This window comes from Phyllobates terribilis, unplaced genomic scaffold, assembly GCF_046119375.1.
Source record: "Phyllobates terribilis strain yellow unplaced genomic scaffold, ASM4611937v1 Scaffold_7__3_contigs__length_470593459, whole genome shotgun sequence".
NCBI classification, from domain to species: Eukaryota; Metazoa; Chordata; class Amphibia; order Anura; family Dendrobatidae; genus Phyllobates; species Phyllobates terribilis.
Window position 1 is genome coordinate 127510027 of NW_027362767.1, and position 72089 is coordinate 127582115.

The 72089-nt window shown below is 47.7% G+C and overlaps 1 protein-coding gene and 1 pseudogene across 2 annotated transcripts; one reads left to right on the forward strand and one right to left on the reverse strand.

The window, feature by feature from the left end:
• Window positions 1-14112: 14112 nt before the first annotated feature.
• On the forward strand, window positions 14113-48122 carry RMDN3 (regulator of microtubule dynamics 3). 2 transcript variants are annotated; one of them, XM_073639127.1, is made up of 13 exons: window positions 14113-14265; window positions 20072-20264; window positions 20344-20509; window positions 21488-21631; window positions 24082-24352; window positions 25143-25245; window positions 25661-25721; window positions 36463-36538; window positions 38032-38109; window positions 38406-38504; window positions 38586-38639; window positions 42574-42654; window positions 45931-48122. In XM_073639127.1, exons 2-13 carry the CDS (start codon window positions 20081-20083, stop codon window positions 45982-45984), a joined length of 1371 nt encoding a protein of 456 aa, XP_073495228.1. In that variant the 5' UTR covers window positions 14113-14265; window positions 20072-20080; the 3' UTR covers window positions 45985-48122. The 2 variants fall into 2 exon arrangements, with proteins under 2 accessions (XP_073495228.1, XP_073495227.1); XM_073639126.1 differs by having other exon boundaries at window positions 14113-14247.
• Window positions 48123-49961: 1839 nt separating this feature from the next.
• Window positions 49962-53381, reverse strand: LOC141152930 (cytochrome P450 1B1 pseudogene; annotated as a pseudogene).
• Window positions 53382-72089: the final 18708 nt, after the last annotated feature.

Sequence of the window (72089 nt, forward strand, 5' to 3'; positions counted from 1 at the left end):
TTAGGGACCTGCAGCTACTGTTGCTGCTGCTGAACCTCATAGCGGAGGTCAGTCACCTCCAGAGACAGCCTGAACAGCTGGTCTGCGAGCTCTGCAACAAAATCCATGAACCAAGGGAGAAAGAAAAAAGACCCACACCCGAATAAAAACAAAAACACACAAAGAAAACCACGTGTCAGTTTTTTTTTCTTCCTATTAATGCACAGCCGGTGATAATGTCACGCAACGTGCACGGCCAGTGATAATGTCACGCAAGGTGCGGGAAAGACTGAGTGCAACACGAAGGGAAGAGGGGGAAGAAGCCCAAACACTAGGGAAATGGGGAGTGGAGACCCCTATGCAGATCTAATATCACCCTGCCTACCCTACCGTCCCTATATAGGTTCTACACCTATCGCCGATCAGGACCTTAAACCCTGGATGATCCTAGAGCTTGGCCCTAGATAGGCAGGAGCACTGCTCAGGCCCCACTACAAACTAAAGACAACGAGGTAGACAAACAAAGGGGATTAACTTAGCTTGAGCAGACACCAGAGGAGTAACGCCAACTGTCCTCCAAGGACACCAGAGAAGACGCTAGCCGACTGCTAGTGCTCCAAGCCTGCATATAGAAGTATCACCGGCAATTGCCTGGAGCAAACTGAGAGTTTTTAACTTCCATGCAAGGGTGTGGCTAACAGCAGCAAAAGGGAGGTCACCACTGGGTCTTAAAGGAAGAAGGATTAAGAAGGTGTCTGCAATGTCAAGCGCAGTGATCTTCTACAGCCAGATCCAGAGCAACTGTCTATTAAACCTGACACGCCCGTGACACAACTGTAGCACCCCGAGGGTTCGGTTGCTACAGAGGTATTGCATCTCACCCAGATGTGCGATATCTCACTTCCAGGTAAGGATGGAGTGTGGCTCAGGACCCTAACACCCACATGCACTACACCACATTTCCGGGGGACAGCTCGACGGTGCTCCCATTAGTTATGCAGGCACGAGTGAGCATGTCCCTGGCTGGAGTGGGGGGAGGGAACACCTAGAGAAGGGAACCCGGTAGTGTGTGCGTGGAGGAAGTAGATCCTGGGTGCACTCTGTACAGGAGTATAAAGGGAGGCACCATCTTGGAAAGGGAGGGAGTTGAGAGAGGAGAAGACAGGGAGCAGAGCTGCTTTATGGGCTCTGCTCCACAGGCAGGCCCTGTCAGGAGGCCTGAGCCTGGAGGAGGGAAGAAGGAGGAAGAGGAGCAGACTGGGCTCCAGGAAGGACAGAGGGGACCCCAGGGGTGTGGACTGGCTGGTAGCCACCACACGCCCGCCGCTACCTGAGTAGGGGGGTCAGGTCAAGAAGATGGGAACCGGATCCCAAATTAGTGGAGGAGAGAAACTACCCTCAACTAAGAACCGGAGGCTGCGACATTACATGTGGAGCAGCCCCTCACTACACCCGCTAGGAAGGCACCACATAGGACCTGGGAAACGCAGGCCAACGTTTGCCCACCAAGAAGGTCCGAGGCAGCTGGACATAAGCGTGGTCACTAGTGGGGTTGAAGACCAGAGACAGGGGACATAAAGGGGGTCCTGCAAAGCACTCCAGAAAGACCTGGGAGTTAACCGAGCCCCTCACCTGGTGAGCACAGCGCGACACAGGCGGCCACCTCTGCAGCGGTGGCCTGGAGCAGTAACCGAGTAACCGTGAGTAAAGACCCTGAACTGCACCACCAAGACTCCGAGTTGTCTTTGTTGCGCTCGTGTACCACCATCACCCCCATCATCTATCCCTGCTGCCCTGAGGCCATACCCCTCCCGTTGGGGGTTATACCACCACGCTGCACATCCTCATACACCTGGCCTCAGTGGACTGTTCTGCAGCGGCGGCTTCAAAGCCGCACTCAACGGGTGGCGTAGTCGATCAAGTTAACATCTACTGCCAGAGACTGCCACTTAGTTTGACACCCTGGGCACGGACCGGGTCACCGCCACAAGGACTACTACCCCTATCCCGATCCGGCTCCGGGTATCCCCTGAATATGGCCCAGGGGGCGCGTCAACTTTTGGCGTAGTCGGCAGGATTTCGTGCCCGCAACCACCGGGTACTGCGTGCCTGAAAAAGAGACTTTTAAAACTTACCATCCGTGAAGTTTTCCCCGCCATCCGGCGCCATCTTCAGCCTTCTTCCCGCCATCCGTGAAGATTCCCGCCATCCGGCGCCATCTTCAGCCTTCTTCCCGCCATCTGTGGAGTTTTCCCGCCATTGGGCGCCATCTTGAGGACGCCGCGCGGGAAGAAGAGGGGCGTGGACTCCGAAAGCGCGCGAGAACTGAAGCCCCGCCTCACGTCCGGACGTTGCGTAAGGTCCTGGAAGGAGCCCAGCAGACGCCGACGTCACTGGAGTGCGACGGAAGGTCCTCGACCCTGATGATCAACTGCGGAGCCGCGGCCTACGGAAGAGGATCATCGCCAGGTAGGCCACGGTCCACCAGGGGGGAGGAGGACACCAGGAACGGACAGCAAGATGGCGGACCGGCAGCAGACTAAGCTGCCCAGCATCGGCAGCGCCCCAGCGGTCGCGGGCCCCGACCAGCACCAGGAGAAGACGCGTGACGCAGGAGCGGTCGCGGGAGCAGGTAAGAGGAGTCTCCCTGTCCCGGACGCTGCCAGCGTCAGCCTGCTCCAGGGCCACCCGGTGGAGCCGCCGATCCCGGGCGCTGCAGACGCAGACCTGCTCCAGACCCCGCAACAAGCCCTGCAGCCGAGCCCTCCAGACCTGGGCACTGCCACCACTAGCCCGCGCCCAGGCCCAAAGTCGCACCCCCTGACCCCGGGCGTCATTAACAGTACCACTCAGACCCCGAGTACCAAGAGGGCCCGGACGGGTCTGAACCTGAGAAAGAGAAAGGAGCGTGTGGAGCACACCGTTAATCGTAAACGGTAAAAGAGGAGATGTAAATAGTTACCCGACCGGGTATAAGGACTGTTGTGGGACTGTTTCCACTAAGAGTGTGGTCCCCGTTGGGACAGAAAGAGAACTGTTTCCCTTACCCCCTACCTGGCTGGGGACTGAGAACAGCCACCCCTTTTCCCTCTAACTGGCTGGGGACTGAGAACAGCCACCCCTACCTGGCCGAGGACTGAGAGCGGCCATATCCTGTAAATAATTATGTGTTTCTAGTAATGTATAGGAGTCCTTGGTGGATTTACCGGGAATCCTTTGTACAGTTAGTGGAGCGTAACCCAGGATGGACTAAAAGACTGTTAAGGACTCGGGGCAGGACAGACCCCTACCTGGTTACGTCTCCCTGTTTTAGGAAAATGGACACCTGGTTGCAGAATAAACTGTGACCTGTTATAAAGAGACTTCTTCGTGGATCTGCTGCTAGAAATGTTTTATATGAAAAATTTATATGCTAGAATGTGTTACTATGAAAAAGAGTTCCAGAACAGTACATATGCACTTATACCGTTTAAGAGAGAGCCGTTCCCATAAAGGGAAACTGAATGTTGATACCTGTTGTACTTGTTGTTTATGAAAAATTTGCATGTTCTAATGTATACCCTGTCTTTTGCTCAGTTCCAGCCCGCGGACGTGCTGGGTTTTGCCAGGGGGGAATGTAGCACCCCGAGGGTTCGGTTGCTACAGAGGTATTGCATCTCACCCAGATGTGCGATATCTCACTTCCAGGTAAGGATGGAGTGTGGCTCAGGACCCTAACACCCACATGCACTACACCACATTTCCGGGGGACAGCTCGACGGTGCTCCCATTAGTTATGCAGGCACGAGTGAGCATGTCCCTGGCTGGAGTGGGGGGAGGGAACACCTAGAGAAGGCAACCCGGTAGTGTGTGCGTGGGGGAAGTAGATCCTGGGTGCACTCTGTACAGGAGTATAAAGGGAGGCACCATCTTGGAAAGGGAGGGAGTTGAGAGAGGAGAAGACAGGGAGCAGAGCTGCTTTATGGGCTCTGCTCCACAGGCAGGCCCTGTCAGGAGGCCTGAGCCTGGAGGAGGGAAGAAGGAGGAAGAGGAGCAGACTGGGCTCCAGGAAGGACAGAGGGGACCCCAGGGGTGTGGACTGGCTGGTAGCCACCACACGCCCGCCGCTACCTGAGTAGGGGGGTCAGGTCAAGAAGATGGGAACCGGATCCCAAATTAGTGGAGGAGAGAAACTACCCTCAACTAAGAACCGGAGGCTGCGACATTACATGTGGAGCAGCCCCTCACTACACCCGCTAGGAAGGCACCACATAGGACCTGGGAAACGCAGGCCAACGTTTGCCCACCAAGAAGGTCCGAGGCAGCTGGACATAAGCGTGGTCACTAGTGGGGTTGAAGACCAGAGACAGGGGACATAAAGGGGGTCCTGCAAAGCACTCCAGAAAGACCTGGGAGTTAACAGAGCCCCTCACCTGGTGAGCACAGCGCGACACAGGCGGCCACCTCTGCAGCGGTGGCCTGGAGCAGTAACCGAGTAACCGTGAGTAAAGACCCTGAACTGCACCACCAAGACTCCGAGTTGTCTTTGTTGCGCTCGTGTACCACCATCACCCCCATCATCTATCCCTGCTGCCCTGAGGCCATACCCCTCCCGTTGGGGGTTATACCACCACGCTGCACATCCTCATACACCTGGCCTCAGTGGACTGTTCTGCAGCGGCGGCTTCAAAGCCGCACTCAACGGGTGGCGTAGTCGATCAAGTTAACATCTACTGCCATAGACCGCCACTTAGTCTGACTCCCTGGGCACGGACCGGATCACCGCCACGAGACTACAACCCTAAAGAGATCCGGCTCCGGGTAAGCTCCCGCGTGCGCAACGCAGCGCGACACAGGCCCAGGGGCGCGTCACAACCTTGCGGCATTTAGTTGAATCTGAACAGAAAGTATTACCCTGTACAATGCAGAATTCATCAGGCTGCTTCTGTCTTCAGTCGCATCAATAACCACTAGTGACACAGTGATTGGAAGCCATGCATGCCCATGCCATCACACGGCCTCCACCATGTGTTACAGAGGGTGTGGTGTGCTTAGGATCATGAGTCTTTCCAAGCCTTCTCCAAACTTTCTTGCTCCCATCATTCTGTTACAGGTTGATCTTAGTTTTGCTTATCCTGAACTGATCGGCTTCTTTAGATGTTTTTTGGAAAAGTCTAATCTGTCCTTTTATATTTTTAAGGCTGATTAATGTTTTGCACCTGATGGTGAACCCTTTTATATTTGCTCTCATGAAGTCTTCTCTTTATGGTAGACTTAGATACTGAAACACCTACTTGCTGGAGAATGTTCTTCACTTGCGTGGATGTTGTGAAGGGGTTTTCTCTCCACCATGGAAAGGATTTTGCAATCACCCACAACTTTTGTCTTCTGTGGACGTCCAGGCCTTTTTGAATCTCCAAGCTCGCCAGTGCGCTCTTTTTTTTGCAGAATGTACCAAACTGTTGATTTGGCCACTCCTAACAATTCTGCTATCTTTCTGATGGATTTCTTATTTCTTTTAGCCTAATGATGGTCATTTTCTTTTCCACTGAGAACTCCTTTGACCGCATGTTGTGCATTCACAGCCATAGATTCCAAATGCAAATGCCACAACTGGCATTTGCATTTGCTCCAGACCTTTTATCTGCTTAATTGATGATGGATTAATGAGTGAATAACCCATGCAGCCCATTAAAAAGCATTCAGGATAATTGTTCAATTACTTTTGTTCCCTTTAAAAAGAGGCAGCTACATATTAAAGAGCTGTAATTCCTAAGCCCTGATTCCAATTAGGATGTGAATACCCTCAAATTAAAGCTGAGAGTTTGCACTTTAAGCCCATATTGATTATATAACTGTATCTTAAATATGTTTTGGTAAAACGCTAAAATGCCAAAACTTGTGTCAATGTCCAAATATTTCTGGATCTAGCTGTACACAGTCACTTTCATCCCACGTAAGTTTTTTGGGCAATTGGACATTAACCGCAAAGTCACACAAATCCGGTTTGCATTGACCCAGGTAAATAGCTCTTTAAAGGGAACCTGTCACCAGGTTTTCCCAATATAAACTTAAGCCACCACATTTAACTGGTCTATAAATTCTAAAAAGTTCTTTTTTTTTTCTCTTTAAAGTACACGCTGCACCCCAAATGTAGAAATTTTTGCAAATTTATTAAAAAAGAAAAACTGAAATATCACATGGTCATAAGTATTCAGATCCTTTGCTCAGACACTCATATTTAAGTCACATGCTGTCCATTTCCTTGTGATCCTCCTTGAGATGGTTCTACTCCTTCATTGGAGTCCAGCTGTGTTTAATTAAACTGATAGGATTTGATTTGGAAAGGCACACACCTGTCTATATAAGACCTCACAGCTCACAGTGCATGTCAGACCAAATGAGAATCATGAGCTCAAAGGAACTGCCCAAGGAGCTCAGAGACAGGATTGTGGCAAGGCACAGATCTGGCCAAGGTTACAAAAGAATTTCTGCATTACTCAAGGTTCCTAAGAGCACAATGGCCTCCATAATCCTTAAATGGAAGAAGTTTGGGAACACCAGAAGTCTTCCTAGACCTGGTCATCCAGCCAAACTGAGCAATCGTGGGAGAAGAGCCTTTGTGAGAGAGGTAAAGAAGAACCCCAAGATCACTGTGGCTGAGCTCCAGAGATGCAGTAGGGAGATGGGAGAAAGTTCCACAAAGTCAACTATCACTGCAGCCCTCCACCAGTCAGGCCTTTATGGCAGAGTGGCCAGACGGAAGCCTCTCCTCAGTGCAAGACATATGAAAGCCCGCATAGAGTTTGCTCAAAAACACACAAAGGACTCCCAGACTATGAGAAATAATATTCTCTGGTCTGATGAGACGAAGATAGAACTTTTTGATGATAATTCTAAGCGGTATGTGTGGAGAAAACCAGGCACTGCTCATCACCTGCCCAATACAATCCCAACAGTGAAACATGGTGGTGGCAGCATCATGCTATGGGAGTGTTTTTCAGCTGCAGGGACAGGACGACTGGTTGCAATTGAAGGAAACATGGATACAGTCAAGTACAGAGATATCCTGGATGAAAACCTCTTCCAGAGTGCTCTGGACCTCAGACTTGGCCGAAGGTTCACCTTCCAACAAGACAATGACCCTAAGCACACAGCTAAAATAACAAAGGAGTGGCTTCAGAACAACTCTGTGACCATTCTTGACTGGCCCAGCCAGAGGCCTGACCTAAACCCAATTGAGCATCTCTGGAGAGACCTGAAAATGGCTGTCCACCAACGTTCACCATCCAACCTGACGGAACTGGAGAGGATCTGCAAGGAAGAATGGCAGAGGATCCCCAAATCCAGGTGTGAAAAACTTGTTGCATCATTCCCAAGAAGACTCATGGCTGTACTAGCTCAAAAGGGGGCTTCTACTCAATACTGAGCAAAGGGTCTGAATACTTATGACCATGTGATATCTCAGTTCTTCTTTTTTAATAAATTTGCAAAAATTTCTACATTTCTCTTTTTTTTCAGTCAAGATGGGGTGCAGAGTGTACTTCAATGAGAAAACAAATGAACTTTTTAGAATTTACTAAACGGCTGCAATGAAACAAAGAGTGAAAAATTTAAAGGGGTCTGAATACTTTCCGTACCCACTGTATAGTACAAGCGATTCTATGATCGCAGGTTCAAGTCTCCTGTGGGGACTAATAAATACAGTAAAACGTAAATGAAAAATGTTTTTAAAAATATATATAAAAAAAAAACAAAACAGAAGTTTAAAACACCCCTTTTTTCCCTGGTAAAAATAGATCAATAAAAAACCCACATATTTGGTATCGCTGCATTTGTAAACATCTGATCAAAATATAAAATAGATTAATATGATCGGTAAACAGCGTAATTAAAAAAAATCAAAACGCCAGAATTACAGTTTTTCAGTTGCTGCAAAACTGTAATAAAAAGCAATAAGACGTGATCAAAACATCATATCTACCCCAACATGATATCAATGATTATAACACTGTACTCATAAAGGAGTCAGCAATATTGTTTAAGACAAAACTCAGCAACAATATATTAACCGATATATAGGCCTGTGCAAAGAAACGCCCAAAAGACCAGAGTATCGCGTCAAACACAGCACTTTTATTGAACACACGTGACAAATTTTTAAAAACAACCCAAGTGCCACAAGAGAGGTAAAGGCCCTCCACAATTCAATTATAATGACCAATCAATTTCAAAGCATAATTATACAAATAGTCTCCATCATCAATTTATAGAGTATAATATACAGATAAAGTGACTAGTGCATTGTGCGAAAAATTAGTCACTTAAAACAATCTGAAGATTACACATAATTCCATATCAAGAGTAATATAAGTCTATATATCCTAGATGTCTGGGGTTAAAGTGCAAATGCATGCCAATAAGGTGCATAAAGGTGTATCCTTATTATATAATATTGCACATATAACAAAATCCCAGTTGGGTAATGAACCCTTCCAATATAGTTATATATAGCCCTGTTATAGTCTATGTACTCAGAGGGTATAACTAATATTAGACAATCTATAGGCTCCAATAGACAATGTACTTACAAATTGATAAGGGAGATGTGTAATGGCTGTCCCGCGCCCCGACGTGCGTTTCGCCCTTTCTTCCTCAGGGGGCATGTTCTATAGGTGATTTAGGAGTTCCTTAAATAGGGCCCAAGACCTCATTCTATTCAATAGTATTAGCAGTATACTGGTCTTAATGATCCGGCCAGTCTGTGCTGGCACATGCATCAGCACACGCCACTTCCTGCAGGGTAATTCCGCCCGCGGACCGCAAGTGTACCACCTGTATATTATACTCTATAAATTGATGATGGAGACTATTTGTATAATTATTCTTTGACATTCATTGGTCATTATAATTGAATTGTGGAGGGCCTTTACCTCTCTTGTGGTACTTGGGTTGTTTTTAAAAATTTGTCGCGTGTGTTCAATAAAAGTGCTGTGTTTGACGCAATACTCTGGTCTTTTGGGCGTTTCTTTGTACTGGCCCCTATACAGGTTAATATGATATCAATAATGTCAGCTCAGGACGCAAAAAAAATAAGCCCTCACTCAGCCCCATATCCCAAAAATTGAAAATGTTATGGGTCTCAGAAAATGGCGACACAAGTGATTTTTTAATTTTTTTTTTTTACGAATTTCCGTTTTGCTTTTTTTCACCGCTTAAATAAAAAAAACAAAAAAACTATACACGTTTGGTATCTGCGTATGCTTAATGACCTAGAGAATCATATTGCCAAGTACGTTTTAATGAAAAATAGCCTGGTCATGAATGGGTTAAAGAAGAACCACATATTGTAGAAGCAACGACTGGAAGTCGTTTGGGCAAGAATCCATGAAACCTATTGGACCAGACACATTTTAGACTGGTTTCAGGACTTTTTATCTTTTTTTCTGTCCTTCTCCCAAGGCTGGAGTTGGGTACTTACATTTGTTAAACATTTAAAAAGTTTACTTTTTGTCTGTTTAGCACCAGAAAGTTTAATGTAATATTGGCCAGCATCCATTTGGCAGATAGATGACCCTTTGGACCATAAGAGATCTGGTTGCAGAGGTTTGAGCTGACTGTTCTCGCCAGTGGTGGAGCGGATCGGGATCCCATAGGAAATATCATACTTTGGCAGGGCATAGGCTTCTACACGTGAATTGACTTAGACTCTTGGTTGGTGTAACGTTACAATGTCTTGGGGTCTTAAATTGCGGTCTCTAAATTGTCAAAGCCTTGAGTAATTTAGTGCGGCTTTATGCATGTCTTAAGACCGAATGCTTGTCGTACATTGTTATTAATAACATGCGTGTTACAGCCCACACAATAAATCCAGCCTGTGGTGCTGCGTCCATAAGCTGGACGGTTCTGTGCCAAGCCGTAATAAGACGCCTCTGGCATGAGAGCTTCTGGCAGCCAAGACATATTTTGTGTCTATAAATTAAATTTAAGGGAAGAAAGGCTGCATCTCAAACATTGTAAACCCAGAAATGTCTTGTTTTGACGACGCGAAACCCATTGTATGAACTAAAAGCTCCATATTTTTTTGCCATTTTTCTTTTTGCCCAAAAATGCTTTTTTGAAAAAAAAAAATTAGCGTTTGGCTGTATTTTTTTTTCATGCATTTTCAGATCACACGATTCCTAGATTTCGCTTAAAAGCACATTTTTATGTCATGTTAAAAATGTCAAAAAAAAAAGTAAAAAAACCCCAAAACATTAATACAAGAGGAAAAGAAATAAAATGGGAGGTCTACGGGAGAAAAATGCCACAATGCGGCATACAGCGCTGTGAAGGCGTAGCATCTGTATTGTTTCTAGATTGTATATCTTTGCATCTCAGACAATATCTTGTAAAAAATCCCCGCGTTCCCCTGATTCTGTCGCTCTTTTCCGTTTTGCACTGCGTCGCTCCATTGCAGAGAAATTTACATTTGTTTCTCCTGGAGGGCAGTATGTGAAATCTCTGATTTTGAGTCCAACTGCATGTTTCTTCAGTCTTCTCTGGGGGGTGTGCACTTTACACCCCCTTCCTCTATCAGACACTACTGAGCTGTGATTGGCAGTGTCTAGGAGGGAGGGTTTAAAGTGCACGCCGCCAAAGAAGACTCTGAAGAAACACTTAGTTGGTCTGCAAGCAGAGATTTCACATACTGTACTCCAAAAGAAACAAATGTGAATATCTCTGGTATTTAACTTACAGTGGGTACGGAAAGTATTCAGACCCCTTTAAATTTTTCACTCTTTGTTTCATTGCAGCCATTTGGTAAATTCTAAAAAGTTCATTTTTTTCTCATTAAAGTACACTCTGCACCCCATCTTGACTGAAAAAAAACAGAAATGTAGACATTTTTGCAAATTTATTAAAAAAGAAAAACTGAAATATCATATGGTCATAAGTATTCAGACCCTTTGCTCAGTATTGAGTAGAAGCCCCCTTTTGAGCTCGTACAGCCATGAGTCTTCTTGGGAATGATGCAACAAGTTTTTCACATCTGGATTTGGGGATCCTCTGCCATTCTTCATCGCAGATCCTCTCCAGTTCCGTCAGGTTGGATGGTGAATGTTGGTGGACAGCCATTTTCAGGTCTCTCCAGAGATGCTCAATTGAGTTCAGGTCAGGGCTCTGGCTGGGCCAGTCAAGAATGGTCACAGAGTTGTTCTGAAGCCACTCCTTTGTTATTTTAGCTGTGTGCTTAGGGTCATTGTCTTGTTGGAAGGTGAACCTTTGGCCAAGTCTGAAGTCCAGAGCACTCTGGAAGAGGTTTTCATCCAGGATATCTCTGTACTTGGCCACATTCATGTTTCCTTCAATTGCAACCAGTCGTCCTGTCCCTGCAGCTGAAAAACACCCCCATAGCATGATGCTGCCACCACGTTTCACTGTTGGGATTGTATTGGGCAGGTGATGAGCAGTGCCTGGTTTTCTCCACACATAGCGCTTAGAATTATCACCAAAAAGTTCTATATTCGTCTCATCAGACCAGAGAATCTTATTTCTCATAGTCTGGGAGTCCTTCATGTGTTTTTGAGCAAACTCTATGCGGGCTTTCATATGTCTTGCACTGAGGAGAGGCTTCCGTCTGGCCACTCTGCCATAAAGGCCTGACTGGTGGAGGGCTGCAGTGATAGTTGACTTTGTGGAACTTTCTCCCATCTCCCTACTGCATCTCTGGAGCTCAGCCACAGTGATCTTGGGGTTCTTCTTTACCTCTCTCACAAAGGCTCTTCTCCCACGATTGCTCAGTTTGGCTGGATGACCAGGTCTAGGAAGACTTCTGGTGGTCCCAAACTTCTTCCATTTAAGGATTATGGAGGCCATTGTGCTCTTAGGAACCTTGAGTAATGCAGACATTCTTTTGTAACCTTGGCCAGATCTTGTTTTTGCGCTACAGCTCTACGCAGACACTTACAATGACAGGGAATGTGCATATTGCTCCTTGGCTCATTTTGCCACTAAAAATATAGGTCCCGTTATTGTCGGACGCATGGAACTTCCAATATTTCGTATTTAGTTTTGGAGTCAAAGTGTCTGAAGATTTCTGTTTTGAAGCTCGGGAAGCAGCCTCAAAAGTTACACGCAAATTCTTGCAAGCCTGCGTTTTAATCACCCCCTGCGTCTTCCAGGGACAAGATGCTCACATCTTTACTAAGTTATAACACTTCTTGGCTGCTAGCAGTTGTTTAAGGCCTTACTCATGACTGTGTTAATTGGGGTTTTGTGCTGAGATTTTTATGGAGACAGCTTTGTACTGACAAAAAGGGGAATAAGGGAGAAATGGTCAAAATCTATGACAGACTTTCAATATTCCTTAATATTTCCCTGACATTGTTCATATCAGGTAAAGAGGGAAAGGTAAGGAGAACCGAAATAAAAGGAACAAGTAACTTCCCAGGAACCGAACAATAGTAAAAGAAAAAGGTGCTTGGAAGGAAAGCAAACACCCACTGCAGGAATACAACCTCTTAGCTGAAGGACTGGAACTCCTAAACCCAAGTCCACCTAGAGGTATAGCCAGCAAGGAAGTGCAGTGAAGGGTGAACATATAAAATCCCACCTGGAATATGATAGGGCAAATCAAAATGGGAAAATGAGAAACGCCAGGAAAGGAGCAAACCAAGAAGAGAAAACAAAGACAATAGAAACCATCAGCATTTGGACAGGGAAGGAAAGGCAAAAGCTCAGCAGATAGTGGAACTGACCATGCAGCAATAGGTCACCAGATCGAATCCCCAAACTGAGGCATGACACAGGGAGTGAGCAAGGACTGAAGAAGTGACTTGTGAAACATGATTTTTTACTTTCTCTAAATATACTATTGGATTGATGTCTATAAATGTTATCTCCTAGGGTTATATGATAGGACATACAGTATGTATTCATACTATACCTTGCTGAATAATAGAGACTACTATGGGATTTTCTTTATATGTGCACAAAGTATAAGGCATCAGACTTCCAGAGACTGAATATTTCACCCCAAACGCATGTTGTTAAATAGTGTACGATTACTAAATAAAAAGCAAGTTCTTTTCTTAGAGACGGAAAAATTGCTGCCAAATATAACTTTTTGTTAATAAAATAAGCCCGTGCTCGTGTACAGATACCATCTTTAATATCCGCTGATATAAATATTAGATCTACAAGCTGCCATTTCTGGATGTGCGCTGCTCCTCGGACAAAAACCTGGTTGCATTTCATATATTCAGGCTTTTATCGGACGGAGATCAGCGCGTTTTCAATAAGTAGAAATTTCAATAGCGAACAATCAGATAGGAAAGCAAATGACATTTCATCCCCTGCATTGTAAAACAAAATGTTCCTGTACAGGGGTGAAATGATCGTCGAAGGTGGGGTTTTTTTGGCGGTGGGGACTTTTAGTTCCCCGAATTTATGGGGACAACCAGCTCATCACAGCCACCAACTGGAGGTAGGTACCCTATAAGCCCCTCTAAACTCTTCCCAAAGAGGCCAATTTACATTTTTGTATTTTCTTTTTTCCCTTCTTTCCAGAGCCAGAACTTTTTTACTTATTTTTCACTGTTCTTAATAGTCCCCTTAGGGGACTTGTACCTGCGATCGTCTGATCGCTTATGCTATATGCAGCGATGCCACAGTACTGCTACATATAGTAAAAATCACCTGCTACCGACTTGCGCCGTACATGTGTGGTGGATGTCAGTAAGGGGTTAAAAGGGATGTCTAGTTTGGGGGAAATTCTATCTTTTTTTTTCTTTACTTAATTTCATGTATTTTAGGGTAAAAATATTTTTTTGCAATTGGGTTTCATCAAAAATTTTGCAGTTTTGTTTCTACAGGCTTTTTGTGTCCCGGAACATTCAACTTTGATGTGGTCAGCTGAGAGGAGCGGAGAAAAAAACAGGGTTACAAACGCTCCAGTCACAAGGAGCTCACTGATTGATCCTCAGTTAACTCTTTCTACAGCCAGCTCTGCACATGACACACACGGCTCTGCACGACACACACAGCTCTGCACATGACACACACGACTCTGCACGACACACACAGCTCTGCACATGACACACACGGCTCTGCTGCAGGCTGTCATACACGTCACGTGACTCCTCTCCAACCTCACAATCACAGGCTGACTCCGCCCACACATGATTGATCACATGGTCGTGACGTCAGCAGAGGTCTCCCGGCTCCAGCATCTTCTCCGACCTTTGCTGTGTGGCTGTCCCCGTTACCCTGGGACAGGCTCGCTGTACGGCAGTGACGTGACGCCGGGTAACTAATGCATAGCGGGTGTGAGGAGGGCGCTGCAGTGCCGGTTGTCCGCGATGATTGTGGGAGAGCGCCGGTCCCCGGGCTGCAGTCAGAGGTGGCGGGAGCCGGTGTGATATGTCGGTGTGTGGTGTCAGCCGGCTGCTGTGCTGTCCGGTCCTCCAGTCACTGCCGGCGGGCACTTTCACTTTGTGCACATGTGGTTTTCCCTGCCACAGGCCCCTCCCCCATAATGTCCTATGCCCCCTGTCACCCGTGTGCCCGCTATGTGCCGGCCGTGCCCCCCCCCCAGTCACCCGTGTGCCCGCTATGTGCCGGCCGTGCCCCCCCCAGTCACCCGTGTGCCCGCTATGTGCCGGCCGTGCCCCCCCCAGTCACCCGTGTGCCCGCTATGTGCCGGCCGTGCCCCCCCCAGTCACCCGTGTGCCCGCTATGTGCCCCCCCCCCAGTCACCCGTGTGCCGGCCGTGCCCCCCCCCAGTCACCCGTGTGCCGGCCGTGCCCCCCCCCAGTCACCCGTGTGCCGGCCGTGCCCCCCCCCAGTCACCCGTGTGCCGGCCGTGCCCCCCCCCCAGTCACCCGTGTGCCGGCCGTGCCCCCCCCCCAGTCACCCGTGTGCCGGCCGTGCCCCCCCCCCAGTCACCCGTGTGCCGGCCGTGCCCCCCCCCCAGTCACCCGTGTGCCGGCCGTGCCCCCCCCCCAGTCACCCGTGTGCCGGCCGTGCCCCCCCCCAGTCACCCGTGTGCCGGCCGTGCCCCCCCCCCAGTCACCCGTGTGCCGGCCGTGCCCCCCCCCCAGTCACCCGTGTGCCGGCCGTGCCCCCCCCCCAGTCACCCGTGTGCCGGCCGTGCCCCCCCCCCAGTCACCCGTGTGCCGGCCGTGCCCCCCCCCCAGTCACCCGTGTGCCGGCCGTGCCCCCCCCCCAGTCACCCGTGTGCCGGCCGTGCCCCCCCCCCAGTCACCCGTGTGCCGGCCGTGCCCCCCCCCCAGTCACCCGTGTGCCGGCCGTGCCCCCCCCCCAGTCACCCGTGTGCCGGCCGTGCCCCCCCCCCAGTCACCCGTGTGCCGGCCGTGCCCCCCCCCCAGTCACCCGTGTGCCGGCCGTGCCCCCCCCCCAGTCACCCGTGTGCCGGCCGTGCCCCCCCCCCAGTCACCCGTGTGCCGGCCGTGCCCCCCCCCCAGTCACCCGTGTGCCGGCCGTGCCCCCCCCCCAGTCACCCGTGTGCCGGCCGTGCCCCCCCCCCAGTCACCCGTGTGCCGGCCGTGCCCCCCCCCCCAGTCACCCGTGTGCCGGCCGTGCCCCCCCCCCAGTCACCCGTGTGCCGGCCGTGCCCCCCCCCCAGTCACCCGTGTGCCGGCCGTGCCCCCCCCCCAGTCACCCGTGTGCCGGCCGTGCCCCCCCCCCAGTCACCCGTGTGCCGGCCGTGCCCCCCCCCCAGTCACCCGTGTGCCGGCCGTGCCCCCCCCCCAGTCACCCGTGTGCCGGCCGTGCCCCCCCCCCAGTCACCCGTGTGCCGGCCGTGCCCCCCCCCCAGTCACCCGTGTGCCGGCCGTGCCCCCCCCCCAGTCACCCGTGTGCCGGCCGTGCCCCCCCCCCAGTCACCCGTGTGCCGGCCGTGCCCCCCCCCCAGTCACCCGTGTGCCGGCCGTGCCCCCCCCCCAGTCACCCGTGTGCCGGCCGTGCCCCCCCCCCAGTCACCCGTGTGCCGGCCGTGCCCCCCCCCCAGTCACCCGTGTGCCGGCCGTGCCCCCCCCCCCAGTCACCCGTGTGCCGGCCGTGCCCCCCCCCCCAGTCACCCGTGTGCCGGCCGTGCCCCCCCCCCCAGTCACCCGTGTGCCGGCCGTGCCCCCCCCCCAGTCACCCGTGTGCCGGCCGTGCCCCCCCCCCCAGTCACCCGTGTGCCGGCCGTGCCCCCCCCCCCAGTCACCCGTGTGCCGGCCGTGCCCCCCCCCCCAGTCACCCGTGTGCCGGCCGTGCCCCCCCCCCCAGTCACCCGTGTGCCGGCCGTGCCCCCCCCCCCAGTCACCCGTGTGCCGGCCGTGCCCCCCCCCCCAGTCACCCGTGTGCCGGCCGTGCCCCCCCCCCCAGTCACCCGTGTGCCGGCCGTGCCCCCCCCCCCAGTCACCCGTGTGCCGGCCGTGCCCCCCCCCCCAGTCACCCGTGTGCCGGCCGTGCCCCCCCCCCCAGTCACCCGTGTGCCGGCCGTGCCCCCCCCCCCAGTCACCCGTGTGCCGGCCGTGCCCCCCCCCCCAGTCACCCGTGTGCCGGCCGTGCCCCCCCCCCAGTCACCCGTGTGCCGGCCGTGCCCCCCCCCCCAGTCACCCGTGTGCCGGCCGTGCCCCCCCCCCCAGTCACCCGTGTGCCGGCCGTGCCCCCCCCCCCAGTCACCCGTGTGCCGGCCGTGCCCCCCCCCCCAGTCACCCGTGTGCCGGCCGTGCCCCCCCCCCCAGTCACCCGTGTGCCGGCCGTGCCCCCCCCCCCAGTCACCCGTGTGCCGGCCGTGCCCCCCCCCCCAGTCACCCGTGTGCCGGCCGTGCCCCCCCCCCCAGTCACCCGTGTGCCGGCCGTGCCCCCCCCCCCAGTCACCCGTGTGCCGGCCGTGCCCCCCCCCCCAGTCACCCGTGTGCCGGCCGTGCCCCCCCCCCCAGTCACCCGTGTGCCGGCCGTGCCCCCCCCCCAGTCACCCGTGTGCCGGCCGTGCCCCCCCCCCCAGTCACCCGTGTGCCGGCCGTGCCCCCCCCCCCAGTCACCCGTGTGCCGGCCGTGCCCCCCCCCCAGTCACCCGTGTGCCGGCCGTGCCCCCCCCCCCAGTCACCCGTGTGCCGGCCGTGCCCCCCCCCCCAGTCACCCGTGTGCCGGCCGTGCCCCCCCCCCCAGTCACCCGTGTGCCGGCCGTGCCCCCCCCCCCAGTCACCCGTGTGCCGGCCGTGCCCCCCCCCCCAGTCACCCGTGTGCCGGCCGTGCCCCCCCCCCCAGTCACCCGTGTGCCGGCCGTGCCCCCCCCCCCAGTCACCCGTGTGCCGGCCGTGCCCCCCCCCCCAGTCACCCGTGTGCCGGCCGTGCCCCCCCCCCCAGTCACCCGTGTGCCGGCCGTGCCCCCCCCCCCCAGTCACCCGTGTGCCGGCCGTGCCCCCCCCCCCAGTCACCCGTGTGCCGGCCGTGCCCCCCCCCCCAGTCACCCGTGTGCCGGCCGTGCCCCCCCCCCCAGTCACCCGTGTGCCGGCCGTGCCCCCCCCCCCAGTCACCCGTGTGCCGGCCGTGCCCCCCCCCCCAGTCACCCGTGTGCCGGCCGTGCCCCCCCCCCCAGTCACCCGTGTGCCGGCCGTGCCCCCCCCCCCAGTCACCCGTGTGCCGGCCGTGCCCCCCCCCCCAGTCACCCGTGTGCCGGCCGTGCCCCCCCCCCAGTCACCCGTGTGCCGGCCGTGCCCCCCCCCCCAGTCACCCGTGTGCCGGCCGTGCCCCCCCCCCCAGTCACCCGTGTGCCGGCCGTGCCCCCCCCCCCAGTCACCCGTGTGCCGGCCGTGCCCCCCCCCCCAGTCACCCGTGTGCCGGCCGTGCCCCCCCCCCCCAGTCACCCGTGTGCCGGCCGTGCCCCCCCCCCCCCAGTCACCCGTGCCCCCCCCCCCCCAGTCACCCGTGTGCCGGCCGTGCCCCCCCCCCCCCAGTCACCCGTGTGCCGGCCGTGCCCCCCCCCCCCAGTCACCCGTGTGCCGGCCGTGCCCCCCCCCCCCAGTCACCCGTGTGCCGGCCGTGCCCCCCCCCCCCCAGTCACCCGTGTGCCGGCCGTGCCCCCCCCCCCCAGTCACCCGTGTGCCGGCCGTGCCCCCCCCCCCAGTCACCCGTGTGCCGGCCGTGCCCCCCCCCCCCAGTCACCCGTGTGCCGGCCGTGCCCCCCCCCCCCAGTCACCCGTGTGCCGGCCGTGCCCCCCCCCCCCAGTCACCCGTGTGCCGGCCGTGCCCCCCCCCCCCCAGTCACCCGTGTGCCGGCCGTGCCCCCCCCCCCAGTCACCCGTGTGCCGGCCGTGCCCCCCCCCCAGTCACCCGTGTGCCCTTTATGTGCCGACCGTGCCCCCCCAAGTCACCCCTGTGCCCTTTATGTGCCGGCCGTGCCCCCCCCCCAGTCACCCGTGTGCCGGCCGTGCCCCCCCCCCCAGTCACCCGTGTGCCGGCCGTGCCCCCCCCCCCCCCAGTCACCTGTGTGCCGGCCGTGCCCCCCCCCCCCAGTCACCCGTGTGCCGGCCGTGCCCCCCCCCCCCAGTCACCCGTGTGCCGGCCGTGCCCCCCCCCCCCAGTCACCCGTGTGCCGGCCGTGCCCCCCCCCCCAGTTACCCGTGTGCCGGCCGTGCCCCCCCCCCAGTTACCCGTGTGCCGGCCGTGCCCCCCCCCCCAGTCACCCGTGTGCCCTTTATGTGCCGACCGTGCCCCCCCAAGTCACCCGTGTGCCCTTTATGTGCCGGCCGTGCCCCCCCCCCAGTCACCCGTGTGCCGGCCGTGCCCCCCCCCCCCCAGTTACCCGTGTGCCGGCCGTGCCCCCCCCCCAGTTACCCGTGTGCCGGCCGTGCCCCCCCCCCAGTCACCCGTGTGCCCTTTATGTGCCGACCGTGCCCCCCCAAGTTACCCCTGTGCCCTTTATGTGCCGACCGTGCCCCCCCAAGTTACCCCTGTGCCCGCTATGTGCCGGCCGCGCCCCCCTACCCCCCCCTCCCTAGTCACCCGTGTGTCGGCTGTGCCCTCTAGTCACAGAATTGATATAGGTTTTGGCAAAACTTAGGTAGGCTCAGATGTATTCTTTCTAAGAAAAGTCTTCCATCTTGCTTCCCTACCCCCCCACAGGCCAGACGTGTGGAGAACATGAGAGATTATCACGTGCAATACACAACCGCTGCTCACCATTACTGCTGCTCTTATGAAGAAGCTTTCTCCTCCTCCTCCCATCAAAGTTTTATCATCTTAATATATTGCACTCATCATAGTATACAGCACTGTGTAATTACAATTGCCATTTTCCCTTTCTACCCAGCAAATTCTTATTTTTTTCTCCACTATGTAGAAACAGGAAGTCTCTTGTCCCTGCAGAAATCATTCCCATCTTCACCTCCTAACCCATCTGCTCCTCCTCACCCTGCCAGGGACTTTTGCAGTCACTCATGACTCCTTTTGAGAACTTTGACCTCCTGTTTCTACATAGAGCTGAGAAGGATTCAATTAGTCAGTTTTTAATCACATGATGTCATAGACCTAATGGAAAAGAGAAGAATTATCTTCGTAGAAAGGGAAAATGAGCAACTGTAAGTACACAGCTATATAATGTAACTGTGATATATTAAGAGGATAAAGACTTTGATGGGAAGAAGAGGAGGGCTTCTTTAATGTTGCTGCAGGCCTATTGGCAGCCTCAGGGACCAATTTTCTTCTTGTCTTTTCATCAATTTTTGAGACAGGTTCAGTTCTAGGTAAAGTCACTGTTTTGCTGAATTTAAGCCACTTCTTGATGGCGTTCTCAGTGTCCATGCTATATCTGAGTATTGCCTTGTAAATGTTTTTGTATCCTTCTCCTGATTGATAACTTTCCACAATGAGATCCCTCTGCTGTGTTGTCAGCTGTTTGCTGACCACGGCTTACTGGAAAATCCTCCTAGAACAGCTAAACTTGATATGAGGTTACTCAGAATCACTGTAAATACAAAGTGGCGCTTGCCACTGTCCAGAAGTCCGGGGCGTGTGGCCCTCTGCTCCATCATGCTATATCTCTTCAGTAAATGTTATTTTGTTTTTCTCTCACATCACAGTTCTAATTTCAATGTGTTTTTTTTCCCCCTTCTTGCAGGAAGACGTCATGTCAAAATTTAGCCTTTCACATCAGGTTGGCTTTGGCCTGGTGGCTGGAGTGGCGGCTGGGGTGGTGGTATATCTGCTTCACAGACACCATCATAGGGATCCTAATAAAAAAACCACAAAGCAAAATGGCTATCATGTGAGGGCAGAGCGGGATCACACGCTCACAGCGAATTATTCCCAAGGTTTGTCACGTGTCGCATGTCTGGACGTGTATGATTGCGTGCTGCTAAGTAATACGCCCGTACATCTGCTTTCTCCCAGCGTTGTCAGCGAGCTCTGACGTTGTCGCCGCATCCCGTCGTGAGCAGATGGAGTTATTGACGCGTCTGGACGACGTCCTGGGCAGCATCACTGAGCTGCGGCAGGAGATCGACTCTCTGCGGAGCGTCCTGCACGGCCTCGCTGAAGATATTGTAGGAGAAGTCCGGTGGGTTCATGTCAGCGTGGTGGTGCCATTCCTTATACCATTCTTATGTGAAATAACTTCGAAATTATGCAAATAAATGAAATATTCAAGGGCTATTGCATCCGATCACAATTATCTGATCACATCCAACTAAAATGGTTGCAGCTCGAGGGCATCTTCCGGTAGAATAGATGTTAGAAGAATTGATGACCTAGAATATAAGTGAATGAGAGACATCTGTAGAATCAGTGGCGGCCTCTACCCTGTCAGTGGCGCCCGCTACACTATATTAAGAGCTGTGTCGCTCATGGTCATGGGGCACCTCAGAGCTTTCAGTCATCTGATTGTTGGGGGCTGGAACTTGGACCCTCACTGATCTAAACAATTCATGACCTCCCTTGAGGTCATCAATAGTAAAGTGTACCTGTCATGTCAGATGACTTTAAAATAAGCAACTGTCATGTGTGCACTTGGGTAATAACACCATTCATAGTCAACATATGACTTGTACCCTGCATTTTTTAACCACTTTTCCCCTCTGTAAGTCCCATCTCTAATTTTCAGTTGTCTCTCAGATGGTGGGTGGCCACTAGCTGCCATGATGTCGCCTATGCACAACATCGAAACATGAGCAATTCCTCCTCTACTGTTTATATATAGCCCATGTTAAGAATCAGTAACAGCCATGAGAAAATTACTCCGCAGCACTGAGCAGTGCAGCTGTGAATCCAGCAATGGTGTTAGAATAACACTTAATAGAAAGCTGCAATCTGTGTGTCCGTGCCTTTGAGTTGGTGGTGGTGTCTCATAAGTGAAGAAAGAAGTACCGCTATATTCTAACGTTTATTTTCTTGTATTTTTGACTTGTGCCAAGTTTGCGGAACTTGTGAAAGTTTATTATATGTAAAGAAACAATTTTGTTTTTTTTTAGACTGGTGTAAATATAGGGAACTTGAATCCATAGCACATTGCAATAAAAAATGGTATGATTTTTACCAGGTCACATCTGGAGGAGAACCAACGGGCTATTCGGCGGTGCCGATACCTGCCGCACAGAGAGAGGACGGACTCCACCGGCTCCAGCTCCATCTACTTTACAGCAGGGTCTGGCGCAGCTCAGACCGATGTGGAAAGTGAAGGAGGGTGAGTGCTACATGAGACGGCCATGCTGCTGCTTGTCTGCTGGTTACCGATCACCTAAGGATTAATACCTGTTTCTTTGTACGACCCCCGTATGAGATGTCCTAAAATGTTTTTGCCCATTTGTTAGAAACCGATCAGCCCTAATAAGAACCTGGTGCAGAGCCCACCATTAATGCCACAGACCACTCTTCCTGCTATGGCGGATCAGTGTGATGTAGACCAGGAGCAGGTTTGGTCCCGGAGGCTTTACACCAGGTCTGACCTCGCTGCTGTCTCCGCCTGTCACTGACGCCCTGGATCCGCTTCTGCAGCTGCAGGAATTTTTTTCTTTTCTTATGCAGCTGTTAAATCCGCGGTCAGTAGTAAGACACAATGTAGGGTTTAAAGAGTTAAAATAGCGTTTCTGGGAATATTGCCCACCCTATAGAGCTGAGAGTATTTTGTCAGGGGGGCTGCTCTGTTGTGCGGTCATCCAAGGCCCTTCTCAGAAAGAACAAGGTAGAACCATCGCGAAGATGGAGCGCAGAACAAATGTCTTGGCTCCTCCACGCACCAGCGCCAGTGTTTGCTTTGGCTGACGCCACGGCACCGAGGTGAATTTTTCTCTTTCCCTGTTTTTCATGAGAATCCTCAAGGTCCATTTTGACGGTTTCATTTTTCATCTTTTTAGCAAAACCCAAAACCCCAGAGTGCACATTGTTCTCAGCCTTCCAAATCCTAACTGGAGCGTAATAGGGAAAAAGCTGCCCGTCAGCAATATACGCGCCAAACCGAGGAGTCCGCTGTGTTACTGGACCCTTCCTGATCTAGGTGTCGGGAGCACAGCAAAAACAGGCTTTATTAATTCCCGATTTAACCCTTTCTCGCTGCGGACAATATTTTAGTTTTTTATTTTTCCCTGTCTTCCATCATTTTTGTATATCCATGCTGGACATGTTATCATTTTGAGGGTTGCTGTTTAATTTACCTTACAAGGTTCTGAAAAACTTCTTTGTGGAGTGGAGAATTAAAAAAAAAACGCCGTGCCTCCATTATTGCACCCGTCCACTGTATGGTAAGGGTAGGAGCACACACAGGGTTTTGCTAAAGACAAGTTTTCCAATGAAAACTATACCAGGAAACCTTTTTTTGGGGAAATTTTTTTGAGGAGTATTTTGTTTCCTTTAGTGGTTTTGAAAAGGTTTTTTCATGCGTTTTTGATGGGAAAGTTTCTAGTTTGGAGCATTTTCCATCAGGAGCCGCTTTGAGGAAGTGACAGGCAGCTTTATTTTCCCCACTGCGCATTATTTAAAATCTAGAGTGGAAGAAAAACTCTCGAAAGACTGAAGGTGTGAACAGCAAAGTAGTTATGCAATTTTTTCAGACTTTTTTCAGAGCGAACCTATTCAAAAAGACTTCTCAAAAAACTGTGCACATACCTTAAATATAACACATCCACTCCTGTGCCTGCCCCATACATTGCCCCCCAACCATCTGCTGGACATGTATACCATAGATATCCAAAAAGGAGGAGAAGTGGGGGAATCCCAAAATCTCTGATGGTCAAATACATGGCGTTGTCATTCCTGAATGTCTTCTGCTAATACTCCTCTCATGCCACACATTTGGGGTACGTCCACGTTTTCTGCAACGAAATCTGCCAGGTCACAAATCATGGGATTTCTGTTGCAAATTTTGTCTTGGAAAAGCTGCCAAAAATCCTCAGTGTAAATTATGCTACGGATTGAAAATCTGCACCACAGGTCAATTTTCTCCAAGGCAAATGGAAGAGATTTATTAAATTCACATTTACAGTGCCGCCACTAAAAAGGGCTACTGGGAGGTGTCACCTGCCAAAATTACCGTCGTAGTGGACACAGCTGATTGGGTGCAGAAAAGATCAATCTGATTTGTTCCAAAAGCAGAATGTGGTGGAGCAGAACACGGTATTACTACATAATGATAGAGGACCTGTCACTAGGACAGAAGTGCTCATGTTTTTGCTCTCTTTATTCCTGCTGCTCACCTGAGTATTTTGTTTTTTGTTTTTATTTAATCCACCATGCATATCCAGAATTATGGGCCTTTTTATGTAGAGAGAACTTTTATGGTCCTCGGGGGCGTGTCTGTAAAAATCTTACTCCTGTGAGCCACGCCCCTTTAGTAAAGACCCTCAAAATTAACACTGGATAAAAAGGCCCATATCTCTGGAACCATTTGGTGGATTTAAAAAAAAAGAAAAAATGGGAAAACTCGGGAAGAGTGGTAATGAAATAAGAGCAAAACTGGGCACTTTTAGATCTGAGCTACTACTATTGGTGGTGAATAGAAAAAGACAACTATGTGTGTCCACTTATCAATTCCCATCAGCGGGAGAGCGGGCCCTGATCTTGGGATAGGCGCAGGTTCTGCCCCTGAAATCCGATTGTTATCTGTCTCGCCTTGATTCCGTCATGTATTCTCTTTTATAGTTACACTACAGCAAACGCCGAGTCCGACTATGATCGGGAAAGCAGCAAGGGGAGCGAGGAAGAGGAGGAGGATGAAGTAAGCTGTGAGACCGTGAGGACAATGCGGAGGGACTCTGCGGATTTAGTCACCGATGACGAAGCGACCATGTTGTCTGCCGACCCCATAGACGAGGAGTTATTGCTTTTGCTCCAGAGGTCTGATCAGTTGCACAATGGCGACGCCGAGCAGAAGAGGGAGGGGTTCCAGATGCTGGGCGCTAATAAATTGCTGGTAAGGAACCATTTTCTTACTTTCTTTTACCCTCCGGGATCCCTAGCATGGATTTTGTTTAGCCGGACTGGCAGCAGAATTTTACCCTATTTTTACAGCATTTTTGGTGTGTTTTTTTTTTTTTTTGCTGCTCCATTTTGATCTCATTGCGCAAAAACTGCAATAAAAACACTGAGATTATTTTGAAAGAAAAGCACCATAAATTAAAAACAACAAGTGGCATCTGCCTCTATCAGCCGGCTCCAGTCTCTGCTGTTTCACTCATTGCACCGCATTATAGTGATTAAACAACCATTCCGGCGCCCATCGCCGTCCCTTGGTTTCCCCTGTAGTGTTGCAGTAGATAGTAAAAGTGCTCAAATAATACTAAGGCAATTAAAAAAACAAAAAGTGAAAATGAATGGAAAAAAAAAAAATTATATAATATTAATTTTCTCTTTTTTCACACATGTGGTGTCGTCACTTGTGTAATGGTTCAATCTAGGAAATTATGAAATTAAACTCTGAAAATGTAAAAAAAAAAAATAACCTAACCCCATAAAGAGCAATCAAAACATGTACCCCAAAATGATACAAAAAGCCCCCAACATCCACCCGCTCCATATAATGGCAAGCAGTTAGATCCGCAAATGGGGTCCAAATTACCATCCATGGTTTTGATGAGCGAGCTCCTCTAGGTGTGATGGTCCGGTGGCCATGTAGGTGGCAATGTGGTTAGTTCCTAAAGCTCACCTGTCTACTGCCATTAGAAACCACTGAAACACCGAAATATTTCTTTTCCTTTTCTCAGTACGGCAACCGCCAAGACTTTGTATGGAGACTAGCGCGGTCCTACAGCGACATGTGTGAGATTACCGAAGACCTCGCAGAGAAGAAGTCCTACTCCTCGGAAGGTGCGCTGCAGGATTCTCAGCAGACTCCAATTGTTAAAGATGTTTTTAAAGTAGTAGGTGAAATGGGTGAAAAGTTGTGCAACTTTCTAATACTCTTTATAGTGCAGTTAGTGGTCTTCTGGGAGTGGACGAGAGCACGCTTGTGTATGTTCATAGGCTGAAAATAAGGGGGCTGCTTAACCCTTTAATGACCAAACATCTTTATTTTGTTTCTTCGTTGTCCCATAAAAGCAGCCCTAATATACAGGTGCTTCTCAGTAAATTAGAATATCATCAAAAAGTTAATTTATTTTAGTTCTTCAATACAAAAACTGAACCTCCTATATTATATAGAGTCATTACACACAGAGTGATCTATTTCACGTGTTGATTATGGCTTATAATATAATATATAACCTTTTTTTATTTTTTTTAGGGAAGGAAGAAATTGAAGTTGCACTCCAGACAGAAGGCCAAAGTGCGGAGTGCCACAAATGGTATGTACTCCACTGTGGGGGAGGGGGAGGGCCGTGTCCAGCCTCCATCTTCCCATAGACATAACACAGAGTACACAGCTCTGCTCACAGGGTCACTCTTCCCCCTTTTCACAGGAGATCTTCTTGACTCTTTAGCAGACACTTCATCCAGATAAGTGTTTTCTTTTTGGTACATCAAAGAGGCAAACTTTTATATACCCTCGAATTCCAGGCTTTACGCCAAAGATAAAACCCCCCCCCCCCCAAAACATTACTGCTTCCTTTAGATCTGTGTATACAACATTCTACTGCCAAGTAGTGCTTCTGGTACAACCGCGTTATTGTCTACGCTCAGAGGAATGGCTATAAAGGGGGATGTATCTGTATGTGGACTGAGACACCGCAGCCGAGAGTTACAGTTCATGTAGAAGTATTTTATATATCGTCTTACAAAATAAGTGAAGGTGCAAAGTGCTTGTAAAAAAAATAAATAAATAAATGCTGCTATTCACCTCTTATTAAAACTTCTTTTAAAAAAGAGCAAACTAATGGATTTTTAATTTTATAGCCTACTGCTGATTGCTCAGGTTACTGGCCACCTCTGCCGACTATCAGCAGTGGCCAGTCTCCTAGGCATGCATGATGCTTTAGAGCCTGGAGGCGCTGCTCTGAAGCTATCCACCAGCTTCAGTTCCCTTAGTACTTATTTATTTTAGTCACTTATATAGCGCCATTAATTCCACAGCGTTGTACAGACATCATCATCACTGTCCCCATTGGGGCTCACAATCTAGATTCCTTATCAGAGAACCCGAAGGAAACCCATGCAAACACGAGGAGAACATACAAACTCCTTGCAGATGTTGTCCTTGGTGGGATTTGAACACTGGACCCCAGCGCTGCAAGGCTACAGTGCTAACCACTGAGCCACCGTGCTGTCTGTATCTATCTGACCAGCATTTGGTTTACATTTAATCCCTTTCTGACCTGGGGCGTACTAGTACACCTCAGGTCATCACCCCCGGTTCAGTGAGGGCTCCGGCGCTGAGCCCACACTAAACCAGGCACATGTCAGCTGATTTATACAGCTGACATGTGCCCACAACAGCCACTAGTGGAATCACTATCCATTCGTGGCTGTTAACCAGTTAAATGCTGCTGTCAATCTCTGACAGCGGCATTTAACATCGCCACACCGGAAGCGCGGCATTAGTCCCGTCCATCGCTGACCCCGTCACGTGATCGCGGGTCACCGATGGGTGGGCAAGACAACCCAGGGTCTGCAGCAGACCCCTGTGGTTGTCATGTCCTGATTGCTATGAGCGCTGCCCAGTGGTCAGCGCTCATAAAAACTGAGTATTTCTGCTGCATACAGACGATCTGCTCGTTGACTATTTAAGCAAGCAAAAAATAAAAAATAAAAAAAAGATTTTAAAAATATTAAAATAAAAAAAGTTTAAATCACATCATTCAAAATAAAATAATAAAAAAAAAACACATTTGGTATCGCCGCATTCAGAATCGCTCGATCTATCAATATAAACAAATAATTATTACGATCAGTAAACGGTGTAACTAGAAAAAAAATTCTAAACGCCAGAATTATGTTTTTTTGGTCGCCGCAACATTGCAATAAAATGCATTAACGGGCGATCAAAACATCGGATCTACCCCAAAATGGAATCAATAAAAACGTCAGCTCGATGCGCAAAAAATAAGCCCTCACCCGGTCCCGGATCCCAAAAAGTGGAGGCGCTACGGGTCTTGGAAAACGGCACTTCCTTTTTTTTTTTTTTTTTTTTATAGGAAACTTTGGATTTTTTTTTTTCCACCACTTAAATAAAAAAGAACCTATACATGTTTGGTGTCTACGAACTCGTAATGACCTGGAGAATAAGAATGGAAGGTCAGTTTTAGCATTCAGTGAACAAGGTAAAAAAACAACTATGGAATGGCATTTTTTTTTTGTGCAATTTCACCGCACTTGGAATTTTTTTTCCTGTTTTCCAGCACATGATATGGTAAAACCAGTGATGTCAAAAGTACAACTCGTCCCGCAAAAAATAAGCCCTCACATGGCAATATTGTCTGAAAAATAAAAAAGTTCTGGCTCTGGGAAGAAGGGGAGCAAAAAATGAAAACGCAAAAAAACGGAAAATCACAAGGTCATTAAGGGGTTAACCAGTTCATGATTGTGCAGTTTTCCCTCATTCCAGATCAGGCACATTTTCTGGGTTTTTTATTTGTGCAATTATTTTATTTTTTTCCCCCTTTCAGATATTCAAGTATTTTTTGCGTGATACCTGGGGCTTCATTTTTATGTCAGTCATATTCTGTTTTTTTTTTTTTGTGTGTTTTTTTTTTTTTAAACGTGTTATATTTTTAAACTTCTTATTTATTTTTCATTTATTTGCACATTGTTATCCCCCATAAGTTCATAAAAGACCTTTTGGGAGGGCATTTAAATGTTAAAATATTTTTAATTTTCTTCTTATTTCCCCTGTAACTGAGACTGGTATATTCTCCCCAGTTACAGGGGAAATGCAGCCTCCTGATGGCATAGCAGAGCTGTCTGAGTCTCCTATGACCCAGCAGGTCGTGTTCCCTCACTGTACAGTGATCTCATGACCGCTGTGTATGGAGGAAGGACTGTCAGCGCCTCCTATTACTGTGTTAACAGCACTTCTTTAGCACTGTGTTTACAGCAGTGGAGAATACAGAGATGGTAATGAGCCCCCTCTGCCTTCTCTCTGGGGAGCTGGGCTGTGTCTGACAGCCGGACCCTCGCTCCTGTAGCTACACGATGGCGTGGCGCTGCGGTAATATGCAGTGTATTGTGGGGCCTCCCTGTAGTGTAGCAGAGCTCTTCCTCTCCCCTGTCGTTGCTTGTTGTCCATGTAGCACCGGTGACGTCCCCGCGCCCTGTACCATAATGCGGCCGGGGCTTTTCCATTTCACCCTATTGTTCTGGGCTCAGATGTACACTCTTCTCTGCAGCGCATTATGCACATTTGGCATTGATCGGAAGAAAGTGCAGCATGTCTGCACAAGTCGGGAGCTCACATCTGTCTCGCGTTAGGTTTTTCTTGTTTTGCGGACTCCGATACAAGAGTGAAGCCATGCCGTCCTGAGTTATTGCTCTTTCTAAGAACTGCTAACTCTGCCTGTAAAACTTTTGACTTCAACACCAAAAATAACTCTAGGCATTCATTATAAAGCTGCAGTGCATAGTGTGCATTGTCCAGATTGAAGTCACAGTTAAAGGAGTTGGGTTTTGATAACCTAGCATTAAAGGGGAACATGATGTAGGGGCAGAGACCCCGATTTGTGATGTGTCACTTACTGGTCTGTTTGCTGTCATTTTGATACCATCCCTGTTTTTCTCTGCTGTAGATCTAGCAGTGCTCTAAATACTGAGCTCTGTGTAACCCCGCCCACGTCACTGATTGGCAGCTTTCTGACAATGTACATAGAAAGCTGCCAATCAGTGGTGGGGGCGGGGTTACACAGCAGTTGACAAGGAGACACAGGACTCTTAGTCCTCTAGTGATGATCTCCTGCTGATAAAACACTGATATTATTGAAAGAACAACACGCAACCCAGTAAGTGACACATAGCTGGAATCAGGGTCTCTGCTGTTAGATTACATAGCAAAAACCTGCTTACAGATTCCCTTTAAGTCCCCCATACACATTAGACTAATGTTGGATAAACCTACTAACATCAACAGGTTCACCACTCAGTCTGATGTGTATGGGGGTCCCTGACAGATGATTGAGGAGATTTAGGATCCGTCATGTCCAATTTGGACGGCCAACCTTTTTGTTCTCCTTTTAAAGAAGTTGTCCAGTACTTTATATTACTCCCCGCCCCCAATGTATCCCCCTCGGTGGCCGCTCACAGGCATCACGTGACCCCGCGCTGACGTCACAAGTGAGGCGTGACTCAGCGCTGGGGTCCCTGTAGTGGCTGCTCAATTGTGGGTGGGGTTACCCCCTGCGTCACACCGAGCATCCACCGCGTGCTTTCCCAATGAATGGGGAGAGGCAGAGTGCGCGGTGGATGCCGGGTGTGACGCACGGGGGGGTAACCCCACCCACAATCCAGCATCCACCTGGAACGCGGAAGACAAAGACCCCCGGCTGCTGCCTGGACATGTCGTGACATCAGCGGATGTCAGAGCCGGCTGCAGCTGGGGGTCACGTGATGCCTGTGAGCGGCCAGTGATAGCGCCGCTCACAGGCAGTATCTGCAACGTAAGGTAATTACAGAAATCCTTAGGGGCCCCAGAGGGATACATTGGTGTGGGGGGGGGGGGTGTAATATAAAGTAGTGGATAACCCCTTTAAGCCTCCGCCGCTCGGCTGGACTTTCCTATGCACGGGAGTGTTGGGCGAGATAGCTGGCAGCTGAATGATCGCACAAACCATCTAATGCCATCTAATGTGTATGGGGGGTGTTAGAACAGGTCGTCAATACCAAATCGACACCTGTTTTCAGGCCCCGCGGTAAATGAAGGTGCAGCATGTACAGAGCCTGAACGTACTATGTCCGCTCATCGCGCCTGCCGTATTCCTGTTCCTCTGGGGTCTCGGTGGTGTACCTAAACCTCCTTTTAAGATAAATTGTAGTGAATCCAGCACAAACTGAATCATGAAACCTCTTGCCTTTATTTCCTTAGTGCAGCAGATTTAAAACCGTACCGACACAGAGATGCGTTTTGAACAAGTAGTTCTTTATCAAGCTCCATACACTGTACAGTGGTAGAGTTGGCGCAAATCATTTTTCAGGGGTCAGGCCAGCAATCTCTGATACCCGTTGATCTTTTTTTTTGATTAGCTGGCCTGATGCGACATCACATGTGTATCACACTGCTGCCGTGCCAGGCTGACTAATCAAAAGTAGATCCACAGACTCCCAAAAAGTAAGAAGCAGTCTCTGGGCTCCTGACGGGTCCTGCAAATCGATGTGCACCGACTCTATGTAGGGGGCTTCCACCTCTGGTCACTTTGACGTTAAAGGGATTGTATGTTTGTAGACCCAGTGCTGTGTCATTGTGGCCCTTGGTCATTAGCGGTGACCTCTTTTTCGTGTTGCGCGATGTGAACCTCCTACGGAGAAGGTGGCAATCAGTAAGTATATTAACACATGTGGTGTGTACACGATCGGCATTGCATATGGGCTAAAAAGTAAAAATAAAAATGTTGGGAGTTCTTCTTTAAGGTTCAGAAATTCAGTGAGCTCAGGCCACGATGATAGAGGAACAAAGAGTGAGCTCTAGTAGAGATATGGGGCAGATAGAAAACATTATGGAGTAGTACTGAGCTCCTCTGATCTGCAGAGCTACCATTAGTGAATGGAGCTGCAGTGCGCATGATCCACCTTCACGCCATTCAGCCCGGACTATACAGAGCCTTGGTTCTTGGGATCACTGGGGGCCAGGGTGGTCGGACCCCTAGCAATCAGTTAAGTAAAACTTTGCAACTTGAAACCACTCTTTTAAGCTGAGCTTTTGTGCCGGCCCGATCACCGGGACTTACCAGCGCTGCCACTCGCAGTAAGACCTTCCCATATATGTGTTCTGTATATTGCATAGAGCTCTACATTCTCCATAGATGCAGTCACATGCTGCAAAACTGATTGCTATGGCCACAGTACAGGTGTAATGGAATAAAGCACACTACCGAAGCTAGCCAAATGCTTCTTCTCGTCACCTATTCTCAGCTGGATTGTGCTTTTCACTTAAGGCTGAAAGACCCACAATTAATCAGCCACCTAAGACACTACCGAGTAAAGCATTTTAAAGAGTTATTCCCATCTTCATAGATGGATGTTGTTGGATAGAGTTCGTAAAAACAAGCACTTTTGCAATTTACTGCTGCTTAAAATTTTCATCCGTTCTTGAGATATTAACACTTTTGATTTTAAAGTTCGTTGCTCAGGAGACCGACCACTGCTGCTTGGCTTGTATGCACTTTTCTGAAGCTGGCCGGAATTAGGAGTAAACGGCGCGCTCCAGCGATCCTGGACAGCTTCAAAACAGCACTTACAAGCTCAATAAGTAAAGTGTTTGTAAACAGTGCGCATGTTCTACGCATGTTCTACCAGCAGTGGTCGGTCTCTAAGGCAACGAGCTGTAAACGATAAGTGTTAATATCTCCAGAACTGCTGAAAATTTTAAGAAGCAGTAAATTGCAAAAGTGCTCGTATTTACAAGCTCTGTCCGACAATACCCATTTTATAAGGATGGAAATTACCCTTTTAAAATATCGGTATCTGGTGATGTCCAGACTTTAGTCTATCACGGACCTTAAAAAAATGCACGTTTTTCTTTAGTTCAGCTTTTCCTGTAGGATTTCCTCTATAGGTTCGTCTTACGTGGACCTGCATAGACAGAAATTGCGCTATGGTATTATTCCTGAGCAGGTTACACCACAGTCATTTTAAGAGGTGTAAGTAACGAGGAGTAGTTGAATAAACCATTGCAGAGAGTTCCCTAGCGTGAGTGCTGGGGGGATGGTGGATGATGGCGTGTCGGATGGAGACCGCGTCCTCCCCCAGGAGTTCCGTGCAGAGGATGAATGTTGTGTCAGGTTGCTGGATAAATAACTTCCTATCGGTGTATGGCTTTCCTGGGGTTTGGGGAATTAGGGCTCATTTACATAAGCAGAGCCCAACAGTTTGGATCTGTTCCCAATTTTGTACATCTGTGTGTAAACAAGTCCTTATTGTGAAAGTGAAGACGGAATTACTGCAGATTAATAATGCTAAAGACCTAGTGACATGAGAACCCATAGAAACACACGGAACGTCTGCTGTTTCCAGAGGTGAGTACAGTATAGGTATATGGAAGGGTATAGAAGTACTGTATAAGTGTTGTATATGGAAGCACAATATGTGGGCAGCACGGCGGCTCAGTGGTTAGAACTGCAGCCTTACAGTACTGGGGTCCTGGGTTCAAATCCCACCAAGGACAACATCTGCAAGGAGTTTGTAAGTTCTCCCTGTGTTTGTGTGGGTTTCCTCCGGGTTCTCCGGTTTCCTCCCATACTCCAAAGACATACTGATAGTGAATGTAGATTGTGAGCCCCAATGGGGACAGTGACAATAATGTATGTGGAATATGTTGGCGCTATATAAAAATAAAGATGATTATTATTATTTATTATGTGTCAGTGTAATGTACAGTATGAGTTGTAGTCTATGTATGTGAACTTGTGTGGTAGGCCATAACTCATAGGATGGTCCTATAACTAAAATACTTGGCTTTAAAGAAAATCTGTCAGCGGGTTCTTGCTATGTAATTTGAGGACAGCATGAGGTAGGGTATAAAACACAAAATTCCACTAGGTGTACCATGTGAGGCTGTGTGCTGTTTACTTACACTAAAGGTTTTATCACTAGGACATTATCATTGCTGTGACTAGCTGGGGTGTGAGAACTAGTCCTCCTGTGATAAGCAGCTCACTGTCTATAGACAATGTACATACAGAGCCTGGTGGGAGTGGGGTTAGCTTTCTCAGCTCTACTTCATTGCTACATCTAAAAGCCCTGATGGTGTCAGAAAGGCTGCACCCAGTAATCTAAGTGACACATCACTGGATTCACGGTCTCTTTCTCTACATCATGCTGCTCGCAGATGAGGTAGCCAAAACCTGCTGACTGATTCCCATTAAGAATTTATCCGTTTTCGGAAAGCCCATTTTATTTATTTTTTAAAAAGCAAAATGCAACCTGGAAGACATGAGTTTTCCTAAACATGTTACCCTTCTCCCACACAAACCTTTTCTGGCCACTTTTCCTCCACAGTACTCTCACACTCATAATTTTGACTGTTCAATAGTCTGGACCTCTCGCTGTAGTTCCTCTGCTAGCAGCGAGGCTCTCGCTCTCTTCTTCCTCAGCAAGTCAAGACACACACACTTAATAGGCCTTGCTATTTCTCTGGCAAACTCATAACTGTTCCCATACAAAAGGGCCTCTGGAATGATATGGCACAGCCGCCCATCGCATGGAATTAAACAGTCTGTAAGCTCCCCATCCTTACTCTGTTGGTGATCTTTTCCGCCTCTCCTTGCAAGCAGGCATGCTGAGGACAGCCGCAGAGGCTATCTCCTCTCTGTAGATTTTGGCGATACACCACTTCAGATGTGCCCATTTTCCCATTTACAAGTCATGGGCTCTAATAGGCAGCATAGCTTCTACCCACATGCCCTCTGTAACTGACCCAGAATGAAGGGAAACCAGTCATTAAATAACCCGACACCAGCGTAGCTTCTCCCACATGCCCTCTGCAACTGACCCAGAATGAAGGGAAACCCGTCATTAAATAACCCCTGTCACTCTTACTTTCACTCGCTTAAAGGAGTTCTTTTGCGCATTTGATTGTAAGGGCCTATCCTTAGTATGTGTCATCACTATCGGATTAGTGGTGGTCTGACACTAATCAGCCATTATTAGCTCCGGTGGAAGGATGCGATCAGTTCTGGAGCCTGTTATCTGCCCTTTCTGCTTGCATCGCCATACATATACAGTACAGACCAAAAGTTTGGACACACCTTCTCATTTAAAGATTTTTCTGTATTTTCATGACTATGAAAATTGTACATTCACACTGAAGGCATCAAAACTATGAATTAACACATGTGGAATTATATACTTAACAAAAAAGTGTGAAACAACTGAAAATATGTCTTATATTCTAGGTTCTTCAAAGTAGCCACCTTTTGCTTTGATGACTGCTTTGCACACTCTTGGCATTCTCTTGATGAGCTTCAAGAGGTAGTCACCGGAAATGGTTTTCACTTCACAGGTGTGCCCTGTCAGGTTTAATAAGTGGGATTTCTTGCCTTATAAATGGGGTTGGGACCATCAGTTGTGTTGTGCAGTAGTCAGGTGGATACACAGCTGATAGTCCTACTGAATAGACTGTTAGCTGCTTTTTTCTTGCCATAATACAAATTCTAAGTAAAGAAAAACGAGTGGCCATCATTACTTTAAGAAATGAAGGTCCGTCAGTCCGAAAAATTGGGCAAACTTTGAAAGTGTCCCCAAGTGCAGTTGCAAAAACCATCAAGCGCTACAAAGAAACTGGCTCACATGAGGACTGCCCCAGGAAAGGAAGACCAAGAGTCACCTCTGCTTCTGAGGATAAGTTTATCCGAGTCACCAGCCTCAGAAATCGCAGGTTAACAGCAGCTCAGATTAGAGACCAGGTCAATGCCACACAGAGTTCTAGCAGCAGACACATCTCTTCAACAACTGTTAAGAGGAGAGTTTGTGCAGCAGGCCTTCATGGTAAAATAGCTGCTAGGAAACCACTGCTAAGGACAGGCAACAAGCAGAAGAGACTTGTTTGGGCTAAAGAACACAAGGAATGGACATTAGACCAGTGGAAATCTGTGCTTTGGTCTGATGAGTCCAAATTTGAGATCTTTGGTTCCAACCACCGTGTCTTTGTGCGACGCAGAAAGGTGAACGGATGGACTCTACATGCCTGGTTCCCACCGTGAAGCATGGAGGAGGAGGTGTGATGGTGTGGGGGTGCTTTGCTGGTGACACTGTTGGATTTATTCAAAATTGAAGGCATACTGAACCAGCATGGCTACCACAGCATCTTGCTGCGGCATGCTATTCCATCCGGTTTGCGTTTAGTTGGACCATCATTTATTTTTCAACAGGACAATGACCCCAAACACCTCCAGACTGTGTAAGGGCTATTTGACCAAGGAGGCGAGTGATGGGGTGCTACGCCAGATGACCTGGCCTCCACAGTCACCAGACCTGAACCCAATCGAGATGGTTTGGGGTGAGCTGGACCGCAGAGTGAAGGCAAAAGGGGCAACAAGTGCTAAGCATCTCTGGGAACTCCTTCAAGATTGTTGGAAGACCATTTCCGGTGACTACCTCTTGAAGCTCATCAAGAGCGTGCAAAGCAGTCATCAAAGCAAAAGGTGGCTACTTTGAAGAACCTAGAATATAAGACATATTTTCAGTTGTTTCACACTTTTTTGTTAAGTATATAATTCCACATGTGTTAATTCATAGTTTTGATGCCTTCAGTGTGAATGTACAATTTTCATAGTCATCAAAATACTGAAAAATATTTAAATGAGAAGGTGTGTCCAAACTTTTGGTCTGTACTGTATGTGCCCAGATGATCTGGATATGGTTCTGCTATCTGCCTTCTAATCTTCATCTTCCATCCTTGCCAGAGATATATATATATATATATATTATTATTTTTGCATTTCTGAGAATTAAATGTCAGAATTATTCCTGCTAGTCCATCCCTTCTTTTCTAGTTCATGTTTAGATCCCGCTGAGATAGGAAACGGATATGTTATTTTCTGTTTCTGAAGTTCTCCTGTCTCCACACAGTAAAACTAGATCTATTTGTTCAGCTGCCTGAGCGCCGTGGGAAATGTCCTTCTTATTTTTCAGGATCTGTATAAGGGCCACATACTAACACAAGACCGTAGGGTCAGATATTGCAGGTTTTACTGAGTTGACAAAAAGCAAGAAAATGTTTGTGAGGCCAAATTTATTCTGTTGTATATTTTCCCCTTTCCTTCTGTCTTGTATCAGTTAGGTTTAGAACTTTTAGTCAACTGCATCCAATAAATGTATTTGATTTAACATCTGAAAATATGATGACTATTCCATCATTATCTGCAAAACTCCCAAATGCATTTATGCTCTGAGAAATACCGGGTACATTTATTATGGTCATTTTCTATACTATTGGCTTTCTTTCTTCAGGTTTGCTATCCTTTGCGGGCATCTGTCAGAACATGAAGGCATTCAGAAGCGCATTCAGACCGGATATATTTTTAAGGTAAACAATGTTCTGGTTCTTTCAGGCCTCAATCCACTATCCACTACACTGGTGATAATTGAGAAATCGTTATGGCTTCCATGGCTGGCCTCCCACCAGTCGCCTGACGCGAGTAGCTTTGTCCCCCACCAGTCGCCTGACGCGAGTAGCTTTGTCCCCCACCAGTCGCCTGACGCGAGTAGCTTTGTCCCCCACCAGTCGCCTGACGCGAGTAGCTTTGTCCCCCACCAGTCGCCTGACGCGAGTAGCTTTGTCCCCCACCAGTCGCCTGGCGCGAGTAGCTTTGTCCCCAACCAGTCGCCTGGCGCGAGTAGCTTTGTCCCCCACCAGTCGCCTGACGCGAGTAGCTTTGTCCCCCACCAGTCGCCTGGCGCGAGTAGCTTTGTCCCCCACCAGTCGCCTGGCGCGAGTAGCTTTGTCCCCCACCAGTCGCCTGGCGCGAGTAGCTTTGTCCCCCACCAGTCGCCTGGCGCGAGTAGCTTTGTCCCCCACCAGTCGCCTGGCGCGAGTAGCTTTGTCCCCCACCAGTCGCCTGGCGCGAGTAGCTTTGTCCCCCACCAGTCGCCTGACGCGAGTAGCTTTGTCCCCCACCAGTCGCCTGACGCGAGTAGCTTTGTCCCCCACCAGTCACCTGGCGCGAGTAGCTTTGTCCCCCACCAGTCGCCTGGCGCGAGTAGCTTTGTCCCCCACCAGTCGCCTGGCGCGAGTAGCTTTGTCCCCCACCAGTCGCCTGGCGCGAGTAGCTTTGTCCCCCACCAGTCGCCTGGCGCGAGTAGCTTTGTCCCCCACCAGTCGCCTGGCGCGAGTAGCTTTGTCCCCCACCAGTCGCCTGGCGCGAGTAGCTTTGTCCCCCACCAGTCGCCTGGCGCGAGTAGCTTTGTCCCCCACCAGTCGCCTGGCGCGAGTAGCTTTGTCCCCCACCAGTCGCCTGGCGCGAGTAGCTTTGTCCCCCACCAGTCGCCTGGCGCGAGTAGCTTTGTCCCCCACCAGTCGCCTGGCGCGAGTAGCTTTGTCCCCCACCAGTCGCCTGGCGCGAGTAGCTTTGTCCCCCACCAGTCGCCTGGCGCGAGTAGCTTTGTCCCCCACCAGTCGCCTGGCGCGAGTAGCTTTGTCCCCCACTTTACCCTATTTCAACTCTAGCCACAAGATGCTGGCCAGGACAAGTTGAATTATGCAGCTGGTTGCACAGGCAACCTGCCACTCCATGCTTAGTATATGTCACTGAAGATGTAGACACCTGAGCTTAGGATATGACAGAGCACTAGGGCAGCAGCCACTCCATTCTTTTCTTTCTGGTCACAGATGTTTGGCAAGGGGAGAACAGTGCACATAAATGTCATGTTCTGGCAGTCTATGGCAATATTATTGGCGGGGCCCACAGCGATCTAACATTTATCAACTATCCAGTGGTGATCACACTTGTAGGCCGGAATACCCCCTTAATATTTTTTTAATGTGGTATTTATTTATTTATTTTTTTTTTTCATTTTTAGGAGCACATCGAAAAAGCAATTCTGTTACAACCAAATGATCCAGTGTGTTACTACTTACTTGGCCGTTGGTGTTATGAGGTATGTGTGATGCTTTACACTGCAGCACATTTTCAAGTAGCAATTAGAGAACAGCCCATTAGGTGTGGCACGCCCCAATGGTCTTTGCCGGTTAAGGGTTTTACTTCCATGACCACTGCAACCAATCAGTGATTGACTTTAGTACTTGCATGCATAGGATAACACATCCTGAGTGCAGCACAAACACAGCCCGGCGGAGACCACCGGAGCGGCGGCTCTGGCCCAGGGGGAGATTTATAAGGTGGGTTATGATTCATTTTCTTGCACACAGATGGTATTAATATTCCATTGTACAGGTCTCTAATCTTGGCTGGCTGGAAAGGAAAACGGCTTCTGCCCTTTACGACACCCCACCAAGTGCTACTGTGGACGAGGCCTTACAACACCTGCTGAAGGCAAGTGGAGCGAGGGCAACGCTGCTCCTTTAAGACCTGTCGCACTTTTACATCTTTCTGACCTATTTGCTTTTCATTAAGGCTGAAGAACTGTCGGCAGGATTTTCCAAGGCTGCAAGAGTTAATATTGCAAAAGTAGGTGCTGGCTTCTTATAGGGCATTTTTATTACATTGTTTAGTAATGTTTTTTTTATATATATATATATATATATATATATATATATATATATATATATATATATATATATATATATATATATATATATATATATATATATATATATATATATATATATATATATATATATATATATATATATACATATATATATATAATATTTAGACGGTATGATGACCAGTGGATGAAGATTAGGGGAGTTTTGTGGATTTGTGCCTAGAGATGGGAATTCTGCAAGAAGCCATACTTTCTGGGATAAAGTTGAGGAATTAGAAGTGTATTATTTGTTAATGTAAAGGGGTTTTCTGCTTTCAGAAAACTGCTATTCCCCGATGGCAGTATGTTTTAAAAGGAAAAAAAAAAAGTGCTTTACTTACTCTTTCCGGTCCAGCGCCTCTGGTTTGTGCCTCTGCTCCCAGTGTGTGTCATTGTCTGCAGTGCTGATGTCACATTGACAGCGTGGCAGCCAATCAGTGAGCTCAGATGTTCTACCCGAGTGGACTGCACGAACTGATCAGCGTCGCTGAGCTCACTGATTAACATGATGTCAGCGCTGCAAACAATAACAGACACCAGGAGTAGAGACAAGACTGAAAACCTCTTTAAAAGGAATCTGTCAGCAGGTTTTTGTTGTTTAACCTGCGGGCAGCATAATCTAGAGAAAGAGACCCTGATTCCAGCCATCTCCATCTGTCATACTCTCAATTGACAGTAGCATCTGAGGGGTTCAAGTGCTGGGATCAGAGCTACAGTAGATCCGGTCCTAGCAATACACAGCAGGGGCTCAGCGTATGTAACAACCGGGTCCTGCTGCGGATGGCACAGATTTTGGTAACCTACTTGCAATCTTGACATAGTTATTTCAATTTGGGGGAAGGGGTCAAAAATAAAGGTTACGTTGACATTAAGATTTTTTTTTTATGTGGATTTTTCTGTCTGAAAAATTCATAGCCAAAAACAACGCATGGAGTAAAATTCCTCCCCTCAAATTTTGAGTGTTTTTTTTTTTTTGTCTTACAAATGGATTCATTACTTCTTTTCCCACTCTGGGGTAAAAAAAAAGAAACAGAAGACCTATCCTCATGTGAACAATAGGTGGGCACCCTATTGAAAAAATAGGACGCTTATTCAAAAATTTATTTGAAGGGGGTTTTGGAGCAGAATCCACATGAAAAACTCTGTGTGAACATACTCGATATTTCCATTGTGGATGTCGAGGGCATTCTGAGATTTTTTTTGTCCTACCTGAATTTACTTTACTCACATTTTGGCTCTTCAGGGAAACATAGCGGTGTCTCGCTGCCCTGACTGACAAAGGACAAAAGTTGGATAATCACCTGAACACCAATTGCAAAATCGCTTCATTTTTTCATGCCCTCTGTGATAATAAAATTCTCGTAGAGGTACACATAGATTTTAATGAACCAATAAAATGTATTTTATGTTGTCAGACCTGTCTGTAAAAGTGCCCCGTTTTTTGCTTTTATTTTTCCCACTAATCCCCTGAGTTTTCTGCTTTTTTTTTTTCTGCCTTTGCGTACTAGACATATGGGCCTTATTATCGTTAGTAAAGGAGGTGTCTCAGCGGTTCCTCAGGGGCGTGTCTTTAGGCCACTATACATTACCCTGTGAGCCACGCCCCCTTATAAACACCATAAAAATCAGCACTACTTTTAATCGCCCCTATTTCTAAAACCATAAGGCGGATTTTAAAAAAAGAGAAAAGCAAAATCCTCAAAGGACAATCAGCAATAGAATAAACACACACTTCCCGCTCTTGGCCTGGTGTCAGCTCCTCTTTAAAGACCTTTTTAAATAATTCTCTTCACATTTGAGTGCAGCGTAACAGGATGTAATGGAGAATTTGGATGGGCGCCAGTAGAGGTGCACTGGGGAGCAGTAATGTCTTTCTATAAGTGGTATATCAGCCTGACACAGTGCCGTTATTGTGCTTTTCCTGAGCTACATCGTATCCGTCCCTTCTTCATTTAATAGTGGGGGAGTTCTGACACTTGATACAGTCTACATCCTCGTGTTATAATAACTCATGTATTCTTTATATTATTTAATGGATATTCTCTGGGAACCTACTTACAAGACCTAGTACATAAATGTAAGGAAAGTAGGGTCTTAAAACCCAGTAATTTAGTATAAGACCTTAGTATGTCTTGTAGCACCACATATGATCCAGGTCATGATAGAACGTCCACAGAAACCCAGCTATAAACCAGTGCTTTATACTGGGAGGGTGGACTTTCCAGTGAGGCGCCCCATGTGTGTTGGTTAGGCGCAGTTTTTATGGAAAGGATCCTATTTTACACAGTCCTTTCTATCGTCCATAGACTTTGAAAGGCCGAGCGGTCCACATTTTACTTTGTAGTGATGTTCTAAAATGTCACTGCAGAGTAAGAAGCTGCGGGAAGAGCCAGACTAACCATAGAGAAGGCAGGGAGGGTTAATCACCATCTCTGCCTTCTTGATTGCTGTAGACGTAGTGCTGAACAACGGTATAGGAAGCGTGATCCTTCATGGGATCGCCGGGAGGGAACAGGAGCTGCTGGGTCCTAACTCCCACATCAGCTCTGCAGTGCAGCCAGGAGGCTGAATTTGCCTGGTATCAGCCATAGCTACATGGGAAATTGGCAGTACTAAAATGTATTTAAATGTTAAAATGCCCAATAAAGCCTTTCATCACCTTAGGGTGAGTGGGTGGGCATAATATGAGGAATTCACAAAATATTAAAAATCGCAAAAAAAAAATAAATAAATGAATTAAAAAAAGCAGCCAAATTGCTATTTCTAACCTTGTCCCCATCAAAAAAATTATATGTCCAATATATAAGAAATAATTACTTTTCACAATTTTATGTTGTGTTCTCTTAACACATTTCCTTATTTTATTCTTTACATATCCCACCCAAAAAAAAAGTGTAAAAATAAAGCTAAAATTATTTGAATATCTGCATGAGAAATATTTTTTTAGAGCTGTTTAAAACCACACAGATGAAAAACAATTAAAATATAAGCCTGGTCAGGAGTGGGGCAAAGTGGCCTGGCCACCAACTGGTTGATACTCTTGGTTCAGGAGGCAAATATAGAAAACTTGAGATGTTTTTACCTTGAGCCTTGACTTCCACTACAGAGGCGGATGCCCAGGTATGATCGGGACCTGTCCCAGGTATGATCGGGACCTGTCCCATGTGAGTCGGCCAAACCGGACAATTTCAGTAGGGCCGTCCCACTCGCCCCCAATAGATGATGTTGGGGTGAGTAGGATCGGGCACATGAATTTTCCATGCCTGATCCTTTTGGCAGCAGTTTCTCTTCTCTCCCCATTGGAAAAAAAACTGTACATTCACTAGTGCCGAGTGTCTGTGTGTATGGGGGAGTCTGAAGCAATGGCCACCTGCAGAACCAACGTTTGGCTGACCGCTTTCTCATGTATGGCCTATTATAAATGGAAACAAAATGAACATATACTCTGCTATACGTAAAAAGCAATAGTACATAGAAACAACATGGGGTACTTGGTAAACCCTGTTCTTGATTCACAAAAAAAAAAAGTGTAAAAGCCATCCCACCAACGTCAAGGTGTACCCAGTCGGGACGGTCCTAACCTCTAGCATTAAAACCTTACTATGTGTTAAAGTGACCTCAATGTGAATAAGGGCTGAGCCGGACCAGGGCCCAGCTATGAGGTCACTATGACTCATGGTAAGGTTTTAATTCTAAAGGTTAGGACTGTCCCAACTGGGTACACCTTGTCGTGGTGGGATGACTTTTATGCTTTTTTTGATCAAAAACTGCTCCCTTAAGTACCTTATGTAATTTATATGAGCTGTTGCTTTTACTAAGATTCTGATGGGTACTTATGTCTTTTCTTGTTATTAGTGTTACAGAGACCTGGGGAACACTAGTGATGCTGCGCACTGGATAAAATTGGCGTCGGAGCTTCCTGACCGCACAAAGGATGTAAGCACTGATTCCTATCTTTTTCACGTACATTACATTGAAGTTGCATATATTCAGACAGCTGTGAAGCAGCCCGCCTCATCTAACAGATATGGCGTCACCGGGCATGGTGCAGTACACCTATCAGTGTGACTGGCGCTCTATACAAGGCTTATCCGGGTGCATTTGTAATGCTGAGCTACCATCCCCCTATTGGTGTGGGAGCGGTTGCTCATCAGTACTTTGCACCTGCACAACCTCCACCTTATATCCTAGGCTCCTGTCTACATACTGCAGTATATTGATATTGTGACCTGGTATTGGTAAGTATGGCCGGATTGTATGTGACTGACAGGACATTGTAATTCACTATATATATGTTCCCTTTTTACTACAGCAAGGAGGGTCTCATACCAACCAAGACTAGTGAGCATAGTCCGAGACCAGTCCACAGTAGGGGGCGAGTATCAGACATAAAAAGCGCAGTAGTAGCCAACACCGCTGTGTGAGGACTTGTTTTTTGCAGGACCTGTTGTATTTTTGAATGTCACTATTCACTTTACCATATAATGTGCTGTGAAATTGTGAAAAAAAATGTACTTTATATTGTCTAAAACGCTCTGCTTTTCCCAGCTCCGCTGGAGGTGATTAACAGGTGTCTCCTACGTGAGGGAAAGTCCTGTCAATCACCTGCAGTGGCGCTGTGAAGTCGGCCAGGGGCGCAGCCAGACTAGTCTGGTCTCGGACTATTGTCCCCGACCAGATCTTTAAAGTGTAACTCCTTGGAGCGTTTCTCAGAGTTTCTGCAGCCAGGCTTCGATTTGTGCTACCTGTGGTTTCAACAGCATAAATCACCTGACAGGTTCGCCTTAAAGAGAATCTACCATCTACCCTAGTTTTCTTAAACTGCCACCATGTCTTTAACTGTTTGCTGCATTTTAACAAGCCCCTTTTTGCTGCTTAGCAGTTGCTGAAAAATGTAAAATTAACTATAAACCCCGCCCTCATTCTATGCAAATCAGTGAGTGACGTTAATTTCCCCACACTAATCCTCCCTCTCATCATGTTATCATGCTCCTGTGAATGCAAGTGACATGATTTGTAAGAGTGACGTCATCGCCGGCTCCTTTTCACTTCTCATGGGTGGTGGAGTCTTGAATCACTGCTGCCTCGCTGGGCATGTACAATGCACCGATGAAGCTGGGGAGCATGCACCCAATTTCATTGTACACCCCCAGCTAAACAGGCTGTTTCACACATGCGCACACTGGATTACGATACTTAAATGGGTACTCTGGGGAGATAAAGAATAAAAAAAAATTGTACTGTCCTACCATCATAAACTGTAAAGATGAGATGCCCAGTGCAGTTCTATTATCTATATAACACTTGTAATTCGGTGTGACAGGAGCTGCTCCTCACTGCTCCCCCCTCCTGTCTGGGACAATATGTCACACACCAGTGTGTAGCTTCCCCCTGTGAGTAACAGGCAGTCCAAGAAGAGGGTGTGTGGCCTGCTCCTGCCTTTCAGTAGCAGCAGCCTGCCCCCTGATAATATCTCCATGATTGCAGCAAAAGATGAGGGGGCGTGGCCTGCTCCTGGCTTTCAGTAGCAGCAGCCACCCCCCTAATAATGTCTCCTTTACTGCAGGGCTACTAGCAGCGAGCAGGCCACGCCACCTCACCTCGGATTGCAGACATGGAGACATCAGGGGGTTGGCGTGACAGGAGCTGCTCCTCACTGCTCACCCCTCCCTCCGGACATAACAGCAGGGAGCAACACACTGCTGTAATCAGCCAGTCTCCTGATACTAGCTTTTTCTGTGTAGAGAACAGGGGGAGTGTCCACGACCCCTTTTCTTGGACTGGCTGTTATTCACAGGAGGAAGCTGCACTCTGGTGGATGACGCAAGGTCCCAGATGGGAGAGGAGAGCAGTGAGGAGCAGCTCCTGTTACACAGAATTACAAGGGTTATAAAGATAATAGAACTACATGGGGCATCTCATCTTTATAGTTTGAGGGCAGGGACAATATAAAATGTTTTATCTCCCCAGAGTACCCCTTTAAATGCTGTTGTCACAGATTGTACAGGACACATGCACAATACCTCCTGACTGGGCATGCATCTTGGAAGGTGTGCAGGGACATTGATACCGCTTGCATATCGCACTGGATAAACCCCTAAAACAGCAGATTTCTGCTGTTAGAGGCTGGTGCCATCTGTATAACACAGCCGACACTCACCTTGTGAAGTTTGGGCTCCTTTCCATATACACGCACCTGCCATCCACTATATGTTTATGGAAGATGTCTGGAAGGGGCTAGAAAGGTTGACACCGGGTATCTCAACTATGCGTTGTACATTGGTTGGAATATTTGTAATTGCAGAACAGCGCGGACTTCTTAAATTTTATTTTTGGTGGGGACGGAGAAACATACAGGATAGCCAAGCATGAGTGTGACTGCAAGCCTACCCTGTAACAGCCGGATGAGGCCGGATAGTCTGCAATGCCAGCATCACGGTGCAAGTGTTAAGACACAACATGATGTATGTTGATTGACACGTGCCCCCAAAATGTAGGATCACCTGAAGGCACCCGCTCTTACATCCATATGAAAAGCGATTCACAGTGACGTTGCGCCCTGTCCTACGTGCGGTGACGTTGCGCGCTTTCCTACGTGCGGTGACGTTGCGCGCTTTCCTACGTGCGGTGACGTTGCGCGCTTTCCTACGTGCGGTGACGTTGCGCGCTTTCCTACGTGCGGTGACGTCGCGCGCTTTCCTGCCTGCGGTGACGTCGCGCGCTTTCCTGCCTGCGGTGACGTCGCGCGCTGTCCTGCGTGCGGTGACGTCGCGCGCTGTCCTGCGTGCGGTGACGTCGCGCGCTGTCCTGCGTGCGGTGACGTCGCGCGCTGTCCTGCGTGCGGTGACGTCGCGCGCTGTCCTGCGTGCGGTGACGTCGCGCGCTGTCCTGCGTGCGGTGACGTCGCGCGCTGTCCTGCGTGCGGTGACGTCGCGCGCTGTCCTGCGTGCGGTGACGTCGCGCGCTGTCGCCGTTTGCACCCACATACACCTGAATACTCCAGTCTTCTCCTATGGGACTCCTTCAGCCGCGTGCACTGATGATGTCTTAAGGAGTTGGGGTCACCAGTTGTGCACCTCTGAGCAGATTTTAACCTTCTAACTTAAGTTGCTTCAGTGTTAGATGTTTTTTTTATGTTCTAGGTTTGATTTTGTAAGAATGTTGGATTTTTTAGAATTTATGCCAAATCTGACACTTATTTTATTCCTACAGGATTTAAAGAGCACTTCTACCATAGAAGAGATGATGGCAGCTGACACTACTTAAGTGTATCTGCTCCAACACCAGATCATCGCTTTACCCCAACCCCAGGGAGATCTCGCCGTACGTCCGAGCTATAGCATTCCAATAATGACCACAGGTTATTTATTATAGACGGGGGACATTGACCTGTATCCGTGTTATTCAGGACGACTGATTTCTGGCAGGGCTGTGAGTCAGCGCCTCTTGTCCTTCCCTTTGAACAGTGACTGTGTTCCTTGTAAATCTAGTGGATAGTGATGTGAAGACAGACTGATGTGTTCTCGATTTTCTGCCGCTAAACGTAATATATGTTTAAAGACAGAAGAGTGAGGAACATCTGAAACTCGGGTGCCAGACAAAAAGTTTTTGTGAAAACTTTTTTGTTTTTGTGCCTTAGTCCGAACTGATATAGCCTTCCAAAATTTCACATTATCGTCCTATAGTTTTAACTTTTTTTTTTTAACCCAAGCCTATAAGATATTTTATATGTGAGCGTAATCTGCTGCCTTCTGTTTGGGAATGTTATGGACCAGAACGAACTTTCTCAAACTTTACCTAAATGTAAATTAATTTTATATTCTCATTTTACTACATGTGTAAATCTATAGTTTAACGTTCATATATGAGCAGATGCTGCTGCCACAAGTGAACCAGTGAGACCTGTGCTATCCAGCATGACCGATATTCATCTCTTGTGTGGATCCTGACGGAGCAGTGAGAAATCCCCAAATTCCACATGAACCTGACCTGCATCATCAAGTCTCTCTGGCGGCGAACCAGGATTTTTTTTTTTTCCCCCAAAAGTTCCTATTATCATGCTTTCTGTATAGATTTTCCAAATTATTTTTTTCTTAGGTGACTAATTTACTACTTTTATTATTTTTTTTTCCTATACCCCCCCCCCCCCCATCCTTAAGTCCATATGTACCCACGTTCTACTTAAGACTATGGGCCCGATTAATCTAAGCTATGAAAAGTCGCAATATTTTGAGCTAAACTTTTGCGACTTTCGGCGTTCTCACACCATTTTCGCAAAGCTTTGGGTGAGAGCATGGCATCCGCCACTTGGCAAATTTATCACAATACGCCACAAAGTTTACTCCAGCAGGGACTGGAGTAGGATTTGTGGTGGCACAAGCACAGGTGTATGGTACTTGTCCGATGCTTGGGGAGGTGGGTACCTGTTCATGAATCCAGAGCATCTGACTCCAGCACATCTCATCAAGACCGGCCTTGATGAATTGGGACCCACGTAGATTTTTGCAACTATTTTTGTATTGCTCCGGGGCATCTAAAATGGAAAAAAAATCAACTTTGCAAAGAATCAGTTTTGTGTCTACAGCTTCTATGTAGAATTCTGTGTCTCCATGGTTACATACTATATACAGCCCTCTGATGCTGCAGTCTATCGCCTCTCCATTCGGTATGTTAGTAAGCAGCAGGGAACAGATTTAGTATGACTCAAAGATCAGACTACAAAGGTTTCGTATGTAGTCTGTTCCCATGGAAACATTTAGGCCTGCTTATGAGCTGCAGACAGAATAATAAGTATGTTTATATTAAAGGGAATCTGTCAGCAGGTTTTTGCTATGTAATCTGACAGCAACAAGATGTAGGCGCAGAGACACTGATTCCAGCGATGTTTCACTTGCTCAGCTGCTTGCTGAAGTTTTAATACAATCAGTGTTTTATCAGCAGGAGATTATCACTGTAGGACTAGGTCCTGTAAAAGACAGTCAGGCTAATCTGTGCAGCCCCGCCCCTATCACTGATTGGCTGCTTCCTGTGTACACTGTCAGCAAGCTGCCAATCAGGAGTGTGCGTGGGGTTATACAACTCAGCATTCTGAGCTCTGCTACATCTACAGCAGAGAAAATAGGGATTGTATCAAGCAGCCCAGTAAGTGGCACATACCTGGAATCAGGGTCTCTGCCCCTACATCATGCTGCTGTTCTGAGATTACATAGCAAAAACCTCCTGACAGAAATCATATAATGGATGTAGTAAAGTCTGTGACGAGATATAATATTTCACCAGATATAAATCTTTCCTTTATAATGACAGATTGAATTTGGTAACTGCTATAATGTGTAAAATGTGCACTGAACAATGAGGTGGTTTGGATTTATTTAATGATGTTCCTAATAAAGTCATATACTACTGTGGTGTCTGTATTTTACACTCATTACTCGATTCTAAAGCACAAACGGTTCCTGACATTGCTATTGATGCAAGTATAATTTCCTAATTGCCTTAAATGGGTTAAAGTTCTTCTGTCATCAATTGGGTTAAAGACGACGCATTTCTCAGATCCGTTATGTATCATTTATTGGTAAATTATGTACACCCCTCAATACCCTTTATTGTAAGGTGGGCCTGCCTACTGCTAGACAACTCATTATTAATTGCATCAGTGTGCTGCATACATTTAACAAATATACTTACTCCTCTGCTTTCAGCCCAGTGTTCCCTGCCAGTCTCAAGACATGACCGCTGCAGCCAATCATCAATTGTTTGAGTGGCGAAAGAGGCTTTTTTCCATTCATATGTAATTGCAGTATGAGCCTTTCTTATCCGTTTCCCTTGTCTCTCCTTAATATCCTCCTTTACTGTGCTCGGCTATATGCAAATGAGGCTGAAGATCTATGGTAGGTCTGAAGCCTCTGTCACTCCAGCTCTATTCCTCACCCAGTGCCGCCGCCGCCGCCTACTCCTGCTTGACTGACAGCTTCTATACTGTGTGACTTCATGGAAAAGGAGCTGTCTGTTAAGAAGTAGGAGGCGGAACTGGGCAGAGAATAGAGCTGGCGTGACGGAGGCTTCAGATCTGCCATGTTTGAATATCGTTTCAAACGCTGATTTCTCGGTAATGGAGGAACGCACCGGCCATGTAAAGGTATTGCTGGACTTGCCTTTGCAAGAGATACATGCACATGTAAATAGTTTGTGGGGTGAAGTCCTTCTGATACATTAAGGTGGGATTTCTTTCTCCGCAGTTCTTTCTCATTCAGTCTTAGCTTGGGTCTCTTTTCCTATTGTCGCACATTACACAAATACTCAGCCGCCACTTTGTATCAGTAATGCCTTGCAGGTGAGGATGAGAACTTCATGTCTGGGACATGCACAGACAATATCGGGGGTCCTGGGTTTATACTTGCGGAGGTCATATCAATAAGAAAAGTTGTGTGTTGACTTTTCTACGAGCCATGCCGTATTTTCCAACCATCGTCACACGGCTTATAGATGGGTGTCTGGCAGCTGGGAGCCGTAAGGGAGAAAAACAATAAGATGTAGGGGTCATGGTGGGAACCTCATTGGAGAAAGTCCGAGCATATACAGCTCGAAGAAAAACAAGTTACTCCTCTACTTCAAAGACCCTGAAGAAGGTCCCGTGAGCTGATATGGCGCTGCTTCTGGCAATAAATCAGGACATGTTTTTTTTTTTTTTTCTAATCCTAGACAACCCTGTAACTCAGTAAAGATTCAGCCATCTTTAGTCTTCAGGACCACACAGATTTTGGGGATTTCCAACAATATTACTTTTTTTTTTTTTTTCCTTAAATCTTTGCATTAATGCAGCAATATGGATCAATATGCAGCAATATGCCCTTTTTATGGATGTATTTTTCTTACAATATGGAGATTATATATATTATTAGATATTGAGACTGATATGTGGGGTTACCTTATTGTATATGCCACAAATCGCCCACTCACTGCATGGGTGACTGAAGGGTTACTCCGATTCTCCCACTCATTCATCCACTCACCTATCAGAATAGGCTAAAAAAAAAAATGTCAACCGGACCCCCAAACCAGTTTACATATCCCACGAAACATGTTACCGTGCCCACTTGTGGTTTTGTTTGGCCATCGAGACGACTAGGCTGGGTAACGCGCCATTACACACATGCAAACCTGGCATTGACAGTGTAACACAGCCATGGCTATACTTTCCCTCTTTAAGGTTGTGGGTACGTTTAGAGAATTGGGGAACAAACTTATTAATTTTAACATTTAATATACTAAAGTACAGGGATTACAAAAAACAGTGAAATGGACATTCATAAGAAGCAAAACGGTTACAAAATTAAACGAGGGACCTCTTATTAGATGGAGAGATGCTGCCCTGAGATTCGGGCAAACCTACAATCTTGGTTGCATCTTCTACATGCCAAAAAAAAGGTGCTGATACATTGATAGATATTGATTTTATGTATCACTTATTCACATGTGGCTGCATAAAGAGTTGTCATTTTGGGACAATCCATATTCTGGCTGCCTGCAGTCACCACCAAGGGAAGTTTAGAGGCTTATTGTACTGGATTATCAGGGGGTTCACCGCAAAAATCTCTACAGAATAACCTCTGAAGATCCCTCTGCTACTGAAGGGAGGCAGCCAAAAATGTGTCATCAGTAATTGCCACTATAGATACTTTATAACAGTAATACTTAGCACAGAATAATCAGCTTGAACAAGAAAAATGGGACTAAAGGGTAGAAGCATCGAGCCGCACTTATAACAAGCTGTGAGAAAAAGTATCTTCCTTCTTCATAGCAACCAGTCTGCTTGTGTGTCTCTATATATGTACTCATCATAACCTAGATGGAAACTAAAGCTGCAACAATGGGTGAAAAGCCCCCAAGGTTATCACCCAAACGTACAAAAATTCTAAATAATGGGGGCAGCAGTCAAAGCTCAGATGATGAAAAAAAAATTAATTTTTTTTTCATCCTCTGACTTTGAGCTGATTTTTTTGGGGGTATACATAACATATTCAGCTGCTTAATGAGGGTCACTTTCTTTAGTGACGATACAAATCAAAACCATTTGTTATTTGTCTGATACAATTCAAAGGATTTTTTTTTTATTTTTTTTAATTTATAATAAACTTATTAGAAATACACAGAAGCTCCCATTTCTCACTATTTCTAGCAATATAATCCTCCTATTCCATAAAGCAGAGAATGTGATACCAAATAGATGTTATTTTGGTAGAATTATTCCCCTGTGAAGTGAGAGAATATTATTGCAAGATGCTGGAGCAAGAAAACTTGCAGGAAAAAAAAATTCAAACTTTGAAGTAATTTCCTCTGGAAAATGTTGAATATTGGCTTTTGAGATGTGGAGAATGTGTGTATAATATGATGTATACATTATGTGAATGTAGCAATGAGATACAACTAGATTAGATAGGTATAAAATAGACTGATAGATTCAGAAGAATGATCGATTATGTACAACACAAAAGTCTCCTTGGAACTTTCTTGAGTCCTTACAGTTATAGATGCTGAATTTTGTGACCTGGTCTTGTAAGGAAGCAGCACATTGGTCTCCTCCTTGTATAATGTTCTTTTTGGACTGTTCTTCATTAACCGAATTGATAGCTGAAGACTCTGGACGGCTGGAGTATAAGTAAGTGCTCTTGTTCTGTGCATCCTATGTAATGCATGGGTCTTATAAGGTATAGGGAAACATGTGGAACTACAAGTTTGATGTCCTCGTTGAATATCAGATGCTGATTGTGATTTTTGCATTGTGTTCTTTTATCATTTAGAGGATGGCTACTTGGTATTTTTTGGTGTTCTTAGTGCAAAAAAAAAGTGTAGTGTATATCATCCTCATATCCCTCACCCCTCTCATAGTGCATTGCTGGAAAACAAGATAGTAAAGTGGTTTGCAAGGTTCTGCTTCAGTACCAAGTCTCCTGCTTTCCGTACAGTCTTCTGGATCTCACAGATATTCCAAATGGAAGAGGTTTGAGGGTCAAGCCATTGATGTGATCCATAGTCGGTTGTTCTTTAGGGTTTGAGTGGAACGAACACTGATGTAAGAGAATAGATGTGAAAAGAAAGAGTTGCAGCACGGAAAGCTGATCTCCAATACACCTCCTTTTCCCCACTGAGAATATCATCACTCCATAGATGAGGTCTTTGTTGAGCTGGTTATTTTCATCCAAGAACCTCTCGGGTTGGAATTGGTTAGGATTTGTCCACTTGTTCACATCGTGGTTAACTGACCACTGGTTGACAAAAACTATAGTGTTTCTGGGGATGTGGAAGCCTTCAATGATGACATCTCTGGTGGTAGAGTGAGGAATGGTCAATGGCACAAAACTGCTAAAGCGCATTGCCTCATAGATAAAGGCTTGGACATAAGGAAGTCGGGCTCTATCTTCAGCGTTGGGCATCCTGTCCTGTCCCACCACTTTATCTATCTCTTCCTGCAGCTTCTTCTGTACGTGAGGATACTTAATTAGCAGGAGAAGGATCCAGGTCAAGGCTGTAGAATTAGTGTCCTGGCCAGCACCTAACAAATCTGTAACTGTGCCCTCCACATATTCCTTGTCAAGTATCTGTCCTCCTTCCCCATAATCAATGAGCCCTATAAATGCATCACTCATATCTCTGGTGACCTTAGGGTTGTATGTCTCTCTGTGCTGGCTGATTTTATCCTTCACAAAGTCAAAAAACTCAATGTTTAAGTCTTTAAAACTCTTATAGAGACTCCTCACTGGGTTTGGGAAAGACTGTAGCCAGGGAAGAAGGTCCACCAGGCTTCCTGCACCCACTGTTTGCCCAAATTTGTCATTCCGTCCAACAAGAGTTTTAAACTCAAGGTCATCATGGCTGTAACGTCTACCAAAGCACAGGGCACATATCACATTGGCGATGGCCACTGTGCACTCAGGGTAAGGGTCAAAGTACTCACCACCACCAGAGCTGAGGCGCAGGAACACCTGGATGAGGTCTTCAGCTTCAGCTGCTACATGTTGCTCAAACAGCCTGGTGCTTTCTGTATTCACAGTGGAAAAAGCTCTGAGGGTTGAATGGGCAATTTTCTTGTGAGCTTTCCATAAGTCACTGTATGCACCAAACGCCATGCTCTTGCCTCCTGATATCACCTTGAAGGAGGAAAAGTTGGGTCTACCTGCAAATTCTGTGCTATGCTTCACCAAAGCTTGTCTGATGGTTGACTCTCCATTCAGAACCACTATATCGTGTGCGCCCAGCTTGATCTTGAAGACGTTTCCATAGATTTGTGCCATCTTACAAAATGTTAGATGAGGCATTTGCCCTAGTTGCATGGCATTACCCACTAGTGGCCAAGGCATAGGTCCTGGAGGGCTTTTTTTCTGGCCATGACTTCGGGCCCACAAACAAGCTTCCAGGCAGATGAGAAACACAAAGGAGAACATCAGGGCTGGGTGGACACTGCTCCTCCAGTCTTCCCATGGTCCAGTTCCTTCTATACCACTCAATGGAGTCATCTTGCAAATTTCTGTTATCACTGGATGTGAGTAAAATGAAATGTCTCAGTCCATATCACGGGTTCCTCAGAACTTGAAAAATAAGACGTATCTAACTCCTTGTAAATTCTCTAAAACTTTTTTTTGTGTATCCTGCTCTGATTTATGCCTACTTGTAGATGTGCACTGCTGTCATGTATTTATAGCATGGAGGAGTGAGGTGGGTAGAGCCTGATCCCTCCCAATCTTCTGGACCCTCCATCTCCTCCAGCCCCACTCTGCTCTTACTCTGCACATAACTGCAGTCACTTCCTCACAAGTCAAAGGAGTGAAAAGAAAATAGGAATATTGGATGTAACAGAAACAAGTCAGAAACATTGACATTAATGTGCAAATATATATTATATATACACGTGTTCAAAATAATAGCGGTGGGTTCAAAAACATGAGTTAAGCACAAAAATCTTTCTCCTAGTTGTCATTTCCAGCATTGGGAACATTGCACACTGTTTTCTAATTCAAAACATGAAGAGAAATGTATATAATTCTTAACTACTTTACAGGAAACAACAAAATATGAACATTGGGCTGTTCTATAAAATAGCAGTGTCTGCATTTGTCTTTACAAACTCACAATATGTCCTCTCTCTTTTTGAGGATTTAGCATTCCTGTGAATCACTAACCTAATATTTAGTTGTTACCCACAGTTTTTTAGAACTTCTTCACATCTATGTTGCATAGAGTCAACCAAATTCTGCCACCTGTCACCTGTTATTCCAGCCCAGGATGCTTTGACTACATCCCACAATTTTTTGGCATTTGATGGCTTTGCCTCAGAAACAGCATTTTTGATGTCACCCCACAAGTGTTCTATCGGATTAAGGTCTGGGGATTGGGCTGGCCTCTCCATAATCTCAATTTTATTGGACTGGAACCAAGATTTTGCTAATTTATTGGTGTGTTTAGGGTCGTTGTCTTGTTAAAATACTCATTTCAAGGGCATATCCTCTTCAGCGTAAGGCAACATGACCTCTTCAAGTATTTTAATATATGCAAACTGGTCCATGATCCCTGGTATGCGGTAAATAGGTCCGGCACCATAGTAAGAGAAACATGGCCATATCATGATGCTTGCACCACCATGCTTCATTGTCTTCAGAGAGTACTGTGGCTTGAATGCAGAGTTTGGGGGTCGTCTGACAAACTGTCTGCGGCCCTTGGACCATAAAAGAACAATTTTACTTTCTTCAGTCCACAAAATGTATCTCCATTTCTCTTTAGGCCAGTTGATGTGTTCTTTGGCAAATTGTATCTGCTTCAGTACATGTCTTTTTTTAACAGTGGGACTTTGCGGGGACTTCTTGCTAAGAGATTAGCTTCACACAGGCGTCTTCTAACTGTCACAGTACTCACAGGTAACTTGAGACTGTCTTTGATCATCCTGGAGCTGATCATTGGCTGAGCCTTTGCCATTCTGGCTATTCTTCGATCCATTCGAATGGTAGTCTTCTGTTTTCTTCCACGTCTCTCTGGTTTTGCTTTCCATTTTAAAGCTTTGGCGATCATTTTAGCTGAACAGCCTATCATTACCTGCACTTCTTTATAAGTTTTACCCTCTCCAATCAACTTTTTAATCAAAGTATGCTGTTCTTCTGAACAATGTCTCAGACGACCCATATTTCTCAGGCTTTCAAGGAGAAATGCATGTACAACATGTGCTGGCTTCACTCTTAAATAAGGGCCACCTGATTCACACCTGCTTCTTCACAGAATGATTGACCTCACTAGTTGAACTCCACACTACTATTATATTGAACAAACCCCCGTACAATTAATTATTCAAATACACAGACTCAGAAACATAAAAACCTGCAGATCGTGAACGCGGAGACTGGTGGTTTTCTTAGAATCTACTGCACCAACTGGTAAATTGCTTGACATGTGGTAATCTAATTTATACCAAAAACAGTGATTAACCTGGTTAGTCATATTGGACTGCTATTATTTTGAACACTACTGTATATACATATATATATACACACTGATTATAGAATATTTATAGATGCTCTGCTTTATGTAGAATCCCAACAGTGGACTCCCTGTAGAGAGATGCTGCAAAGTGAACGAAATAAAGCTGCACATAAAGTGGGTGTATAAAAAATATATATATATTTTTTATTTTTATTACACACACACACGTAAAGAGTAGATATAGATAAAAAGTGATAGAAAATAGATATACATTAGATATTCAGATATCTGGAATACAGATAGATATGGAAGCCAAAAATAGATATAGATAGAAAAATAGCGATTGACTAGATTTTTCATATAGATATGAGAAAAATAGGAGAATAGAAATAAATAGATGGAAAAATGGATATACACTGGATATTTAACGGTATATAGGTAGGAGATGAACTGACATGAGAGCAAAGGACAGGTACAGTATGTGATAGATATGGCAGTCACTACCCACTATCTCTATTCCTGTTCCCTATTCTATTCAAAACTAATGACAATAAAGTGTGTGTGAATGTGAATTGTGACTGACTGTAAGAAGGGGAAACAAAGCCTCCCCGATCCTTCAGGGTATGGGGGCATTACTGCAGATCCACTAGCTCCTGGATCACAATAGTATAAACGTAAGCGAGGCAGTACCCCGTAACCTGCGGTTTACAGATAGATAGTAAAATAGATCTACAGCACACATAGGACCTAAACTCAAAGAAACCTCATAGAAAAAAAATCAGCCTTACCTACTCCAGGTCAGATTACCAATGCACTGCAGGATGCAGCTGACCCCCATGATGAAGGCGGGGGCAGCACAGGTGCAAAATACTGATGAAGAAACCACTCACACACCAACCATTCATGGAGGAGGTGGCTGTGTAGTATAATGCACACAGATGAGGCTTGTATAGGGCACCAGTCACACAGGTACGTGTGATGCAGTGTCTGGCTTATAACCTATTAGTGACGCCCATACTATTAGATCAGGTGGACTGTCCAGCACTATATGAATGTCCCCCACAAGGACAGACACCCCAACTCCCCAATCCAACACTAAAAGACTTGGCTGCGTCCTGCATAAAAATGGAAAATTGTACAATAAAAAGATGAAAAATTATGTACATTTTTCATTATTTTGCAGCTGGGCCCTTTAATATTGGTTGGGTGAACTTGGGTGTCTGTCCTTATGGTGTGCACTTATATAGTGCTGGACAGCCCGCCTGATCTAATAGTATAGGCATCATCAATAGGCTGTAAGCCAGATATTGTGCACTACACGTACCTGTGTGACTGGTGCCCTATACAAGCCTCATCTGTGTGAATTTATAATACTACACAGCCACCTCCTCCATGAATGGTTGGTGTGCGAGTTGTTGCTCCATCAGTATTTTGCACCTGTGCTGCCCCCGCCTTCATCATGAGTATCTGCAGTGCATTGGTAATCTGACCTGGTGTTGGTAAGGCTGGGTTTTCTGTAATAAAATAGATATTAGAGCTAAACACTATATACTCCTATAGAGATGATCAGAGAGTAGAGAGGCTGTAGGTAGGAGGATGTGAGACACACTACATATATACCGTAGCACATGCCTCTCACTGCTTAATTATTTTCTGTCGCCCTTTATTATTGCCACAACAGCATGGCATTTTGCTTGATTTGACTGGATAAAGAGAGCTAAGGAGTTCAGAGTATATGAGTGGGGCCGTGCTCGGCGCAGCACCTCTGCGTGCTCGGCGCAGCACCTCTGCGTGCGCGCTGGGAATGCCAGGTCTGCTCACTACACTTTCTAGTTAGAATAACAAAACACCAGATTTCCGTTTGCCTCTAGATCGGAGCCTCTTGCTCATGTCGTGACTGATCTCATGCGTCACCGGCCGGCTAATTAGGAGAAGCGTATATATATATATTCTTAATTGTGAAGTATAACCACTGTATGCGGAGAGGATGTTCACAGCGATCAAGCTTCTTTATTTTCCTGCTGCTTGATGACTGGTGTAAGAAGATTTAATCGGTGTCAGACTGGGCGTTTGATTGGTATCGGGGATTTCTGGCTATAATTGTTAAAGCCTGATGACTCGCACTTGCTTCAAATAACAAACCGAGCCCGTAATGCCAGTGATGTCTCTCTGTCACAGCTCCAGACCTTCTTTCGCAGGCTGCAAAGGTGACCGCTGTAACCAATCACCTGCGCAGCTGAGCTTATTGATTGTCAGCAGTGGTCACATACGTTGTAGTTTGGAAGAACTTGCATCTTATTTCTTGTAGCACATCGTGAGTGCTCCCAGGGAGAAGTCCAATATAGTCATGAGTTGCAGAGGTCCCCCACCCTCAAGACGCTGATTGAGAGGTTTCTTATCACCGTGCATGGAGATAGCATTTGGAGGGCAGAGAAGTCTACATATCATCAATACATCAGACTTTTTACTGGCAGATGGGGGTTTTCTTCTTCTAGACCTTTAGAGCCCATTACTATGTCAGAGTCTAAACTTCTTCAAGTGGTTATCCCGAACCTGTCTAACAACATGAAAGTTGAATACACTTGAATGTGCATATTATTTATATGGAGGATGTATGGGTTAAGCTGCAAGTTCCCTCCAGGTAATCCAAAAATAATATCTGCTCAGAATTGGTAGGAAGTCACATCAATGACTGGGAGCCTCATTAAAGAGGACCTGTCACTAGCTCAAACCAATACCTTGTAAAAAATCCCCAAACTCCCTTGATTCTGTGGCTTTTTTCCGATTTGCTCTGCGTTGCTCCGTTGCAGAGATATTCACACTTGTTTATTTTGGAGCACAGTATATGAAATCTCTGCTTACAGATCAACAGGGCATTTCTTCAAAGACTTCTCTGGGGGGGGGGGGGGGGGTGAGCTTTTACTCCCCCGTTCCAGATGCTGCCAATCACAGATCAGCAACTGATCTAGCAGTCTCAGACTTCTGGGAGAGGTGAAAGAGCACACTCAGAAGACTCTGAAGAAACGCCCAGTTGCACTACAAGTAGAGATATCACATACTGCGCTCCAAAAGCAACAAATGTGAATATCTCTGCAATGGAGCGACACAGCGGAAAGCGGAGAAGAGCAGCAGAATCAGTGGAGCGCAGGGATTTTTACAAAGTATATTTCAGAGCAGGTGTCCACAAATTGCCACCATTATCCTTCAGAGCTTTATTCCTGCATTCTAATGAAGTCTATGCTGTCGCAAAACTCACTTATTATATGCAGCAAAATTATTTTTAGGGTATGTGCACACGACGTCCATTAGACGCCAACTTACCCGCCGAGTTGTCCAAGGTTAAGACGCTTCAGGAAAGTGCCGGTGTTATTTCCCCTGAAGCGCCTTTTTGTGACATGCTTTTGTGGCTGCTTTTTCTGCATTCAATATATAAAATAGTGGTGGCTTCCCAGCGGAAGCCGCCAGAAGAATGAACAGGTTACTTCTTTTAGCCGCTTCACAGCTTTCTAAGCAGTAAGTGGTTAGAAGTTGTTACAAAAGAAGGAACATGTGCACAGCAAGTCGATTTCACAATGCTGTGCAATTTGTTCAGTATTTGTAGCAGTATTCTAGCACTTTTTTCAGGTGGGTTCCAGGCGGAATTTGCCTGAAAAAGAGGTCATGCGCACATACCCTTACACCAAGTCTCTTTGGAGTGGAAACTCCAAGTTTTTGAGGGGTTTAGAGAATTTGGATTCAGTTTCTGCTCCTAACATCCTAAACAAAAAACCTCTATGTGCATATACCCTTTCCGCTACAAAAACTCAGCAAAAAGACTCAGACTCCGCACACAAAAGGTTTCTTTTGAGGTGGTCAATAATGACAAGTTTTCTAATGGAAACAGCTCCAGGAAACGCTTTGTCTTTAGGGAGTATTTGGAGGAGTTTTTCCCTTTCTAGACTGTGAGCCCTCACGGGCAGGGTCCTCTCTCCTCCTGAACCAGTCGCTGACTTGTTTTTGTTCAAACTATTGTACTTGTTTTCTATGTATACCCCCTTTTTCACATATAAAGCGCCATGGAATTAATGGCGCTATAATAATAATTTTCTAAAATGTTTAAGAACTTTTGATGCATTTTGGAATAATTTTTTTCCTGTAGCATTTTTGTAGCTTTTGGACATTGCCCAATTTGGAGCGTTTTCCATCAATGGCCTCTTCAAATAAATGACATGCGCTTTCCTTTTTTTCCCACCAGTCGTTTTATCAAAATCTAAAGCAGAAGGAAATAAGTTCAAAACACTGAACATATGAACAACCCAAGTGGTTTCATAATAGAAATGAATCGGAAGAGTTTTTCAAGCGTTTAAGCTATTTTCAGATTTTTTTTTGGACCAGACCCACTCTAAAAAAAAAAATAAAACCTCAAAACTTTCCACAAAGGTATTGAGTCTTTTGGTAGAGTTTTTGGAGCTGGAACTGAGCAGAAACTCCAATTTTTTAAGGGGTGTTTCAAGTTTTTGAACATTTTCTGCTAAAAAAAAAAAAAACTCCTACAAAAAAACTCCATGTGAACATAGTCTAATATATTGCCTCGAGTGATTTGCAAATTAGTCAAGACTAGTCTGGCTGTGATTACGCACTCAAGACTTGATTGACATCTTCACTGTCCCCGTCCAAGCTTCCGCGCAGAACGTTGAGCGCCTGGGTGAGAATTTTGGATATTTCACTTTGAGAACGGCCGGGAAAGAAATCCACAATATATTCCATTTTGGCACATGTGTGGTTAATTGGCAGGGACACTCCATTCTACCACACTCCATTGAGAAAAAAAGAAAGTTATGAGACTTCACCGCAGAATTACTTCTTGTAACTTAATCCTAAACATTGAGTGTTTCCAATCGTAATTACTCCCAGCTCACTTGTGTGTTTGCCATTATACATTTTTGTAATATAGCACAGAGTGCCCCCCTCCTTAGTCCTGTCTTATGGGATTGTATTTTGGGAATTACAAGCCGCTAAAGACCATTCTACACCCCACGCTTTCTTCCTTCCTCCCGCCTGACCCCCTTTTATTCTGAGGAGAGCAGGCCAGGATCTTACTTGATACTTGCATGTGAGACTATTGGCAGTCTCGGAGAGGGGAGCTCGCAGTCACGAATCGTAGGAGCGTGCACTCTGGAACTGATCACTGTTTATAGCACTCACTTCCCCTTACTTTCAGCTCCTGTCACGCACAGCTAAGGGTGAGCAGGACATGGGGGCTTGTTCTGGGGGGCTGCAGGATGGAGTCGTCTTCATTTCTTAGGAAGGAAATTCTACTGACAATCAGCAAACTCTGACCCGCACGATACATTCTTCAACCGCCGTCTCGGGATCCATCATGTTATGTATAAAACATTTTTTATATTAAAAGGTTCAGACTCAGAAGAAAAACTAATATCTGCTACACTTCAAAATCAGTGACTTTACAATTGTAAGCTGATGTACCGATGAAATAGAAATAGCATATACAGTGACATGTAAAAGTTTGGGCGCCCCTGGTCAAAATTATTGTCATCGTGAACAGTTAAGCAAGGTGAAGATGAAATGATCTCTAAAAGGGTTAAAGATAAAAGGTGACATTTCCTTTGTATTTTAGGCATAAAAAAATAATATATATATTTTCATCTTTTACATTTTAAAAAATATAAAAAGGAAAATGGATCGATGCAAAAGTTTGGGTGCCCTGCATGATTAGTACCTAGTAGCGCCCCCTTTTGAGAGTATCACAGCTTGTAGATGCTTTTTGTAGCCAGACAAGAGTCTTTCAATTCTTGTTTGAGGGATTTTCATCCATTCTTCCTTGGAGAATTCTTCCAGCTCTGTGAGATTCCTGGGTCATCTTGCATGCACTGCTATTTTGAGGTCTAGTCACAGATTTTCAATGATGTTCAGATCAAGGGACTGTGAGGGCCAATGTAAAACCTTCAGCTTGCTCCTTTTGACGTTGTCTAATGTGGATTGTCTACTGTGGAAGCCATTCTCTTTTCAACTTCAGCTTTCTTACAGATGGTGTTAGGTTTCCATCAAGAATTTGTTGAAATTTGATTGTGAATCCATTCGTCCCCCTACTTGTGAAATGTTCCCTGTGCCATTGGCTACAACACAACCCCAAAGCATGATTGTTTCACCCCAGTGCCTAAAGCGCACCTGTCAGCAGTATTGTGCTTAGTAAACTACATACACCGTCAGGTGGGCAACGTTACACTGAGTAAAATGATACCTTTGATGATGAAATCCGTCCAGTGATTATTTTATAATCTTTATTTTCAGCTCTTCCATACTGATATGCATGTGCTCTGGTGAAAGTGAAAATTTACATCCCCTCCCCCCCAATATGGCCACTGGCACCCGTGCCGTAGCATCTTTTGGTTGCGGAGATGCTACTGTGAACGCGCAGGAGCCATTTTGCTAGAGGAAAAAGAAGTTTGCCTGCAGCAATATGGCCCTCACCGCCCGCAAGTATTACCAGTAGCATTTCTCGACTGTGCATGCGTGGCCCCATATTGCTGCACCCAAATTCTTTTTCCTCAAGCAAAATGGAGCCTGCGCGTGCACAGTTAGCATCTCAGCAACCAAAAGATGCTGCTGTGCATGCGCGGGCAACGGAGACAATATTGGGGGATGTAAATTTTCACTTTTGAACAGAAATTACACAGTCAATACTTAAAACAGTAGGCAAGTGACTGAAAGCACAATGACCTGTCACAAGGCACAGATAGGAATACATAATGAGAGCATATACATATGATTATGAACTGAAAAAGATTACAGAAGAACCACTGGACTGATTTCATCATCAAAGGTATCATTTTACTCAGTGTAATGGCGCCCACCTGACAGTGTATGCAGTTTACTGAGCACAATCCTGCTGACAGGTGCGCTTTAATGGTTGGTGAGATGTTCTTTTCCTGAAATGCCCTTTTTTTCCACACATACCTTTGATCATTGTGGCCAATGAGTTCTATTTTGCCTCATCGGTCCACAGAACTTGTTTCCAAACTGCATCAGGCTTGTTTAGATAATATTTTGCACTTCTGATGCTGAATTTTATGGTGAGGACGCAGGAGAGGTTTTCTTCTGATGTCTCTTCTATGAAGGCCATATTTGTGCAGGTGTCTCTGAACAGTAGAACAATGTACCATAACTGGCCTACTAAATCTTTCTGAAGGTGTTTTGCAGCCAAGAGGGGTTCTGATTTGTCTCTCTAACAATCCTACGAGCAGCTTTCACTGACGCTTGGCTTGATCTTCCAGACCTTATCTTGACCTCCAGTGTTCCTGTTAACTCCCATTTCTTAATTACATTTTGAACTGAGGAAAGGGCAACTTAAATGCTTTCCTATCTTCTTATTGCCTTCTCCTGCTTTGTGGATCTCCACCATTTTCAGAGTGCTAGGCAGCTGCTTAGAAGAACCCTTGGCTGCTGTTTTTTGGCACAAGGTTAGAGGGGGCTGGGTTTTGTATAAAGCTGGGAAATTTGCATCACCTGGCTTTTCCTAACAGTGATAGTGAACAAACTATAACCCTAACAGGCTAATTAAGGTCTGAATTTTCCTTTTAAAAATTACAAAAATGAAAAAAAAAAAAAAAAAAAAAAATGCAGGGGCCGATACTGGAATAAAGTGCATGCAGGGGCCGATACTGGGGAGGGAGGGGGGGGGGGTAGCAGTGTATGCAGGGGAGGGGGTAGCAGTGTATGAGAGGCCTATATTGGGTGATACTGGGTGTGTGTGCGCAGTGTATGCAGGGGCCGATACTGGGGAGGGAGGGGGGGGGGGGGTAGCAGTGTATGAGAGGCCTATATTGGGTGATACTGGGTGGGGGTGTGCAGTGTATGCAGGGGCCGATACTGGGGAGGGAGGGGGGGGGGGGTAGCAGTGTATGAGAGGCCTATATTGGGTGATACTGGGTGGGGGTGTGCAGTGTATGCAGGGGCCGATACTGGGGAGGGAGGGGGGGGGGGTAGCAGTGTATGAGAGGCCTATATTGGGTGATACTGGGTGGGGGTGTGCAGTGTATGCAGGGGCCGATACTGGGGAGGGAGGGGGGGGGGGGTAGCAGTGTATGAGAGGCCTATATTGGGTGATACTGGGTGGGGGTGTGCAGTGTATGCAGGGGCCGATACTGGAATAGAGTGCATGCAGGCGCCAATACTGGGGAGGGGAGTGGGGGTGTGTGTGCGCAGTGTATGCAGGGGCCGATACTGGGGAGGGAGGGAGGGGGGGGGGGGTAGCAGTGTATGAGAGGCCTATATTGGGTGATACTGGGTGGGGGTGTGCAGTGTATGCAGGGGCCGATACTGGGGAGATGGGGGTGTGCAGTGTATGCAGGGGCCGCTACTGGAATAAAGTGCATGCAGGCGCCAATACTGGGGAGGGGAGTGGGGGTGTGTGCGCGCAGTGTATGCAGGGGCCGATACTGGGGAGGGGGGGGGGTAGCAGTGTATGAGAGGCCTATATTGGGTGATACTGGGTGGGGGTGTGCAGTGTATGCAGGGGCCGATACTGGAATAGAGTGCATGCAGGCGCCAATACTGGGGAGGGGAGTGGGGGTGTGTGTGCGCAGTGTATGCAGGGGCCGATACTGGGGAGGGAGGGGGGGGGGGTAGCAGTGTATGAGAGGCCTATATTGGGTGATACTGGGTGGGGGTGTGCAGTGTATGCAGGGGCCGATACTGGGGAGGGAGGGGGGGGGGGGTAGCAGTGTATGAGAGGCCTATATTGGGTGATACTGGGTGGGGGTGTGCAGTGTATGCAGGGGCCGATACTGGGGAGGGAGGGGGGGGGGGGTAGCAGTGTATGAGAGGCCTATATTGGGTGATACTGGGTGGGGGTGTGCAGTGTATGCAGGGGCCGATACTGGGGAGATGGGGGTGTGCAGTGTATGCAGGGGCCGCTACTGGAATAAAGTGCATGCAGGCGCCAATACTGGGGAGGGGAGTGGGGGTGTGTGCGCGCAGTGTATGCAGGGGCCGATACTGGGGAGGGGGGGGGGTAGCAGTGTATGAGAGGCCTATATTGGGTGATACTGGGTGGGGGTGTGCAGTGTATGCAGGGGCCGATACTGGAATAGAGTGCATGCAGGCGCCAATACTGGGGAGGGGAGTGGGGGTGTGTGTGCGCAGTGTATGCAGGGGCCGATACTGGGGAGGGAGGGGGGGGGGTAGCAGTGTATGAGAGGCCTATATTGGGTGATACTGGGTGGGGGTGTGCAGTGTATGCAGGGGCCGATACTGGGGAGATGGGGGTGTGCAGTGTATGCAGGGGCCGCTACTGGAATAAAGTGCATGCAGGCGCCAATACTGGGGAGGGGAGTGGGGGTGTGTGCGCGCAGTGTATGCAGGGGCCGATACTGGGGAGGGGGGGGGGTAGCAGTGTATGAGAGGCCTATATTGGGTGATACTGGGTGGGGGTGTGCAGTGTATGCAGGGGCCGATACTGGAATAGAGTGCATGCAGGCGCCAATACTGGGGAGGGGAGTGGGGGTGTGTGTGCGCAGTGTATGCAGGGGCCGATACTGGGGAGGGAGGGGGGGGGTAGCAGTGTATGAGAGGCCTATATTGGGTGATACTGGGTGGGGGTGTGCAGTGTATGCAGGGGCCGATACTGGAATAGAGTGCATGCAGGCGCCAATACTGGGGAGGGGAGTGGGGGTGTGTGTGCGCAGTGTATGCAGGGGCCGACACTGGGGAGGGAGGGGGGGGGGTAGCAGTGTAGGAGAGGCCTATATTGGTTGATACTGGGTGGGGGGGGGTGCAGTGTATGCAGGGGCCGATACTGGGGAGATGGGGGTGTGCAGTGTATGCAGGGGCCGCTACTGGAATAGAGTGCATGCAGGCGCCAATACTGGGGAAGGGGAGTGGGGGGGTGTGTGCGCAGTGTATGCAGGGGCCGATACTGGGGAGGGAGGGGGGGGGGGGTAGTAGTGTATGAGAGGCCTATATTGGGTGATACTGGGTGGGGGTGTGCAGTGTATGCAGGGGCTGATACTGGGGAGATGGGGGTGTGCAGTGTATGCAGGGGCCGCTACTCGAATAGAGTGCATGCAGGCGCCAATACTGGGGAGGGGAGTGGGGGTGTGTGTGCGCAGTGTATGCAGGGGAGGGGGTAGCAGTGTATGAGAGGCCTATATTGGGTGATACTGGGTGGGGGGGTGCAGTGTATGCAGGGGCCGATACTGGGAGGGGGGCGGGGTGCAGTGTATGCAGGGGCCGCTACTGGAATAGAGTGCATGCAGGCGCCAATACTGGGGAGGGGAGTGGGGGTGTATGAACGCAGTGTATGCAGGGGCCGATACTGGGGAGGGAGGGGGGGTAGCAGTGTAAGAGAGGCCTATATTAGGTGATACTGGGTGGGGGGGGTGCAGTGTATGCTGGGGCCACTACTGGAATAGAGTGCATGCAGGCACCAATACTGGGGAGGGGAGTGTGGGGGGGGGGGGGTGGCTGCAGTCTATGAGAGTCCGATATTGGGAGATACTGGGAGGGTGTGCAGTGTATGCAGGCGCCGATACTGGGGAGGGGAGTGGGGGTGTGCGTGCGCAGTGTATGCAGGGGCCGATACTGGGTGGGGGGTAGCAGTGTATGCAGGGGCCGACACTGGAATAAAGTGCATGCAGGCGCCAATACTGGGGAGGGGAGTGGGGGGGGTGTGTGCGCAGTGTATGCAGGGGCCGATACTGGGGAGGGGGGGGGGGGGTAGCAGTGTATGAGAGGCCTATATTGGGTGATACTGGGTGGGGGTGTGCAGTGTATGCAGGGGCCGATACTGGAATAGAGTGCATGCAGGCGCCAATACTGGGGAGGGGAGTGGGGGTGTGTGTGCGCAGTGTATGCAGGGGCTGATACTGGGGAGGGAGGGGGGGGTAGCAGTGTATGAGAGGCCTATATTGGGTGATACTGGGTGGGGGTGTGCAGTGTATGCAGGGGCCGATACTGGAATAGAGTGCATGCAGGCGCCAATACTGGGGAGGGGAGTGGGGGTGTGTGTGCGCAGTGTATGCAGGGGCCGATACTGGGGAGGGAGGGGGGGGGGGGGTAGCAGTGTATGAGAGGCCTATATTGGTTGATACTGGGTGGGGGGGGTGCAGTGTATGCAGGGGCCGATACTGGGGAGATGGGGGTGTGCAGTGTATGCAGGGGCCGCTACTGGAATAGAGTGCATGCAGGCGCCAATACTGGGGAAGGGGAGTGGGGGGGTGTGTGCGCAGTGTATGCAGGGGCCGATACTGGGGAGGGAGGGAGGGGGTAGCAGTGTATGAGAGGCCTATATTGGGTGATACTGGGTGGGGGTGTGCAGTGTATGCAGGGGCCGATACTGGGGAGATGGGGGTGTGCAGTGTATGCAGGGGCCGCTACTGGAATAGAGTGCATGCAGGCGCCAATACTGGGGAGGGGAGTGGGGGTGTGTGTGCGCAGTGTATGCAGGGGCCGATACTGGGGAGATGGGGGTGTGCAGTGTATGCAGGGGCCGATACTGGGGAGGGAGGGTGGGGGGGGGGGGGTAGCAGTGTATGAGAGGCCTATATTGGGTGATACTGGGTGGGGGTGTGCAGTGTATGCAGGGGCCGATACTGGAAAAGAGTGCATGCAGGCGCCAATATTGGGGAGGGGAGTGGGGGTGTGTGTGCGCAGTGTATGCAGGGGCCGATACTGGGGAGGGAGGGGGGGGTAGCAGTGTATGAGAGGCCTATATTGGGTGATACTGGGTGGGGGTGTGCAGTGTATGCAGGGGCCGATACTGGGGAGGGAGGGGGGGGGGGTAGCAGTGTATGAGAGGCCTATATTGGGTGATACTGGGTGGGGGTGTGCAGTGTATGCAGGGGCCGATACTGGGGAGATGGGGGTGTGCAGTGTATGCAGGGGCCGCTACTGGAATAAAGTGCATGCAGGCGCCAATACTGGGGAGGGGAGTGGGGGTGTGTGTGCGCAGTGTATGCAGGGGCCGATACTGGGGAGGGAGGGGGGGGGGGTAGCAGTGTATGAGAGGCCTATATTGGGTGATACTGGGTGGGGGTGTGCAGTGTATGCAGGGGCCGATACTGGAATAGAGTGCATGCAGGCGCCAATACTGGGGAGGGGAGTGGGGGGTGTGTGTGCGCAGTGTATGCAGGGGCCGACACTGGGGAGGGAGGGGGGGGGGGGTAGCAGTGTATGAGAGGCCTATATTGGTTGATACTGGGTGGGGGTGTGCAGTGTATGCAGGGGCTGATACTGGGGAGATGGGGGTGTGCAGTGTATGCAGGGGCCGCTACTGGAATAGAGTGCATGCAGGCGCCAATACTGGGGAAGGGGAGTGGGGGGGTGTGTGCGCAGTGTATGCAGGGGCCGATACTGGGGAGGGAGGGGGGGGGGTAGTAGTGTATGAGAGGCCTATATTGGGTGATACTGGGTGGGGGTGTGCAGTGTATGCAGGGGCTGATACTGGGGAGATGGGGGTGTGCAGTGTATGCAGGGGCCGCTACTGGAATAGAGTGCATGCAGGCGCCAATACTGGGGAGGGGAGTGGGGGTGTGTGTGCGCAGTGTATGCAGGGGAGGGGGTAGCAGTGTATGAGAGGCCTATATTGGGTGATACTGGGTGGGGGGGTGCAGTGTATGCAGGGGCCGCTACTGGAATAGAGTGCATGCAGGCGCCAATACTGGGGAAGGGGAGTGGGGGGGTGTGTGCGCAGTGTATGCAGGGGCCGATACTGGGGAGGGAGGGGGGGGGGTAGTAGTGTATGAGAGGCCTATATTGGGTGATACTGGGTGGGGGTGTGCAGTGTATGCAGGGGCTGATACTGGGGAGATGGGGGTGTGCAGTGTATGCAGGGGCCGCTACTGGAATAGAGTGCATGCAGGCGCCAATACTGGGGAGGGGAGTGGGGGTGTGTGTGCGCAGTGTATGCAGGGGAGGGGGTAGCAGTGTATGCAGGGGCCGATACTGGAATAGAGTGCATGCAGGCGCCAATACTGGGGAGGGGAGTGGGGGTGTATGAACGCAGTGTATGCAGGGGCCGATACTGGGGAGGGAGGGGGGGTAGCAGTGTAAGAGAGGCCTATATTGGGTGATACTGGGTGGGGGGGGTGCAGTGTATGCTGGGGCCACTACTGGAATAGAGTGCATGCAGGCACCAATACTGGGGAGGGGAGTGGGGGGGGGGGGGTTGGCTGCAGTCTATGAGAGTCCGATATTGGGAGATACTGGGAGGGTGTGCAGTGTATGCAGGCGCCGATACTGGGGGCGGGGTGCAGTGTATGCAGGCGCCGATACTGGGGGGGGGTGCAGTGTATGCAGGGGCCGATATCGGGGGTGGGGGGGGGGGGGGGTTGTGTATGCAGGCGCCGATACTGGGGCAGGTGCAGGTTATGGAGGCGCTGATACTGGGGGGGGGGAGGGTGTGTGTGTGTGGCTGCAGCGTATGAGAGGTCGCTATTGGTCGGGGGGGTGGGGGTGTGTGTGTGTGTGTGTGTGTGTGTGTGTGTGTGTGTGTGTGTGTGTGTGTGTGCAGTGCAGTGTAGTGAATGCAGGGGTCGATACTGGGGGGGGTGCAGTGTACACGGGGGCCGATACTGGGGAGTGGTAGAAGTGTATGCAGAGGCCAATACGGGGGGGGGTGCAGTGTATGAGTGGCTGATATTGGGCGATACTAGGAGAGGGGGTGGGGGGCAGTGTATGAGAGGCCGATACTGTTGGGGTGCAGTGCATGAGAGACCTATATTGGGTGTGGGGGGGTGCAGTGTATGCAGGGGCCGATGCTTGGGAGGTGGGTGTGCGCAGGGGCCGATACTGGGGGATGGAGTGTATGCAGGGGCCGATACTGGTGTGGGGGTGCAGTGTATGCAGGTGCCGATACTGGGGATGGGGAAGAGGGACGGATACGGGAGGCCATTGCGGATGAGGAATAGGCTAATCCTCCTTAGGAATACTGCTGGTATCTGGTGTCCGGCTATATCATGTTCCCAGCAGGTTATAAACACAAGAATCTAGATTTGCAATGGGGGTTGTATAGTTTTGATAGTAAATGTACTAAAGCTTAAAGCCTGAGATTTTTTTCCTCTTTCTCTGTATGTCCTTTTAGGAGAATATTAGCATGACAGTATAATTATTGGTTATAATTGATGGTCCATAGATGGAAAAATCTATATGTTGAATCTAGTGTAAATGGGGATTGGCCAGATAGTGTAACAGTGCACTGGTTGATTTTGTTGGTGGTGACTGTTCTAATGAAAAATTGACTCCAAATAGAATAATCATCAGTGGGATCTACATAAGAGAATAATGTGACATCAAAGTAACATCATGACCTAAGCCCATCGTCCACCCACTGATATGTAAGTGGGCCAGCAGTGCCCTGGATGCGGCTGTGCAGGCGGCAGACGCGTGTGACTTACATAGTGCTGAGCCTAGTGCTACATATCCTGTTTTTGGGGCCAGGGGCATGAGCTGAGCACAGACCAGAGATCTCCGCCATCCTGAGCTCTGAATGAACTTAGTTTAATAATAATATATAATAAAACGACTGGATATATGAAACAGAAGCGGCAATGCCGTACAAAGGGTTGTACTAGACTGTGGAAGTCGGGAAAATGGCGCTGGGTCAGTGATTAGTGAAAATAAGGATACGGTCACACTGCTTTTAACCTGTTCAAGACCAGGCCATTTTTTGCTACCATTGGGAAAATTTAGAGGAAAGTCATCAGACACTATTCAAACTGGCAGTGGCTTCTGTTTAAAGGAAAAAATAAATATGAACAAGTCATTTATTTCACATTTTACCTCATCAAGAAGCATTGCAACCTTTTATTACATTTTTCATATTGCTGTTTTCCCCTGTCACTGGGGCTGGCAAATTAGCATAGTTACAGGGTTAAATTCATCCTCCTGCCTGAACTGCAGAGATTATCCAAGTCTGCTAGGACCCAGGAGCACTTGTTTCCTCTTGGCAATCACCTGATCATGTTTCCTCAGCACCATAGCCCCAAATGCTTCCGTCTCCATGTGTTTATTTTAGGTCACTTTTTTCTGTCTTGTAGTTCTGCTGTCCTTTGTGCAAAATTCATGTGGGACTGGGGGGCAGACATCTCGTTTCAGAGAATATGAGTGATAACAAAACAATGTTTTCTCCACCTATGGTTTTTTTGTTGGGTGAAGTCATTTATTGTCAAACTACTGTTTTCTCTTTAAATCTTACTGACAACCAAAAACATCCAAATGAACCTGACCAAAAGTTCACATACCCTGGTGATTTTGGCCTTATAACATGCTCAGAATTTGACACCAATGGGTTTGAATGACTGCTAAAGGTAACATCCTCACCTGTGACCTGTTTGCTTGTAATCAGTGTGTGTGCATAAAAGCTGAGTGAGTTTCTGGGATCCAGACAGACTCTTGCATCTTTCATCCAGCCACTGATGTTTCTGGATTGTGAGTCATGGGGAAAGCCAAAGAATTGTCAAAGGATCTACGGGAAAAGGTAGTTGAACTGTATAATACCAGAAAGGGATACAAAAAGATATCCAAGGACTTGATAATGCTAGTCAGCAACGGTCAAACTGGGATTAACAAATGGAAAATCAGGGGCTCTGTAAAAACCAAACCACAGTCAGGTAGACCAACAAAAATTTCAGCCACAACTGCCAGGAAAATTTTTCGGGATGCAAAGAAAAACCCACAAATAACATCAGCTGAAATTCAGGACTCTCTGAAAACTAGCGGTGTGGATGTTTCAAGATGCACAATAAGGAGGCACTTGAAGAAAAATGGTCGAATCTGCAGAAGAAAGCCATTACTGCACAAAAGCAACAAAGTATGTTGCCTACAATACACCAAACACAGCAGAGACAAGCCTCAAAACCTCTGAAACAAAGTAATTTGGAGTGATGAGACCAAAATTAAACTTTTTGGCCACAACCATAAACGTTACATTTGGAGAGAGGGCAACAAGGCTAATGATGAAAAGAACACCATTCCTACAGTAAAGCAAGGAGGTGGACTGCAGATAATTTTGGGATGTGTGAGCTGTTGGTAGACACGACACAGGTTTAGTACCATCTCTGCCTTTTCTATGAGGAGTTAGGCTGTGTCTGACACCCAGATCCTGCACTGTCTCATGCAGCAGTTTGCCATATATTTTCGAGCGGCATTGCAGTGTAGTGATATGCGGAGTGGACGGACATTTAGAGTCTACGGGCGATCCAGGAGTAGTTAAAAGGGATATTCCCATCTCCAAAATCCTATCCCAATATGGACAAAATGTAATATTAATATGAGAAAATATCTCTAACTGGCAAAACAGAAAGACTATACTTTATTTCTATGTCACTTAACCCATGTTCAGCGCATTAAAGTAGCTTAGGTATCCATAGTTAAGACCACTAAACCAACCAACTCACTATACGAGTGGTCGCAACCATGGCTACCTAAACTTTTACAATGCCCTGCACATAGGGAAAGCGACATAATGAAATCAGAAGAACTATACAGTTCTAATTACAGGTATTTGCTAATATTATTAAACCTATTACATATTGAGGTAGAATCTTGGAGATGGGAATACCCCTTTAATGATTCTAAAGCGTTTTCTGCTCCCAATTCCACATAATGCTTCAAATACCCTTTGAATAAGTTTCCTATTTATTTTAATGGGAAAATAACCCCATAGTGCTTTTTTTTTTTATTTAGCATTTTCCACTTAAATCACCAAGAAGCGTATTCAAATTTTATGAGGATTTTGGAGAAGAAACTCCAGATACAAATGGACAATTCAGGAGGAATTCTGCAGCCAATCTAAAGAGGAGACTGATTATTTCAGTGGTTAAACCTTTTAGTAAAGGCTTTACAGATATGCTGCATATATAGACAAAATTGCAAAAAAGTTATTGTTCCCCATATTGAGAATTGGACAT

What these genes read in the sequence shown, in the direction of transcription:
- RMDN3 (XM_073639127.1), top strand. Translation starts at nt 20,081, where the DNA reads ATGTCAAAATTTAGCCTTTCACATCAGGTTGGCTTTGGCCTGGTGGCT. An exon ending in GAAGTCCTACTCCTCGGAAG is followed by an intron (nt 25,246 to 25,660) that starts GTGCGCTGCAGG and finishes TATTTTTTTTAG; the next exon opens with GGAAGGAAGAAATTGAAGTT. An exon ending in AGACCGGATATATTTTTAAG is followed by an intron (nt 36,539 to 38,031) that starts GTAAACAATGTT and finishes TTTCATTTTTAG; the next exon opens with GAGCACATCGAAAAAGCAAT.